General features: G+C 36.8%; 1 pseudogene; it reads left to right on the top strand.

The window, feature by feature from the left end:
* Window positions 1-28683: 28683 nt before the first annotated feature.
* LOC132018683 (prostaglandin E synthase 3-like) lies at window positions 28684-35007 on the top strand (annotated as a pseudogene).
* Window positions 35008-72089: the final 37082 nt, after the last annotated feature.

Raw genomic sequence — 72089 nt, 5'->3', positions numbered from 1 at the left:
TCAACTAAATGCATTAGGTAGTTGCTGTCTCTGTTTCCCACACGTGTTTGTGTGTACATGGCTGCTTGTGTTCATGAGTATATCTATATCTATGCCAGTCCCTCCATTGGCCATCAACTAGAACTTGAAAAATTAGCACAGCTTGAAAAGTAAACCTTGAGAAGCAAACTATGAAAAGCACCCACAATTTCTACACTATGTTGCACACTACTGAGCCTTTTATTTAAAAATCTCAGATATTATGTATTTGCTTTTAAATTTCCTAGTGACCATGTTTAGTCTTTGGCAACTGGTCTGGCTCTGGGCTTCTGTGAAATACACTGACATAGCAAACTTTAAGATATTACTGTAAAAAGGGAGCTTTATTTTTCTATTTTCCTAGATTTGCTCTTACAAAATGTATAGATGTTGTGTTTTGATCTTCAACTCATTCAACCCATGTTTGGGTTTGAATGGCCCCTCCTGAAATGCTAGTGCTGACTGACTGGCTCCCAGAGCAGTTGGACAGGGTAGATTTCATTTGTGATTGGACTTATTTTTGTCAGAAGTGAGTAAAGTGTTCCCATAAAACACAATTCACTCTTTTAGTTCTTAAAACATTTTAAAATAGAAGTGAAGTGTTTGGTCCATTTTGGTTATGAATTATTTTACTAAAATAAAGGAATGAACACTAATATAATACCTGATACTCATCAAATTATGTTATCATTATAAAGAACTTTTATAGTCTATTAAGCAGTAATTCTTTAATAGCAAAGAAATGCTACAGCTCACTTCGATCATGATTTGTTTTTATTAAATAATTCACTAATTTTGCACATTGCTCTTAAAAATAAAATTGACTCCATTAGTGCTTTATACCCCAAAGTAAACATTAAAATATAAAGTAACTACAAAATAACAGTGTAAGGAGCTCCATGGACTCCTTCTTCAGTGGAATAATTATATGTGATAAAAATATTTATCTAGATATCTGGAAATTGTCCTTAGGAAATGCATCAAATGAAGATACATTTATTCAAAGGAATCTACTAAATCTCACCGAAGACAGTGGGAATCTGTGGTATTTTAGCAACAGTGCAGCTCAGCACAATGGAAGCTCCACTCACCATAGGTGGCATCCAAGGAAATGGGGCTCTGTCTCTCCTGTGCTCCCAGTGAAGGAATATAGTATCTGCCCAGAACAGGGAGACCACCAATATTTCCCATCCACTATCCCCCCAACAAGCTTCATTTTGCAGAAGATCTGTTCCAAACAACAACCTCTGAGAGGTCTAGTCTGGGATTCATGTCCTCACCCTTAACCCCATTAATAGAATGGAAACTTTAACCCAAGTGTGGGAGTCAAATATTGGACTCCACTTAACTCTTATGCCAACTCTCTTGTAAGGAAGAGTATCCAACCTGGGAGACACAAGTGGAGAAGACCAGAGACTTCTGCCCCTACCCAGCACCCTCCTAAGGCAGAGGTATCACTTTGAGAAAAGTGGGTCATTGCCAGCCCCCAGCTCCTAAGCAGTGGTACAGAGATTTTGCCCAGGGACAGAGGCAGGCCATCAAAACAGACAGGTTTGAAAGGTCTCCTGGAGGGAATTTATTTCAGAGCGTGGGGAAGGCCAAGCCTAAGGGCACCCTTGAAAATAATGACATTTTGGTAATAAGTATTTAAGAAGAAGCTGGTAGCTGCAGGAGAGTAGCACATTAAACAAAAGACCAGCCACAAGTTCACCAGAGAGAATCAGGGAAAGATGGCTAAGAGGAGACCTCTTGGGTTTAGAACACACTTAAAGACTGGCCTCCTGCAAAGGGACCCAGATTTAATTGGATAAGACTGGAGAGCAGTTTATGCCCAGGAGCATTGTTAGAAACAATAGAGAAATCAACCAGCAAATCCTAGAGGCTAACAGCTCTGTGTGGTACCTACTGAGACAGTTTACAGGGATGATGGAAAGAGACAAAGAAAGCGCTTGAAGCACTGCGTGTGCAGGGGTGACTGTGAACTTAAGGAGCAACATCAGAGGCAGCACCGTGCAAAGGAAATACACTTTAATAAAACATTCCAGCCACCTCACAAAACAAACAAGTCCCACATAGGAAGTGGAAAGAGGAAATCAGCATCTTGAGTTGCTGCTATGCATTAACTAAAATGTCCAGTTTTCAGAAAAAAAAAAAGAGAGAGAGAGAGAGAGACATGCAAATTAACAAGGACGTGTAACCCACACACAGGAAAAAAGCAAGCAGCAAAAATTGCCTTTGAGAAGGTTCAAGATGTCAGATCCCTTATTATAGGTATTCGAAGTAGGTATTATAATAGGTATTATAAATATTTTATTTCTTTTAAAGATTGTATTTATTTATTTGAGATAGAGCAAGAATGAAAAAGAGAGCAAGAGAACAAGCAGGGAGTAAGGGCAGGGAGAGGGAGAAACAGACTCTCCACTGAGCAGGGATCCCAACACGGGGCTTAATCCAAGGACCCTGGGAGAATGACCTGAGTTGAAGGCAGACACATAACCAACTGAGCCACACAGGCAACCTTATAAATGTTTTAAAAACATCAAAGTAGGTATTATAAATGTTTTAAAAATGAAATATGATGATGGGGTGCCCAGGTGGCTCAGTCGGTGAAACATCCAACTCTTAATTTCAGCTCAGGTCATAATCTCAGGGTAGTGAGATCGATCCCTGGGTGGGGCTCTGCACTGGATACAGAGCTTGCTTAAGATTCTCTCCCTCTCCCTCTGCCCCCTCACTCACACATACCCATTATTTATCTAAATAATAATAATTATTATTAAAAATAAATAAAACCTAAATATGATGAAAGAAGGAAAAGGAGGGTATGATGACAATGTCTCAAAATAGAGAATATTAATTAAAAAAATTATAAAAACGAATCAAATGTAGATATTCTGGAGAAGAAAAGTACAATAACTGACACAAGAATTTCTCTCTCTTGCCTCTCTATTGCAAAAAGGGAATTAAGGTATCATTTTATTTACCTTTGAATTATTGTTCAGTAAATTCTTCAATAATTTCTAAATTTATTTTTCCATTTATGCAATTATCTATTCAACCCCAAGTTTGCAGTTGGGAGAGCTAATTCAAGCATTATGTATATATTTTAACAGTGCATGTATATATTTTAACAATGCATGTCTACATATTTATGGTAATTGGAATATCACCATTTTTCTTTAACTAGAAAGAGTAGAAGTCAAATAAATCAGGTGGGTAAGCAGAGGATATTGAATGGGGATAGCTAAAGTATAGAGTATGCATTCAGTCTTCTATAAAACAGCTTTTTCAGCACATTAAATGCAATATTCTGCAATTTCCTGCATTTCCTACTGAGAGAATGATTCCATTCCCCTTCTATTGAAAATTGAAGTTTAAAAAAAAGTGTTTTACAGAGTCACCTGATCAATGTTAATGTTAAGCGTCAGGACTCCTTTTTTTTTTTTTTTTTGCCATAAACATTATTTTTTGAGTATTTTGTCTTAATAAGAAAGAATGTGTACTTACATTTCAGAAACCAAATTAACCAATTTATCTTTTATTGCCTTTTACTATTAGATGATCTTGATTAATATTTCTAGGTAAAAATCTTGTTATTAAATGTTTCCAAGTTCCCACAATTTTAAAATTTGATATAAATATGCAGTGTGATATAATAATATTTCTTACTTTTATCATTATTTATATAATAGACTTTGTCAGCGCAGCTTCAAATTAAAAAATAAGAGCTTTGGGCAGCCCTCTTGGGACCCCGCCCTCTTTGGGAGCTTTATACTATCACTCAATAAACTTTGATTTGCTACACACCACTGAAAAAATAAAATAAAAATAAAAATAAGAGCATTAAACTTTTGAATATCTATTTGGCATCCCAGAATTTAATGGGCAGAACTCCTATTCTTTTCTTCTGTAAAGAATAGATATGGTTTGAAAAAATGTAATTATAGTCACAGAATTATTCTGCAAATGATAAAACAGAAATAACGGATCCTTACCTCTTAGTATCTGTTAAGATCTTCTATATAAAGTGAAGATAGTAAAACTTTATCTGAATTACATTTAGCCTCCCTTCTTCCTTCACTTTGCAAAGAGCTTTTCCGTGTGATTATTCTAGTTAGATTGAGGTGATTGGCATCTCTATTCTTTTTAAATCTACTAAGTGTTATATACTTAGAGATGTGTCACACCACCTATAAATTTATTCAAAGCATTAACCCATTTTATATTGTTCTTTTATTCATGCCTAAAAGCATTTTAGAATGGAATGAATTTCTTTTTTTGTAGTGCTTAGACACATGGACTTTGAAGCCAGATGCAAGCCTGGTTTCAAATTGTGACTCTATTTCCTATTCTTCATGTCTCAGTTTCCTCAACTGTAAAATGGAAATAATAATAGTTTTGGTCTAATAGAATTATTATGAAAACTAATGTGTTAATATTGAAAGTGTTTCAGGCAATTACTGGTGTATTGCTGGCTATTTCTTCTTAAAACTCAGGTTCATGCATGATTTTTCAAGTATAGGTGAGTTGAATTTAATTTCATGATAATTTAAATGGTACCTCTAATATAACACTGAGCCATAAAGAGTGACTATATATATGATATTTGAAAGGAATCTTGTGGTTGGAAGGCATCTTGCTTGTTGATATGAGCATTCTCTAGTGTTTTCATATCCATCATGGAGGCAAGCTATACTTTTTAAATCACAGTCTCTTGTTTTTTAAAGACTCTTCAAAACAATTTTGGAACTTTTCAGATCATTTTTATTATCTTAGGTTTTAAATCATGTAAAATGTGGAGTCACTGAAAGGGTAATGAAAAACAGTATTTTGGGTTGGCCTATAGCATCTCAAATGGTGTTGAGATAATGGTCTTCCCTTCTTTGTGTGGATGAGTTTATGGGGAAAAGCTAGAAAGCAATTACCTTGTGATCTTTTGGGATTTATTTCTGTAAGAGGCCGATTTCACTATCTTTACATTTACTTTATATTTATATTACTTGTACCACAACTAATAATCAAATTATATAATCATGTAATATCATCTAATATATCATCTCTATATAATTTTAATATAAAATATTTCATAGAGAAAAGTAAAAATGGATGACTGTGCTGAATTTTGGAAGTGAAAAGAAATCAGTTCTGGGAGAAGGGCACTTAAGAGCAGGTGATACTCTGGGCATCTGGCCTCACACCCTGCCCCTTGAGAATAGTTTGCTCTGGGATAGTGTGATTGTCAGGGCTCAGGACTTTGGGGCAGAGACAAAAGCTAAACATCAGGAAGAAACAGTTGTCATTCAAAGATTTTATTCAATGATGAGATTGGACTGGCAGGAAAGACATGAAGAAGAAAACTCCAGCCTCCTGTAGGGGATATATGGATATGAGTTCTCTGAGGATGTATAAAGTTATCTGTGTTCTAGAGCTGGGGACTTCCAGCTCTCATCCAGAGAACCAGAAGATTGGTTCTCTCATTGAGAAAGAGGGAAATTACAAGGAATGCCATGGAAAAGTCAAAGGCTATTTGAGCAATGGAAGATCTGTTATGTCCAGCCAGATTGGGCTCTATTGGTTTTCAAGAACAGAAGAGCAGAAGCCATGTGGCTGGCTGGTATGATTTGTTGATTGAGCAGGAAAAAAACTTAGAAGGTTAAGTCTCTGGTTTTACAGTTTGTTCACCAAATAAGATGACAATATCAATTACCCACCAGAAAGAAAAGTCCTTTACATATGAAAGAAGACAAACTTCTCAAATGATATGTCTAGTGAGGCCAGGATTATACTTAGAGAACAAGAGAACCTGAGTAGCTAAAAGCCCAAGAGGACTCAATTCTGTTGTGTAGCAGGACACAGCCGACTGCAAAAAGTTGACTGGGGAGAATATAATGAGGCTCAAATATAGAAAAAAGTGGTCTACAAATATTTTTTTAAATTATGAAAAACTTCAGTTTTAAGAAATTATGATTTCTTCAAATTTTGGATATCAAAAATAAGTTACTCATTTTATTGCAAACAGTCCCTTTGTAGAAAGGCTTCAGACGAGCTTTCTCTTCACAGTTCATGTTTGTCTGATCGTTGATTCCCTGATTTAGTCAGTCTCCACAGAGACTTCCATGTACAATAGCTCATGAGACTTCATGTGATGACTGAGTTTTTTTTTTTTTTTTTAAGATTTATTTATTTGAGAGAGAGAGAATGCAAGCATGAGGAGGTGAGAGAGGCAGAGGAAGAGGAAAAGCAGACTCCCCACTGAGCAGAGAGAGACTTGATCCCAGGACCTTGGAATCATGACCTGCACAGAAGGCAGAAGCTTATCCAACTGAGCCACACAGGCTCCCCATTTATTAAAGAATGTAATATTCCATTCCAAATGTTGGTTGTATAGCTTTGATGAAAAGTACAATATATTAACATTCTAAAATATGTGTAAAATGTGTGCAGTGTTGGAAACTGCAGTGTCTGTAATAAGATTTAGGTTAAAATGGCCAGGGATAGATGAATCCTCTGGCTTCACTAAAGGTGTCCTGGGGTCATCTTTCGAAGATCCTATTTGCGCTCCTTCTTTTGATGTGCTGAGGAATTCTTATGATTTTAGTTTAATGATTTTATAAGAACCATAAAATTTTTCTTATTTAAAACATGTGCTGAATGCTCCAAAACAATACTGAGAACTGTCATCAAAAGAAGTCATGTTAGCTGAGAGAGTGGAGGAATTGGTTCAAATGAGAGACACTATCACATTTGAAAAGGTGCTAAAGAAAAATTGATAGCTGACATTTCAAAGCTGGGACATAATTGCATTATTATTAGCAATTCATTGTCTATGTCTAGGAATCAGATGATGGAAAAGTTCAGTGAAAATTTGAGTTTTCCTGTTCCTGTGGAGAGTACATATGGACTTCATTATTCAGCAGTGGTTGGATTGTAGGTAACAACCCCTCACTGCTGTATATTCAAAATGCCTGAAAGGAATAGAGAATATACCGACTTTCCAGAATTGTGAAAGCATTTTTATTTCAGCAAAATGATACAAAATGCAGGAAATTAGCTGTGTGTCTAGGCTAAGTCAGTTTTCTGAAAACTAACCCTCATCTCCTTAATGTCCATCTGATGATGAACAGAGCACAGGTTTAAGTAATCAATCAGTGTTTATGGAGCAGATACAATACTGAAAGCACTATATCAAATGAACAGGAAATATAAATAAGCATGAACTTAATTCTCTCCGAGGAGTTTACCAACTCAATGTAAGATAACTTAAAAATACATGACTTCTAAGTAACTATAACTCCCTTACTGAATGACAAGAACACTGAGGATAGATAAGAAAGAACTTTATCTTTCTTCCATTATGACCTTGAAACATGCAGAAAGTCCAGATCCCCTTTTCTCATGTTTGATGACCCTTTATGGTCACTTTGGAGAAACTGAAAGGTTTAATTTTCAGGTATTAAATACTTTAATTTACTTAGAACACCAAAACCCATGTATCTTTGCCATGCAAAACAGTGATAGTGTAGCATCTTCAATTATTACCCTTGGGGCGTACTCTAAGTAACCTCTTTCTTCATTTTATCCTTCTAATTCCTAAGCACATATGTGAGCTTTTCCTAAGAATTCTTTCATGGTCAGCTCCAGGAAAAGCATAGGCGGGTGTTTGAATATCAACAGTGTAGCAAATATCTAGCCAGGATAGCAGATACTTGTCTCTCCAATCTTTTGGGATCCCCCTCCAACATGGGTTGATTGGTGGAAAAGCCTACAGAACTCTCTCATCCTGGGGTGCGTGGGTGGCTCAGTGGGTTAAGCTTCTGCTTTTGGCTCAGGTCATGATCTCGAGGTCCTGGGGTCAAGCCCCACATCGGGTTCTCTGCTCAGCAGGGAGCCTGCTTTCCCCACCGACCCCCGCCTGCCTCTCTGCATAATTGTGATCTCTGTTGGTCAAATAAATAAATAAAAATCTTAAAAAACAAACAAACAAACAAACTTTCTCTTATAAATTTCATTCAAAAACCTCCATAATAAATCGCTAACCTAGTCTTACAAAGGCTCCCCCATAAGGGTATAGGGGAAAGTGGTCAAAGGATTACCTGGTTACCTCTTAGTAAATCTCCCTGGGCATACCTAGGAACTCTATTACGAATTTAGGATATTTATCATCCATTGGCCTTAGCTTTGAGGGTTTACGTACAATTCTGGAATAACGCAGATTGCTCCATAAATTATTCCATAAATTATTGTTATAAAAGAGTAAGGGAACAAAGGATCTAGTTTCCTTAGGCTACAGCATGGGAACTGCTTTACCTCAAACCATAACAAGTGTAAGTCTCAGGACACCTCATCTACCTCTGAGGTCTTGTGCTTCATTTTGTATTTATAATTTTGTATTATTTCTCTTAAAAACCTCCTTTCCAAATGTATAACTTGGGTTTACTCCTAAGAGTGCATGATTAGTTGAAGACTGTAAAGCTCTCAGACTTGAAAGGTGGCAAAGTCACTAGCTAGAGCTTTCTGGAAGGTTTAATAGGAAGGAATTTAAAGATTTCTCATTTTATCAACAGAGAGAACCAACAGTCTTAAAGGTTTAATGGAGATTTCATTAAATCCCTTTTTACAGCTCACATAGAGACCCAGTATTTTAGAGAGCTCTTGGAAATAGCAAATTATCTAAAATAAAACCTATCTCTATACTATCACCAATATAATTTTTACATGAGATTAAGGTCTTGTTTCTGAATGGGACATAATAATAGGTTTCCATGGGTCATGAGTAATGCAATAGTGTATATGCTATCCCTTACTACAAGTTACTCAGGCATTTTATTTAATCCTTAATCCTAAATGTCATTTTAGAAGATTTTGCAATACAAAGAAACCAAGAGATCCTCTTTTCATACTTAATTTAATCTTAATTCTTATGCCTCAGATATCTGTGAATCTTTTCCACATATATGCTTTGATATCTCAACTTGTGATCTCACTGATACCATACCACCTTATTCTTTAATGAAACAGTTTTTCTTCTAATTATTCCCATTGTTCAACTTCTATTGAACATTGTTCACTGTCCTAGCCTTATCTTTCTGTGATAGTTCAGAAACATACTAAGAATTTCAAAAGCCATTTTGGTCTTGGTTTTGCTTTTTCATTTCCTCGTCCTTGGACATTACTATTTTCAGGTAACTCTCAATTTGCTTTGAACTGCTTCCCTTTTATGTCAAACATTTCTTTCCATATAAAGAAATAATAAATTATCACTCTGTCTTTGATTAGTCCTATGTTTGAAAACTACTGTTGCCTTATAGTAAAATGTCAACAAAATGGGGCTCTTTGCAGTATTTTGCATTCACAAAATGCAATTGAAATGGCCAGTCCTGCAGTGTCAGGCTCTCATTGGGCTGTGTTCACCCAGCACCCAACTGAAAATAAGACAAGCTGCATCTTAAGTGCACCAATGTTATTTAAGCTATCCAGCTTGTCACTGTTTTCTAAGACACCACTCTCTGTTCATGTCAAGGAGATATTGCTTCTGTCTGCTTTTCCTGCCTCAATGCTTTCTAAACGTCTTTTGACCATTTATGTCCTAGAAGCATGACTAGCCCCAGTTTGGAATTTAGAGGCAGCCAACTATGTAAAATACAGATAGGTGGCAGTGGGTGTTAAGGAGGGCACATACTGCATGGAGCACTGGGTGTAGTGCATAAATAATGAATCTTGGAACACTGAAAAAATAAAATAAAATGAAAATTTTAAAAAAATATATAGATAGGTGGAATTAAAAGAGTTAAGATAGTTGGGGTGCCTGGGTGGTACCATTGGTCAAACATCTGACTCTTGGTTTCAACTCAGGTCAGGATCTCAGGGTCATGATACCAAGCCCTTCATTGGGCCTTGCTCTTAGCTCAGAGTTTGCTTGGATTCTCTCTCTCCCTCTGCCCTTCCCACCCCCACCCCCATCTCTAAAATAAGTAAATAAATCTTTTTTAAAAAATGAAGAGTGTCATAATTGTCATTGAAATAGAGTATTATTCTAACTATGCATTTGGAGAACAAGAAAGACTCATATACACAGCTTTGTGGTAGGAAGGTGGTTGATCATTCATTAATGCGCATTAAACATTTCTTGTGGTTTCTCTCTCTCTCTGACAAGTCCAGCTTCTAAAATAAAGTTTCATGCCTGCTATTTTAATTATGTGTGTGTGTGTGTGTGTTTAATAAACACATACATGTAAATACGCTGGTAATGATATAAAATAGTAGTTATGCATTAAATAAGTTTCTCCCCTTAAATTAAAAAATAAAAACAAAACTAACTGAAATTTCTTGTATCTAATTTCAAGGAATAGACTAGTTCAGAAGCCTGGTATTCAGTCAGGTAGGAATCCATTCCATAGTACTCCCTTATGAGGATCTGAAGATATAAAATATATTTTCTTTATTCTAAAATACAGTCACTTTTCCTAGACTCTATTTTATTGTCTCACATCTGATGAGTATTTTCAGCTGAAGGCTGATGCTAAACCCATATCAAAGCAGAGATAATGAAGGCGATACTACTTTCTAAAACCTCATAGGCAATATCAGACACCTTTGGTAAAGTAGTTCTCAAATCTAAAGTAGAATTTTAATTTTGCTTCTGCTCCCATCCCATTGTATGATTCATACAATCATAGTATATTTTGAACTTCTTAGATTTCTTCATAGAAAATAACTAAAAACTGATTTTTTTAGGGAGCATAATACAGTGTTTTTTCATCACAGATTTGTGATGTATTCTCAACATGTCCCTTCCCTAATTGAATGCCTTAAAATAGCAATTGCAATGCTCTAAATCTAATTTATTAAAATGATAATAATGAAATTAGAGGATGAATGCACAGATAGAAATCTCTTCTTTAAATGAAGCATAATTATTCATGCTGAAAATTTACCAGAAAAATTTTGGGTTTCTTCAGTAACTTACTATGACACTCTTGGGTTCTTTCTTATTTATAAAACCCCATAATATTTCTTAGAGTGCCGCCTTGGTGGTCACATACTCTTTTAAACCTTGCCAGTCTTGGAAGCTCCTTATCTCTCCATCCATTTTGAATGCCAACCTTTCAGGATAGGGTATTCTTGGCTGCATGTTCTTCTCATTTAGTGCCCTGAATACGTCTTGCCAGCCCTTTATGGCTTGCCAGGCTTCTGTGGACAGGTCTGATGTTATTCTGATGGACCTTCCTCTGTACATAAGGACTCTCTTCCCCCTAGCTGCTCTCAAGAACTCTTGTCTAAGATGACGATTCATCAGTCTCACAATCAAGTGTCTCGAGGTCTTTCTATATTCATTGATCTTGGGGGGTGATCTTTTGCCTCTAGGACAAGAACACTGGTTCCATTCCCCAGACTGGGAAGATTTTCATGGAGATTTGTTCAGCTATATCTTCTAGTCTTCTTTCTTTCTCCTCCCCCTCAGGGATCCCAATAATTCTGACATTGGAATATTCCATGGTATCATTTATTTCCCTAATTCTGTTTTCATGGCTTCTAAGCTGTTTGTTACAGGCTTCCTCCTGATCCTTTTTCTCTATCAGTTTGACCTCTATATCACTAATTCTATCTTCTACCTTGGTTACCCTAGCTGTTATTAGAGTATTTAGATTAGATTGGATCTCATTGATAGCATTTTTAATTTCTTCCTGGGTGGCATTCACATCTGCCCTAATCAATTCCATGTTGTCACTAATGGTTTTCTCCAACCTAGCCATTGCCTGGATAATTGTTACCCTAGATTTCCTTTCTGACATACTGTTTATGTCCATTCCCATAGCTCTGATGGAGAAGGCACAGTCTCTGAGTTTTTCCTCTGTTGAGCATTCTTTCTCCTAGTCATTTTGGTGAGAGGTGGTTGATGGATGTGTAGCTGAATGTATCAACCGAGATCCAGGCAAGTTGCCTCCTAGATTGCTTCTGAGCAATCGGAAGTCACCACCAAAAAGAAAGGAAAAAAAAGAGAGAGAAAGAGACAGAAAAAAAAAAGAGAAAACTCGGGCAGAATGGGCCCTAAAGGTAAGATTTATAAGGTATACAAACCAAAACAGACAAACAAAAAGACCAACAAAAGTAAATGACAAGGAAAAAAAAAAAAAGAACCCAGCCAAAATGAATCCCAAGGGGGAGGGTGGTTCTAAATCCTCGATGTGGGCGAGAAAGGTTATTTTGATTCTTCCTAGGTGTATCTTGATATCTTTGTTAAAGGACTCAACTTTCCAGAGATAAAGAGGGATTAAAACTGGTTTATATCTAGGGGTAGTATTGATTAGGGAAAGACGATTACCTTAAAGCTTATATCTATAGGTATATTAAAGAAAGTAAATAGAAAAGAAAAAGAAAAATACAGGCACATGTATGAAAAAAGTTCCAGTTAAAAGGTTATTATGGAATATGTTGTATTAAACCTCTAATTGTAATGTTAAGTAGGTTAAAAAAAATTAAACAGAACAAGAATAGTGAGAACGAATTAAAAATAAAAGTTGCATCTATGAAATATATAGGTTTTAAGGCAATACCGGGAGCTTAATATATTGTTTTCCCCGATACTGGGGTTTTATAGTTTTATGGGGACCCTGTGGTGGTTGTCCTCTCGTTCTGCCCACTTTCTGGGACAGGGGACTGCCCCATTGTTTTTCAGTCAGACTTGCTTGGGTTGAGTAGTCCTGCCCCCTATCAAGGGGCTGGGCTCTGTGGAAACCGGTTTGTCAGGCTTTTGTTCTCTGGAGGTTTTTTGTCTTTTGTTTTTTGTTTTCCTTTTGTGCCTTTTTGCGGCTTTTCAGAGGTTTAGTTTATTATATCCAATGTAGCCGCAAATATTTAACACTTACTAATTCCTTTAAAATTTAATAGTGACTGCAAGTAAGATTAGTAAGGGCATATGAATGTTATGTTAAAAAATTGTATTAGCGTTTATTTTAGAGTTGAAATGAATTTAGTAATAATCTAGTCTAATCTTCCTATCTTATTTATGAATAAACCAAGTCCTCCAAAAGTAAGTAAAAAACTATCTTAATAGCTTGTGGCATCAGTAACATAAGAAGCTAGTTCACCTAACTTCACATATAGAGTGCCTTCCATAATTTTATCAAGGACTTATTGCTCAGGCAAAATTGAAAGCAGAGATTGCTCATCTAATAATATATAATGCTCCAGGGGGATCAATTTCCCATTCTCTTAGAGGGAGTAACATTCTAAAATCAAGAATATTCATAGGGATTTATCCGAGAAATTTTCCACTGATAAACCGTTACAATAATCAGTAGGGGACCTGGAGTTAAAAGATAACTGGTTGTAGAAAGATAAAAAGATGACACACAAAGAGGAACTAAAGGCAAATAATATATATTTTCCCTGCCTCAATATTTTCCATAGGCTTTGCACTGGCTGTCCATGTTCTAACACAGTTGCAAAAAGGGTTGCTTAATTACTAGCAAAATAAACCTTCAAAGATGGCACAGTAAAGATTATATTCAGTGATGACCCTCCAAGATTTCTCCATATTCAGTGAGAAAGTTTGGACATTTGTGATCTACTCTACTCATCCCCCATCCAGGAGCAGCTAATGCCACATTCCTCCTATTCAAGAGTGGAATGTTGCCACATGTATTGGTTTACCCAACAGTATTAGACACCGACTAATTAACAAGCATTGTTCTACATCCCAGGATACAGCTGTGGATACAATAAAGTCTCAAAGCTCATTGATAATTACATTGGAGTTAGAGGAGGGTACAGGTAGGAGGAGTGACAGATGAGTAAGAAATGAATAAGATAATTTCAGGTAGCAATAAGTACAAAAATATAGTGAGTTAATGAAATATGAATGACCAATCTGAGAAGGAAAGGAATAATTTAGAGGCGTTTAAGAACTCTTATCTGAGATACGAAGGATAAAAACAAAAAGACATTTAGAATTCTGGAGAAAGAGCATGCCAACCAGAAGGGAAATAGTTGGCAAAATCCCTGAGGAAAAAAATTATCTTAATGTGATTTAGAAACAGAAGGAAGGATCTAGAAATAGAGGTAAGGCTAATGTGAACAAGGGGAGAGTGATAGAAAGATAGACAGCAGTTTAATTGTGTACTTTTTTTAAAAAGCCTAATTTTTTTTTTTTTAAAGCAGCCTTAGGTTCAGAGAAAAATTGAAAGGAAAGTACAGAAGTCTCCCACTTACCCTCTGCCCCCCACATGGATTACGTTCCCCATTGTCAGCATCACCAACTAGAGTGGTTCATTTGTTACAATCGATGAATCTGCACTGATGCATCATAATCATCCAAAATAGTTTATCTTAGGGTTCACTCTTGGTGTTGTACATTCTATGGGTTTGGACAAATATATAATGACATGTATTCATCATTATGATACCATACACAATATTTTCACTGCCCTAAAAATACTTTGTGTTCTGTCTAGTTATCATCCATCCAACCACTGATCATTTTTTTATTTACATAGCTTTGCCTCTTCCAGAATCTCCAGAATATCATACACATTTTGTAGCCTTTCACACTGGCTTCTTTTTTTTTTTTTTTAATTTAATTTAATATTTATTTATTTATTTATTTGACAGAGTGAGAGAGATCACAAGTAGGCAGAGAGGCAGGCAAAGAGATAGGGGAAAGCAGGTTCCCCGCCGAGCAGAGAGCCCAATGTGGGGCTTGATCCCAAGACCCTGAGATCATGACCCGAGCAGAAGGCAGAGGCTTAACCCACTCAGCCACCCAGACGCCCCTCACACTGGCGTCTTTCACTTAGTAATATGTGTTTAACTTTTCATGGATTGGTAGCTAGTTTTCTTTTTAGTGCTGAATGGTATTCCATTGTCCTGAGGTACCACAGTTTGTTTATTCATTCATCTCCTGAAGGACATGTTGGTTGCTTTGAAGTTTTGGCAATTATGAATAAAGCTGCTATAAACATCCATCCACAGAAAGGAGATGTCAGATTGTGGAAAGGTTACATGAAATCATGTCTTAAGTCATCATTATTTTTAGTTCCTAGAGAAAGTCACAAGAAAGACAACAGGAAATTTTGTACTTCATTTTAGGGTCAGAATCTCCTCCACTCCCTGAGTGTTCAGATTATTAAAGTTGGGGTACTGGCCATATGACCAGTATTATATGATCCATTACATGAAATGTCTAGAGAAGAAGAGCAAACCCCAAGTCTAAATGGTATGAGGAAAGTTTGACATCAGAGTGTTGAGCAACCATCAAGATTTCAAGGTAACTTGGAGGTATTATTGGAGTCCATCTGAAAAAAAAAAAATAGGATGTAGGACACTTACTGTGTCTTTAAGCTAACTTTATTGGTTGGAGCATATTATGAATATATGATAAGTGATAGACATGAGTTATAGGGACAGACGGGTCAGTTTTGTGCATCAGTTTGGCTAGACTATGGTGCCTAGTAGTTTGGTCAAATGTCAGTATAGATTCTGACATTAGGCATTAGGTAGATGTGATTAACATTATTATAATCAGCAGACTTTAAGTAAAGTGTAGTACCCTCAATAATGTGGGTGGACCTCATCTACCCAGTTGAAGGCCTTAAAAACAAAAACTGAAGTAATCCAGGGAAGTAATTCTGCCTCAAACTGTAATGCTAAGTCCTGCCTAAGTTTCCAACCTGCTGACTTGCCCTACAAATTTCAATTTGCCAGTTGCCACAATAGTATGAACCAATTTCATAAATCTGTCACTCTTTATGTATATAGTATTTGGTTCTTTTTCTCTGCAGAAACCTGACTGATAATACTAAGTAAAGCCTCCAATACAAATTTCTCTGATTTTCTTAGTTGTCTGAAGAAGGCAGAAACCTACAACCCACTTAATTTTTTTTATTACTTAAGTATACTTGACATACAACATTGTATTAGTTTCAGGTGCACAGCATACTGACTGGAAAATTCTAAACATACACAATGTTCAGAATAAGTGTAATAATCATCTGTCGCCATTCAATGTTATTACAGTATTATTGACTATGTTCCCTCTGCTGTATTTTTCATTTCTGTGACTTACTTATTTTATAACTGGATGTTTTTACCCCTTAATTCCCTTCACCTATTTTTCTCATTAACACCTTGCCCACCCCACTCCCATTCTGGTAACCACTAGTTCTTTGTGTTTATGAGTCTGTTTCTGATTGGTTTCTTTGTTCATTTTTTTAAATGATTTTCCATATAAGTGGAACCATATGGTATTTATCTTTCTCTACTTGACTTATTTCACTTAGCATATTTTCCTTAAGGTCCATTAAAGATCTTGCAAGTGGCAAGATTTTATTCTTTTTTTTTTTTTAAAGATTTTATTTATTTATTTGACAGAGAGAAATCACAAGTACACTGAGAGGCAGGCAGAGAGAGAGAGAAGGAAGCAGGCTCCCTGCTGAGCAGAGAGCCCGATGCGGGACTCGATCCCAGGACCCTGAGATCATGACCTGAGCCGAAGGCAACGGCTTAACCCACTGAGCCACCCAGGCGCCCCGAGATTTTATTCTTTTTATAGCTGCATAATATTCCATTGCACATATATATTATATCTTCTTTATTCTTTCATCTATCAGTGGACACTTGGGTCAATTCCATTTCTTGGCTATTGTAAATAATACAACAATAAACATGGGATGCACAGATCTTTTCAAACTAATTTGTGTTTTCATTTTCTTTGGGTAAATACCTGGTAGTGAAGTTACTGGATCATATGGTATTTCTAGTTTTAATTTTTTAAAGAACTTCCAAACCGTTTTCCACAGTTGCTGCGCCAATTTACATTCTCATCAACAGTGTAGAGGATTTCTTTTCCTTCATATCCTCCCCAATACTTACTTTTTGTCTTTTGGATAGTAGCTACTCTGACTGGTATAAAGCAATATTTCATTATGGTTTTGATTTAGATTTCCCTGGTGATTAGTGATGTTGAGCATCTTTTCATGTGTCTGTAGGCCATCTGAAGGTCTTTTTTGGAAAAATGTCAATTTGTTCCTCTGCCCATTTTTAAATTCAATTATTTCATGGGTGGTTTTTGTTTGTTTTGTGGGATTTCTTTTTTGGTGCTGACTTTGGTATAAATTCTTCATATATTTTGGATATTAACCCCTTATTGGATAAATCATTTGAAAATCTCTTCTCCCATTCAGTAGTTTGCCTTTTTGTTTTGTTGATGGTTTCCTTTTCTGTGTGCAAACCTTTTAACTTTGATATAGTCCCGATAGTTTATTTTTGCTTTTATTTCTTTCGCCTAAGGAGACATAGTCATAAATATGTTACTAAAGCTGATGTTCAGGAGATTATTCCCTATCTTTTCTTTTAGGAGTATTATGGTTTCAGGTCTCTCATTTAGGTCTTTAATCTATTTGAGTTTTTAATCTGTATAGTTAAGAAACTGGCCCTTTTATTCTTTTATATTTTGAAAAGACTCTCTTTTCTCCATTGTACATTCTAGCTTATGAAACTAGAAATCAACCACCAGAAAAAGTCTGGAAAGATCACAAATGCATGAAGGTGAAAGAACATGCTATTAAACAATGAATGCTATTAAACAACCAGGAAGTCAAAGAAGAAATCACAAAGTATATGGAAACAAATGAAAATGAAAACACAATGGTCCAAAACTTTTGGGATGCAATAAAACCTGTCCTAAGAGGGATGTATATAGCAACATAGATCTACCTCAAGAAGCAAGAAAAAAAAATCTCAAATGAACAACCTAACCTTACACCTATAAGAGCTAGCAAAAGAAAAAAATGATGTCCAAAACCAGCAGAATGAAAGAAACAAGGAGGATTAGATTAGACAGAAATAAAAGACATAGAAACTAAAAACAAAACAAACAAAAAAATCCCACACAGAATAGATCAATGAAACCAGAGCTGATTCTTTGAAAAAAAATAATAAAATTGGTAAACCTCTCACCAGATTTATCAAAAAGAAAAGAGAAAGGAACCAAATAAATAAAATCATAAGTAAGAGAAGAGAAATAATAACCACCACAGAAATCAATTATAATTACAAACATTTATAAGAGAGTACTACGAAAAACTATATGCCAACAAATTGGACAACCTGGGATAAATGGACCCATTCCTAAAAACATACAAACTACCAAAACTGAAAAAAGAAGAAATAGAAAACCTGAACAGACCAATAACCAGCAAAAAAATTGAACAAGTAATCAAAAAACTCCCAACAAACAAAAACCCAAGACCAGATGGATTCATAGGCGAATTCTACCAAACATTTAAAAAAGAGTTAATACCTATTCCTCTGAAACTATTAAAAAAAATAGAAAAGGAAGGAAAACTTCCAAATTTATCCTATGAGGCCAGTGTTACCCTGATACCAAAACCAGAGAAAGACACCACTAAGAAAGAAAACTATAGGTCCATATTCCTAATGAACACAGATGCAAAAATAACTCAATAAACTACTAGCAAACCAAATCTAACAATACGTGAAAAAATCATTCACAATAGTCAAGTGGGATTTATTTCTGGGCTGCAAGAGTGGTTCAGTATTGGTAAGCCAATCAACATGATACAACACATCAATAAAGGAAAGGATAAGTACTCTATGATCATTTCAACAGATGTAGAAAAAGTATTTGACAAAGTACAATGTCCATTCTTGATAAAAACTCTAAACAAATTGGGTTTAGAGGGAACATATCTCAATATAATAAAGGACCATAAATGAAAAACCCACTGGTAATATCATCCTCAATAAGGAAAAAAGTGATAGCTTTTCCTTTACAGTCAGGAATAAGACAAGGGTGTCCTCTCTCTCATCACTTCTATTCAACATCATACTTGGGGGACCTGGGTGGCTCAGTCAGTTAAGCCTCTGACTCTTGGTTTCTGCTCAGGTCATGATCTCAGGGTTGTGGTATCAAGCCCCATGTCAGTCTCCATGCTCAGCATGGAGTCTGCTTGGGACTCTGTCTCTCTCTCTCCCTCTCCCCCTGCCCCCACTTTCTATCTCTCCCTCTCTCTCTCTCTCAAATAAATAAATAAATCTAAAAACAAAAAACAAAAAACAAAAACAAACCATACTCAAAGTCCTAGCCACAGCATTCAGACACAAAAAGAAATAAAAGGCATCCAAATCAGCAAGGAAGAAGCAAAACTCTTTTTCTTGATGAGTGTGGCTAAAGGTTTATTGATTTTATTTATTTTTCAAAGATCAGCTTTTAGTTTCATTGACATTTCCTATTTTTTATTCTCTATTTCAGTGTTCTCGCTTTGGCCTTTCTATTCCTTTCCTTCTAAAGTTGAGCTTTGTTCTTCTTTTCCTAGTTCCTTTGAGTATAAGTTTATATTGTTTGAGATTTTTCTTGTTGCTTGAGGTATATATGTGTTTTCATCTAGTTTAATGTGTCATTCAAAGACATTGTTTCCTATTGATTTTCTGTCTGGATGATCTATCCATTGATGAAAGTAGGTGTTAAAATCCTCTACATTATTGTATCTATCAATTTCTCCATTTATGTCTGTTAATAATTCATTTTTTTGTACTTAGGTGCACATATGTTAAGTGCATAGATATTTACAGTTGTTATATACTATTTTTAGAATGATCCATTCATCATTATATAATGTTCTTCTTTGTCCTTTGTTAGTCTTTTTTAAAAGTCTATTTGTCTGATATAAGTATTGCTACCCAGGTTTTATTTTTTGTTGTTGTTGTTTTGTTTTGTTTTATTTCCATTTGCATGGAATAATTTTGTCAACCCCTTTACTTTAAATCTGCATGTATCTTTAGGTCTGTATCTGCAGGCTGGCCATAGATGGGTCCTGTTTTTGTTTTTTGTGTTTTAACCAATTTAGTCACCCTGTTTCCTTTGATTGGAGCATTTAGAACATTTACCTTTAAAGTAATTATTGACTAAGTGTGTTCTTATTGCCATTTTCTTCATTGATTTCTGTTTATGTTTGGAGTTCTCTGTTCTTCTCTATGTCTGTAGCTCTCTTCTCTTGTGATTGATAGCTCTTTTTAGTTATGTTTGGAGCCCTTTCACTTTATTTTTTTAATCTATTATAGGCTATCTATTATAGGTTATAGTTACCATGAATTTCATATAGAGGTTCCTAAGTATAGAGCAGTCTATAGGAAAGTGCTGGTTGCTTAAGTTCAAACCCTTTCTAAAAGTACTATATTTTGGGCATGCCTGGGTGGCACAGTCAGTTAAGTGTTTGCCTTTAGCTTGGGTCATGATCACAGAATTCATCAATTCTTCTTTCCAGCCCATCTTTATGACCATTACTTTGAACTTCTTTTAAATTTAATTTTATTTTTTCAGTGTTCCAAGATTCGTTGTTTATGCACCACACCCAGCGTTCCATGTAATCTGTGCCCTCCTTAAAACCCACCACCAGGCTCACCTAATAGCTCCAGCCCCCTCCCCTCCAAAACCTCAGTTTGCTTCTCAGAGTCCATAGTCTCTCATGCTTTATCTCCTCCTCTTATTTTCCCCAATTCACTTTTCCTTTCCTTCTCTTAATGTCCTCCATGTTATTCCTTATGCTCCACAAGTAAGTGAAACCATATAACTGACTCTCTCTGCTTGACTTATTTCAGTTGGCATAATCTCCTCCAGTCTTGTCCATGTTGATACAAAAGTTGGGTATTCATCCTTTCTGATGGAGGTATAATACTCCATAGTATATATGGACCTCATTTTCTTTATCCATTTGCTGTTGAAGGGCATCTTGGCTCTTTCCATAGTTTGGCAACTGTGGCCATTGTTGCTAGGGGTACATATGGCCCTTCTTTCCACTACTTTGAACTTTTTATTAAGTAGCTTATTATTAAGTAAGCTTATCTGTTCTCTTTATGGAGCTTTGTCTTTTTCTTTAGTTTGGAGCATATTTCTCTGTGTTCTCATTTTGTCTGACTTTCTGTGTTTGTTTCTCTGAATTAGACAGAACAGCTACTTCTGCTAGTCTTGAAGAACTGGCTTTATGGGAATGTCCCTTACGTAGATTGCATTTGTCTGGTGGTTTTCGCCAGCTTGCATCAGAGCCTTCTTGGCAGGATGGCTGGTGCCAATGTGGGCGTGGGCCAGGACTTCCCAGAGCACTCCACACACAAGGCACTCTGGTGGGAGGGCTGAGGCTGAAGTGGGCTCAGGCCATGGGGTTTTAGGGCATTCCTCACAGGGGACACCCTTGCAGGACAGCTGGAGCTGAAGTGGGTGCAGCCTGGGGAGGGGTGTTTCAGGGAATTCTGCCCATAGGGCACATGGGTGGGACTGCTGGAGCTGAAGTGGGCACAGGCAAGGTTGTACTGGTGCACTCTGTGCAGGGGGCTTCCTGGCAGGATGGCAAGAGCTGAAGCTAGGCATATACCTGGTGGTTCCAGCACACTCCCTGCAGACAGTGCCCTAGCAAGACAGCTGGAGCTGAAGCAGATACAGGTTGGGAAGTCCTGGAGTGCTTCAAAGAGGAGGTCCTCTGGTAGGTCATCTGGAGCTGTGGTGGGTCTGGGCCTGGTGTATCCTGCAGTGCTTTGGTGAGACGGCTGGAGCAGTAGTAGACACTATCCAAGGGTGTCCTGGTGTTTGCTGCTGAACTGGGGCTGCCTTGGTGGGATGACTGGAGCTCAGGCAGTTGGGTGGAGCCTTTCTGGGGGATGGCAGGTATGGTATAGGAGTCCAGGGCTTTGTAGGGCAGCCCGCTGGCCTGGGTGCCCATACCCGGCTCCCATCTATGCTTATCTGGGTGGAGGGTGAACATAAACAGTGACACTTGTTAGCCCCTTTTGGGGCCATTTCCTTTATATTCTGATTGTTTTTAAATCATAGCTTTTTTTCTGTGCCCCAGGGCAGCTGGAGCTGTTGTCAGGCTGACTAGGGTGCCTGAACCCTGCTTCCTTCCATCTGTGCTGTCAAGGTGGAAAAGGAACATAACAATGGCACTCACCAGCCCCTCTGACATTGGAGAACACTCAACAAGTTCCCCACCATTTGGCAGACACTCAAGGCCTGGTTCATTCAAATTCTAGTTGCCTTTTTAAACGCTGGCTTTATTTTTGTGCTTCAGGGTGAACCACTCTGCACCTGGTCCTTCAGTACTCTCCCTCCCCACTGCAGTTCACAACACCAGGACGGGGTTTCCTGTGGTCACTATGTCTCTATCTTTCCTGCCCTTCTATATGGATTCCCTCTACCCTTTGTTGTACAGAAGCTGTTTAGTTAGCCCTCAGTTTTTCTTCAGGAGCATTACTCTATACATATAAAGAACTGCCCATATGTTCAGTGTATTCATGAAGGAGGTGAGTTCAGGGTCTTCCTATGTTGGATCTTGGACTCAGCTTCTCCCTACAATCCACTTTTACTTTCCATTAACATGAAGCAGAGCCAGGTTCAGTCACCCTCTCTCTACTTCCCTTTCTATATGTTTCCCCAAGGGGACGTGCTTGACCACTGAAAGATGAAAGCTCACACCTCATTGGCTAGGCTAGCCTCATGGGCTCACCCAACATCAAGGAGCCAAGTTTTTATTTTATTTTATTTTTTTAAGATTTTATTTATTTATTTGACAGAGATCACAAGTAGGCAGAGAGGCAGGCAGAGAGAGGGGAGGAAGCAGGCTCCCCGCTGAGCAGAGAGCCCGATGTGGGGCTTGATCCCAGAACCCTGGGATCATGACCCAAGCTGAAGGCAGAGGACCCAAACCACTGAGCCACTCAGGCACCCCCCCTTTTTTTTAATCTTATGGAATAAATAATATCTGTATATTGTAGCAGTCTTCTCTACTACTGAAATGTAAATGATTGACATTGGAAAATTTATCCTAGGTGAGTGAAGTAGAAAGTTAAAATTTATCCACAGATCCACTTGTTACATCAGAAATCCAGACAGATAAGATGCCAGAAATGATAAAGAAAATACTGACAAGATAGATGAACATTTTTCTCTCTCCCCATAAACTTTAGATTTTGACTATAAGAAGTATTTCCCAAGTTTTTTCAAAGTAACCTATATATTCTGCAAAAGTCAGTTCTTGCATATCCAAAGAAAAATGTAATAGGAAAGTCTTAATTATCTAAATTGGGTGTCTGCAGTAACTCAAATCACCTTTCTGTTCTAATTTGCCTGAGTATTTCTGGCCATGGTTGTTGTGGAGCAAAATGTAAATATGCCCAAATTAAATGAAGCACGGCATTTTAGGAGTGACTGTTTATTAGTTTATGAGTAGAAACTAGACCTAAAGTAATTTTGTTTCTTACATACCTGATTTTGAAGTAATATACCTACTGGTTAGGAAAATGAGATCTGAAGCTTAACTTCCTGGGTTCACATTATCTGTATGACCTTAGGTACTCAGTAACCTCCTCCTTTATCAATTTACCCATCAAAAAATGATGGTAATATTAACACTTACCTCATATGGTCGTTGTAGGATAAAGCACATAGAAGACTAGAACACAGTCAACACTTAAAATGTTTTTTAATAACCATTATTGTTAATCACTGTCTGATACTTACCAATGTTTTTCATCAAACTATTGCTGCATCAGTTTTTGTGGATAGCAGTCAGTTATCAGTTTGATGGGAAACACCCTGGATTAAAGTTGGAGTCTTAGATCAACAAATTAGAGGTTAGGTGTCCTTGGCAAGCTGCCATCTATGGTTTTTTTGCCCGGAAAGTGGAACATATGCCTGCTACACTCAAGTCATTGGGAAAATTAAGTGGGATTAGATTTACTGAATGAAAATCATAAAATCCTATACAGCTGTGAAGGCCTGCTATCTACTCATTTAATCAGTTATCTTCAAAATAGTTACAGCTGTACAACCAGATTCTGTAGCTAGTCGTCTACAACATGTACAGAGGAAACGTGTTAGAAATATATATCAGAATATCCAGCTATTCTTGAGTATATGAGAGTTCATTTCCCTTACTTATCAAGGAGAGGAAACTTACCTGCCCAACCAACTTAGTAGTGAAACTTAACTTTTTAAGTGTCACTTGATTTCTCCATAGTTCTCCCTCCATCTTCTCACTTTCACATTTTTTATTTCCATTGTTGGTTTACATGAGCTCCAGGAGCAAACTGTCTAATGTCCCTTCCTTGCTTCCATGGCTCATCAATCTCTCTCCCCTTCCGCTGCCTGGATGGTTTTGCTGTTCTTCCTTTCCTCTCCTGACCTATTCTACATTATGGTAAAATGAGAGACAGTCTCCTCAGACGATAATGAATAGTGATCCTCCAATTTAGCCCCAAACACCTACAGTGGCAGTAGATCGATTTAAAGAACATTCAGGTGTGAGAAAACCAAATCGTCACACTAAAAACAGCCAGCTGCGTTTTGATGAAACTACGTCTTCAGCTGTTTGAATGCTGTCCTCTTCTGCAGACTTTTAAACTAAAATCATATCATGGCTTTACTGCTTTGGGCTCCACATATTTGCCTGAAAAGAAGAGAATAATGTAAACATTTTAAAGTTATAGGGGCTTCATTATTAAAACACAATGGGGAAAAAAAGTATGCACGTAAACTTTGGTATTCTCCTCTGCTTTCATTCAGTATCAAATTCACATAGGAATTTGGTAGTTAAAAAAAAAATCTTGAAGTAGGGGCACCTGAGTGCCTTAGTGGGTTAAGCCTCTGCCTTTGGCTTAGGCCATGATCTCAGGGTTCTGGGATCAAGCCCTGCATGGGGGGCGGGGTCACTGCTCAGCAGGGAACCTGCTCCCCCCAACCCCACCTGCCTCTCTGCCTACTTGTGATCTCTCTCTCTGTAATATAAATTAAAAAAAAAAAATCTTTTTTAAAAAAATTGAAATATCCAGACTACTATTTGTAAGTTTTCTTGTTATTGTCTCACATGACCTAGCTAATTACTTGAGGACATTTCTGCTAGGCCCCCCATATCACAGTCTCTGAAAGACTTTTGTAGCTCTGATAGAGTTTCCAGTGTTTAAAAAAATTAAACATCATGCAATTTTAAAAAATAAGGGGGTAGCCTTGGTTTCAAAACATATGAAGTTATTGGACAATATCCAGAGACTGTATGCCATGAATATGTCTCTCTATTCCTCTGGTTAAATAGCTTTTCCTCCCACATTTTGCTGGGCATATGATGGTCCCATTAAGCTCGCTCATAGTTTCCCTATTGTTTACTATTCTTCCCTGCACCATCTCTGCACCTGTGTAAAATATAAGCTCTCCTGAAGACACAGATCAAAGGTGAATTCCTCCATAAAGCCTTTCCTGATTCTCGAGTAGGAATTGATCTTTCCCTCCTTTGATTTTCTGAAAATTTTTAACCTATTTAGTGCAAATTGTCTTATACAAATGTAACTACTAAGGCAGATTACAGATTCTTTCAGGAGAGAGACTTGGTCTATCTTGTCATCCTCTACATGCCCTAATACAATGAGTAGCTAACCCTCATTGTTAGTAAACGTGTAGGAATAACTTTAACCAAATAAATTTATTGAGTAAAATGATAACTAGATGAAAGTGTTATACCACAGTTATATTACAATAGATATGATGTCTCATTTCCAATGATGAAAATAGAATGAAAGTCCCAATGAGGTAGTACCACGACAGACAAAAACTTGCTAAAGATGGGAAAGCAAACTAACTTTCATTGAACACTATGTTAGCTCCCTGTGGCTTCCATAACAAATGACAACAAATTGGGTAACTAGAAACAAAACAGAAATGCATTCTTTCAGCATTCTAGACACCAGAAGTCCAAGACCAGTTTCACTGTGTTGGTATCAAGGTATCAGCAGGACTGCACTCCTTTTGGAGGCTCCTGGGGAAAATGCATTCCTTCCTCCTTCAGCTTTTGGTGGCAGCTGATGTTCCCTGGTTTATGGGCCACATTCCTCTAATCAGCCTCCATAGTCACACTGCCTTCTTCTCTTCTGTGTCAAAACCATCTGCCTTGTTTTTTTTTTGTTTTGTTTTAATGGCCACTAGTGCTTGCATTTTTCGGCCCATGCAGATAAGCCAGAATAATTTTCCCATCTCAAGAATCATAACTTGGGCTATAAAGATCCTTTTTCCTAACATTTACAGGTTCCAGGGATTAGAGCCTTAGTATTCAGCCTACAATAAAGATCAACTAGACATGCTCCTCTGGATGGTTTTACTCCCCTCTGTATAGTTTGTGAAGAAACTAATTGCTGTTCTGATTTGACAGGTGAGACCACTGAAGTCCCAGACATTGGGTGACTTACCTAAAGTTACATGTAGTCAGTGGTTAGATAATTGATTCAAACCTAGATCTGTCTGGCTCCAACTTGATTTTGTTTTTTCGTTATATCCTAGCTTTTTAAGTCCTAGACACACAGTAGATTCCTAATAAATGTTTGTTGATACAAAAGGAAACCTTTAGCAAGATTTTGAAGTTTGCTGCTTTATCATTTTGTCACCATTTCTAAAAGTTCATTGATTTTTAAAGCACTTGTATATATCAGATGTCTCTTCAGAAAGTGTTTTCAAATACGAGTGCAGTGTTGTCTCCAAATGGATCATCACTGAGAATTAGAGGCAGTTTTGTCAAGGTAATTCAACATAAGGGATGTCAAGATTTCATGTAGCAAATAAAAAAAAGAATCGAAATTTGAGAGGGTGAAAATATGTACCAAAGTCGTTAGTCTACAAAGCCTGAAAACACACAGCTGCAATACAATCCAGGATGACTGGGAATATGCTAGATTATATCTGTGAAGTAATGACATTTCTGAACATAAGGTTAAAACTCAAACAATGTTACATATTTGCCCTGATTTCCCCTAAGTCCTAGTTCCTTGTAAAACAGTATTACTGGACTCTGATAATACAGTATATGTTTTCTAGGGAACGTTTTAAAAACTTCATTTGGTGAAGTGATTTTTAAAACTTCAGGAAGCACCAATGGGCACTTCCACTCCACTAGTTTATGCTACTTAATGTAAAAACACTGGTTTTCTTGGCCCATAAAGTCACGTATTGTCTGTTGCTGATGTGTAACAAGTTACCACAGATTCAGCACAGACTTACCATGAGAGCTGCTTATTATGTTAAAGTTCTGTAAGTCAGAAACGTACACACATCGCTCATCTCATTCTCTACTTCTGGTTTCAAAGAGCCAAATTCTTGGCAGGACTGCATTGCTTTATAGAAACTTCGGATTTTAATTCACTTCCAAGCTAGTTCAGGATGCACCAGAATTCAGTTTTCTGTGGCCGTCAAACTGATGTTCCTGCTTCTTTGCTCACTGCTGACTGGGAGTCACCCATGTCTTCTAGAAACTGCCTGCATTTCTTGGGTCAGAGCCCCCTTCCTCCATATTCAAAGACTGCAATTGTGGATTGAGTTCTTCTCATGCTTTGACTATCTCTGACATCCCTTTTGGTCTCATAGCTCCTCTGCTGTCTCCCACCACATATTTTTCTATTTTCCTCTTCTAATTTTAAGGCTCCATGTGATTATATCAAGTCTACCAGGATAAGCTCTCTTTCTTAAGGTCAGTTGGTTCATAATCTGAATTTAATCTGCAAAGTCCCTTTACAGAAATAACTAGAGTAGTATTTGATTGAATAACCAGCTACAGGAATCTTTGGAGAACAATTTTCTTTTTAAGATTTTATTTATTTATTTGAGAGAGAGAGAGAAGGGGAGAAAGAGACAAGTGGGGATGGGGAAAGGGAGAAGCAGGCTCCCTGCTGAGCAGAGAGCCTAATTCGAGGCTCCATCCCAGGACTCTGGGATCATGAGTTGAGCTGAAGGCAGATGCTTAACTGACTGAGCCGCCCAGGTGCCCCTGGAGAACATTTTTAGAATTATTCCTAAAGCAAGGTTTAGAGTCTCAACTAAAGTGTACTTTTATTCTTAATTTTCGATTTCTAGCTTTCGAAGATCAGATTACTCAGTAAGGAATTAGCAGTACCAGAAACATGGAATTAACCACCTATTTTCCTGAATAGAGCTGAAAGATAGAACATTTGAAGGTTCAGACACACTTATGCAGCCACATTTCCATTTCATATATGAATACTACCAGATGGGAAGCAAAGGTTAGACTCAGTTCTTTTTGAAAATCACTTATTGTCAAAAGCTTGTATGTCTAATGCACTAGCGATAATAAACATGCACTATGTTCAAATGGAAAAAAAAAAGTACTTACCAAAATCTTTAAGATAAGAATTGACAGAACCAGGTGCTTACTGACAAAGGATAGTAAAATACTTTTCTCTAAGAGGTAGGTCACCTCAGCATTATCAAAGTGTCTTAACTTGGAGATAATTCTTCTATTCCTTTCAGTTGCTGATTTGGATACATTCTAGGTGGTGATAAGGGAACCTTCTCCAAGAGCCAATTAGACATTGAAAGATAACTCTTGAGGTGATAAAATAATTATTCCATTTACTAACATAGAAAAACATCATACCACTCAAGAACCTGGCTATTATTACCCCATCTTAGTTTCTTGAAGTCAATGTTCTTATAAACAGAGTATGAGTGCAAGTGATGTAGGAACAAAGCTTTTTAAGAGCTGGTGATTTTTTTCCACTTAATTTCCCCTTCAGCTGGCTGGACACCGAGTTTCAGATAGCAAGGAGGTGTGAGGGGATGAGTGAGCCACAAGAGGGAGGGAGCCCAAGTCACTGGATCCCCACATGGAGAAGACCTCCTATCAACCAGGAACACCTGCACTGGATGGTTCGGTGATTTAGAAATACATTCTGTTGTGATTAGGTCTTTATACCCTTTGGATCTGTTCTTTCCAGCAGCTGATATTATCCACACTAATACCTCTTGCATTTATCTTCCTCTGGAATTCATAGTATCAACTTCATGTGGCAAGTTCTCTACTCTCTGACACTTTAGATTGCATAAATCTTTATCCCTCTCAAACTGTTTTCAAGGATATTGTTTATGTTATAAAGATCAAGAGTATATTTTGGAACTCAGAGCTGAGAATTTGAAACAAGTACTGAAATACTTTGTGCATTATTTCACCTGGAGCAAAGCATGTTAACCTTGTTTTGTTTTGCTTTGTAGTTTTAATAATGGAAGGGCTACAGAGCAAAGAGCAAAATTAAGAGTAGTAAAAAAAATACATGGACAAGAATTACTATTTTGTACAAGTTTAACTCAATAGAATTCTCATCATGAAATTAAATTCAAGATGAAGGGAAGGAAAACACAGATCTCCTTTTAGGTGGAGAGGGTCTATATTTAAAGATTTATTATAATGCAGAGTTTATACATGCTCACATTTGCCATGTTGTCCTTCTGGAAAGTGAAGGTAATTTTTTGGGTCCCAGTAAAGCAGATCAGTGAGTGCTAGTACCTAAAGCCATGGGTCCATGCTGATTTTATGACTAATTCAGTTGGGTAATTCTTTCTTACAAATTTCTCGTTTGAACATAATAACTGCAATATCCAGATTGAATGCTTTTCCTGACTTAAAGTTTTTTTTTTTTTTGAAGTCAGTTAATATACTCTTTCTAGTCACTAGAAAGAGTATATATATTATTTAAAGAGTAAGGATTTTAAGAAAAATATTTAAAGAGTAAGTATTTTAAGAAAAATATTTTACAAAGAAAACAGAGCAAATATAATTTGTAACCATAGTCACTCCTTAATCTAAATTTAGTCTTTTATAAATGATATTTACACTTACCATTATTTACAAAATCATGTAATTGATTATTTTTAGAAGACAATGAACATTTCTGTAAATGGAGGCAAATTGTATTATGTTCACACAACACTGGATTACAGTTAACTGCAAGGAGACTGATGAAGGTGGTGGGATCTTAGAGTCAAATAATCAGAATGTTCATTAGGAAAACAGTCTTAATAATTTGATTCCTAAATCACATCATTTTAATACTATTTATTCAAGTCACATAACAATAATTTATTATTGACAAACAGGTGGGGTGTCTGGGTGTCAAGCATCTACCTTCCGCTTCGGTCATGATCCCAGGATCCTGGGATGGAGCCTTACTTTGGTTTCTTTGCTCAGAGGGAAGCCTGCTTCTCCCTCTGCTTCTGCCCTTCTCCACTCATGCTCTCTCTTGCTTACTCTATCTTAAATAAATAAATAAATAAATAATAAGACAGAAAGAAAAGGAAGCAAGAAAATAGAGAAAGGAAGGAGGGACAAAGAAAAGCGACTCTCAAATGTTGACTGAATCAATTGAAAAATAATAAAAAAGAAATGCACAAGTGAATACTAATGAAAATGTTCTCAGTAGATTAGTTGGGCTTTAATTAAGGAAACAGAGCCACTCTGAATATTATGCACTCAGGAATTTATCATCAGAATGAGACATATAAGTATCTACAAAGGGGAGCTGGAAAATTGTAAGTCATTATAAGTCGCTGAGTCAGTGGTCAAAAAGAAGAGAAAAATTCAGAGTGAGGATACACTGGAAGCCCCCAGCCCCTCTACAACTGCCTTTCTCTGCCTCCTACTATGGTGAGTTTGATGACTTTAGGGAGTTGATGGCTGCTGATTCATTGGTTCAAATCTTATGCAAATTTCTATTGTGACCAATGCCACGCTGGAACTATACAGGAAGGATGATTCTGGAAACTGTAGTTCTAGATTAGCCAACATTCCCATTGGGATTTTTGGAGTGTACATAATTTCACTTTTATCTGTGCTATGTGGTATCTATATTTCCTATTTATAATGTGTTATTTCCAAATAAAGCCATTAACAAAATAAATTACTTTTGGAAATGATATTAAAATCAAAGCAAGTACAGAGCTATAAAGTTATAAAATCCTCTTTGAGTCTCCTCCTGGTAATTTTGCATGTTGCTCTGTGTATTCATCTAGTGCTTTGCACTTGGCAAATATCATTTCAAATTCTCATGAAATCGTCATAGGTAGTTGCAATTTGCCAGAGCATTTCTCTCCTGCTTTTCTGAAAGAAAGAAAGAAAGAAAGAAAGAAAGAAAGAAAGAAAGAAAGACAGACAATAAAGTGAAATGAGGGGGAAATGTATGCAAATGTCCGGGTTGAGGTAAAGCCCCACAAGATGCTAGTCTAATGACCAATCTACTCACTGGCCTATGCAGTGAAAACAATTTTCTCTGCTGCAGAAAGTCAGAATAAACACCAAGGGGCGGCATCAGTTGATCTGTAAGTGTAACATTTACTCTTTCATTAAATGCATGAAATAGATCTATACAATTCAGATCATTTTTCTAGAGAATGTTAAGGACTGACAACCACATCCAAAACCCTGGCCATCTTCATAGCATGAAAATAATTCATTGCACACTTTAAACTGAGTTGGCTTGCACATGATTTAATAAGGGCAATTTTGGATGTTTCAGTATGAATTGCCTTTATTTTAGCAATTTTCTGGAGCCCAACTATGCCATTTATATTATTTTATCATCTGGTAATCAATAGCCATCCAAAGTCAACTAGTTTGATTTTTTTTCAACATAATCTATTGTATTTAGATAATACTTACAATGAAAACAAAGCAATTTGAATTGGAAAGTATTTGATTTTGAAGACAAATCCTTAAAGCTGATGTACAGTTAAAATAAATAGAAATTGTTATATTTCCAAATCTAACATCATCAAAATCCTGTAAGATGATATAATCAATGGAACACTTTAAATTGACAGTTGCTCTAAAATTGAAATGGAGAAATACCGTGTTTTCTTCTAAAGAATTTTTACTTTAAGGTCAGACTATTTTTTTCCTCTACATCTATCAAGTAGATTTAGAGTGTGTATTAAAATGAAAGTAACCTATATATATCAAGTTTAGAGATGGATGGGAAAAGGCCTCAACAGGACGTCAATTGCATATCAAAGTCAATAATTTTACAAAATGTGGAGCTTCAAGTAAAAAGGTACTTTAGCAAACTTACTATTTAGGTGCTTACTGCTTTATTCTTTGGTTAACAGCCGAAAGCCATTATTCCTTTTGTTAGTAATAAAAAAAAATGTCTGTACAAGTTGTTGGCAGTGACCCTCCCTGGAGTAAAAACAATCTACACAGTGGTTGTCTTTGAGTAAAATACTAAGAAAATGCGTATTTGGAAAAGTATAATATGGAAATGATCACACCAGAGAGAAGAAAGTTGACAATAACCAAGTTTGCTGCAGGGGTTTTTTGTTTTGTTTTGTTACTGGTTTTGTTGTTGTTGTTGTTGTTTTGCTTTGTTTTGTTTTTATTAACATATAATGTATTATTTGCCCGAGAGGTACAGGTCTGTGAGTCATCAGGCTTACATATTTCACAGCACTTACCATAGCACATCCCCTCCCCAATGTCCATAACCCAACCACCCTATCCCTCCCTCCCTACCTCCAGCAACCTTCAGTTTGTTTCCTGAGATTAAGAGTCTCTTATGGTTTGTCTCCCTCCTCTCCCATCTTGCTTCATTTTTTTCCTTCCCTTCCCCCCACATCCCCTCCTCCCTGCCTCTCAAACTCCTCATATTGGAGAGATCTGCTGTTTTTATAGGGAACATTCGGTCTCACAATTATAGTTCCGTATTCTGTAGTGACAGTGACAATGAAGACGCCTTTTTTAATAACAAAGAACACAAAGCTGGATTAATACATTAATTAAGTTTCAAAAACTGCATTAGGTTTGGTTTCTTCATCCATAAATATGGATTAATTCTTACATACTTCTAAGAATTGTGAAAATTAAATGAAATAATCCATGAGAAAATATCGAACATCTATTGATACTTGGTGTGTATACCCTAAATGATTATTTTCTTCCCTTTTTTTTTTTTTTGAGGTTTACTGATTATGGTATGATTTACAAAGTTAACTTACTTGCTAAAGAGGATGCACTTCAGTATATTAAGAACCAGCAGGAATTCTGAGAACAAATGTCAGATGGCCTTACATGCAATCCATTTTCATTTCTAATACACCAACTTTTTTCCTTCCTAAAGCAGGAAAGATTACTGTCACAGGATAAAAAAAAAAAAAGTCACTATTCTCTAAGACCTGTATAAGACCCGTGTTTCCTAACTCCCAATGTAGGCTACCACTTAAAATTATTTGACAAAACTGGAAACTATAATCCATTTATCCTGATGTGATTTCTGTGTCTCTCACCACCTTTTCTATTCACTGACCAAGATGGCCTTAACATTCCCCTCAGCTTGACTAAATTTGGGGCAGGTCTCTTCCTGACTATAGGCCCTTAATCTCCCTTTTCTTAGAGTGGTTACTTTATAAATGCTCATAATTGCAAATTCTTTCTCTACGCTTTTGGAAATGTAGGTAAATCCTCTCCCAACCTCTAGCCAGTTTTACAACCCAGGAATGTCTTTTTCAAGAACCTGGGAGTCATCTCTGAAAGTGTAACCATCAAGAAAGATAGCACCCCTGTCTCCCATTGAAGAATAGAAGCCTAGCTTGATAAGTGCCTATTAGCAAATGCAGGTGGCTTAATCACAAAGATTTTCAAACTCAGGATTGATTCAGTGTACTGGGCACATTCCACTGACCAACCTCCAGTACTTTTTCACTAGTTTATCTCAGCATTTACAACCCTCTTACTTTTTTTTTTTTTTTTTTTTTAGATTTTTAAAATTTATTCATTACAGAGAGTGAGAGATGAGTGGAAGGTGCAAAAGGAGAAGGAAAGTCAGACTCCAGGCTGAGCAGGGATCCCCAGGCGGGGCTTGATGCCAGGACTGACCTGAGCCAAAGGCAGACACTGAACCAGCTGAGCCACCCAGGAGACCATCCCTCTAACCTTTTGATTCAGGGAAGTAGAGTTCAGTCTCTCTCCCCTGTAGCAAGTCAAAGGGTCTTCATTTGCCTGCTTAACTCTGGTGCAAGTTTTCTTCGATAGTCCCTTCTTACCGACTAAGTTCGTAGTTCATAATTAAAATAACACCCTTGCCACTATTGTCAACTCATTTTCCCCTCTTTTGCTCAGACCCCAAATCCATATAATCAGCCCCTTCAGTGCTTTGTTTGGAGAAAAACACACATCCAGCTGACTCACTTCACCCTGATGCTGTTGACCTCATGTTCTAGAACACAAAAAACAACCTCAAGGGATACCGATTTATAGAGTAAAGCCCCAATTTTGTTAATGTACAATAAAGAATGTATCTTTCCACTTACCAGAAAGCATGTTAACAAGGCACGTTAACGGGGCGCTTGGATGGCCCAGTGGGTTAAACCCTGCTCCTTTGGCTCAGGTCATGATCCCAAGGTTCTGGGATTGAGGCCCACATCGGGCTCTTTGCTCAACAGGAAGCCTGCTTCCTCCTCTCTCTAAAAACAAGGCACGTTAACCTCTAATATCTCCTCCATGGACAATCTTCTATAGAGAACTGTGATGCTGAGACATTCTTCCTCTCCCAAGACGAGAGTTGGTTCTCTCCCCTTGGTGCAATCTGGGAACTCAGGGGGAGCCCCCTGCTGCTGTAGTCTGAGGGAAGCAAGAAGAGTTGGAGAGATCCCCACCCACCCATTCACCTATACCCCTCTTAGGTTCACCAGCTTCTTCAAAGTGGTACAATTAAAGGGACTATATCTTCATTAAATTTTGTGAAGACAGTAAAGATATTAATGTAAATTTAGAAAAATCCAACCTTACATTCAGTTGTTTTAGAGGAAGTGATAATTTTAAACATTTACATTAAATTGATCTTTTTCACTGGATTGGTCCAAATGATTCCAAGCATAAAAGAATAGATCAATTTTTAATTGTTTACAAAAGGCGAATCTGGTCAGTCCTGGCCAAGGTTAACAAAAGAAAAGGCAAAACTTAATTGGTTTAGTGTGGACTTCAACATTGGAAAGACTGGGAAGATGATTCAGATGAAGACACATGGAATTTTGATCACTTCTCTGAGAAGAACAACATGGGTGGTGATTAGGATGTAGATTTATCAGTAGCTGGAGCAGGCGATGATTCACAAGACAGCAATGATGCCAGCTCTGGAGTAAGGAATGTTGTCATCACCAGATTTTGAGAATGAAAAATCACTTCTCTTCAATATTTCATAATTGAGAGAATTCCTGAGTCAGTAGCTCTAAAAGCAGATGCTGTATTTGCCTCTGTTAACCCATTTTTCACCGTCTCTTTTTTAAAAGGCTTCACCAAGGGTTGCTCTGTATCATTGAATGGGGCAATTCTAAGTCAGCTAAGGCAATAACTTTATGCATGAACTTTCCCTGGACTTCCATGATACTGTTGAAGTCCTAGGCAATTGATAACAGCCATTGTGATAAATAAAAGCATTTTATCTCAGTCTTCTTTATTTCATAATACAGATACTGACATGACAGGAAGCTCTTGGCTTAGAAGAAAGATAACTAAATTCTGGGTTTTAGAACATGGAATCAAAATGATTAATGAAACAAATTGTTTGATACCTTAAACTGGTACTTGTTCCTTTGGTATATCCTCCAGAATTATTAATGTTTTATTTTTCAAAAAATTTACTTCATCTTATTATAAGTAATCACTTGTCAGTATTTCAGATGTATCTTAGCTAAAATTAGTGAATGTCCTAATATCAATGTGAAAACTAATATATCTTAGCTAAAACTAGTGAATGTCCTAACATCAATGGTTTTGAGGCCTGTACATTTGGTATTGTTTGACCCTGAATCTTTTATATCTCTTAGCATGGAGGACAAAGAAAGGCTATATGTTGTTGTTTGAGGGTCTGTACATCTAGACCAATTTTGCATTTGGCAAATGAGTGAAAAAAAAATTGATACACTATTGGACCTTTTAATTTCTTTTTTTGATTCGGCTTTCCCAGGCTGAAAGCGTCAATTTATGTTCACAATGATGTTATTTTTTTTTTAATTGTCTACATTCTTTCTAATATACTGTTGGAAGACCCCCCCCCAAAAAAAAAGAAAAGAGAAGAGAAGAAATGAAAAGAACCATGATGCTAAATTCCTGCACTTAAACTCCTATAATTGTTACCAGATTAATTACTTTCCAGATTAAGTCCAAAGTCCTTATGCAATTACTATTAAATATCTCATCTCAAAATCAACTTAATTTTCTATAATTCAGCTTAATTTCTCTCTCTATTTTATCACTGTGGGTGAAACATCTCAGTTCCTTCAAGGGTCATCACTGTTCCCCATATTCACCTCCCAGGGCTTTGTCACAGTACTAGAGTCTTATGTAGTATCAAGGCAAGAGTTGAGAGGAGGAGGACAATGTATTCCTTGACTTTGTTGCAGTAATTTGACAATGAAATATAGATTACCACATTGATTGGATCACTCCAGGTCCAGTGACTTAAACTATTCTGTGCAAGATGGACCACAGAATATATTGGAGAATATCCAGGGCTCCATCTTCCTAGACACACCACAGAGCTTTCTGTGGTGACTTGCTAGATCCCCTGAGATCTGCCAGACCCACCAACACCTCTCTCTTTTTTTCTCTCTTCATGTTTTTCTCACTTTTTCCCTTCCTACCTCTCTCTATCTCTATGTATCTCTCTACCTTCTTTTCTCTCTATAGTTCAAGGGATATCTTTTTATTTTGGGGGGGTTCATAGATGGGAGCCTTCTGCCTCCCTTGGCTTCCTTCAATAACCATTGTTTATATGAGGAATTCTCTCCCTAGTTGATGCTTATAGGTTCTGGAAATAAAAATTATAAGGACTTACAGGTCTTGTCCTGTTTTCCTTTCTACCATATCCTACTTACAAAACAATGAGCACAGAACCCACTAGTTTCCTGAAAGGAGAAGCAGGTAAAGGTGGAAAAATTATGCCTTAATATCAATACTACAAGATTTGTAATTGTACTTTCACTGCATCTCCTCACTCATATGCATTTTCCTTACATTCTTATAACATCAGATGGTTCATAGCTTCTTGAATTTGCTCGTTTGTATTTCCTAATCTTTGAATAGCTGTGTTCGTCCTGTGTCTGCTTAGAATGACTCTTCATGTGTAAGCAGAAATGTGTGCAATATGATGCAAGAGAAGGAGATAAAGATGCCTCTGCCATCACCTCTATATGTAGATGTATCACCCTTCTCCCAGAGGGTGGAAGCTATTTGGCCATGAACCAATTAAGAAGTCAGTGTAAAGCTCTGCATAAAATGGTAGCAAAGTTAATAATTTTTACCAGATAAAAACAAACCTATGTATCTATATACATATATCTTTATATATTCACAGGTATGTATATGTTTATATACAAGCATACCAAACATATATGTATTTTTAGAAGTGGGAACATCTTGTTTAACGTTTGCAAGGATCTGTTGACCATTTTGTAAACCCTGTAACATACATGAATACTACTTAGAAGACTTCTACTTAACATATATTTACCTCAAACTTTTTATATATATGAGCTGTCATCTTAGTATTCTGTCACCAGCCTTTTAGACATGTTACAACTCATTACTCCCCAATTTATATTAAATACTTGATAAGTTTTGAGAGACTGATTATTCACTTGATAGTAATTGTGACCACATCAGCGTTATCAACAGAGCCTCCACAAATCATTTCTTTCTTTGACTTACCTTTGAAGATGGATAAATACATGTTTTGTGAAGATGATTATTACTTTCAATATCATACAGTGATATTTTCTGATCTTACTCCTAAATTCTGAGGATGGAGTCGCCTATGAGTTTAGAATTCATCTAAAGAGACCCCTAGTTAAACCCCTTTGGGAAAGAGGTTTTAATAGTAAGAACTTAGAGGGACACCTGGGTGGCTCAGTTGGTTAAGCCTCCATGTTTGGCTCAGGTCATGATCCAAGAATCCTGAGATCAAGCCCCGTGTAGTATAGGGCTCCCTGCTCAGTGGGGAGTCTTCTTCTCCCTTTCGCTTTGTCCCTCCCCCAATCATGCTCTCTCTCTCTCTCTCAAATAAATAAATAAATAAATAAAATCTAAAAAAAATTATAAAAACTTTGATGTAGCCATCTACAGTGTGCATCTTTATATAACTTTTATTTTCATGGTTATCAACTACAGGTAGAACATAGAGATTCTTCTAGGTTCATTGGTCTACTCCTCTGACTTGGTTCATGGCATCTATTCTAAATCTCTTTAAGGTTATTACTGATGTTATGTTACTGAATTGTATGAACATCTTCTGGTTCTTATTTTTACCTGGCATCACTGTCAGGCTATTTTGCCCTAGGATGACCATTATTTCTCAGAGAAGCAGCTCTTTCAGTAATCAGACACTGAAAAGTTAACCTTCACCTGTCAAGGATTCAATCAAGACTCCTTGCAATGAAAGACATTTTCCTTTATTTTTAAAGTTTTTAATGCCAGTATAGTTAATATCAAGTGTTAAATTAATATTAGTTGGAAAATATAGTGATAATTCAGTAATTCCATACATCACCTGGTGTTCATAAGAAGTGCTCTCCTTAATCCCCACTCCCTGTTTCACCCATTCCCCCCCCCGACCTACCCTCTGGTGACCATCAGTTTATTCTCTCTAGCTAAGACTCTGTTTCTTGGTTTGTCTCTCTCTCTCTCTTTGTTCCTTTGGTTGTTTGTTTCATTTCTTAAATTCCCCATGTGAGTAAAATCATACAGCCTTTGTCTGAAAGACATTTTTCTTGATCGGGGTTCTACTCATACAGCCTTAAATTTGCCATTCCCCACCTCTTATTCTTTAATTCCAACCACACCAGTTTCCTCATGTCTTGAGTTTTTATAAATGCTACTCCTTTCTGTAAAGCCCTTTCCACATCCTTCACATCTAACTTACAGCACAGGGATCTTGAAAGCCATCTCTATGCACCCACAGTTATTCTCCTTCCCTTGTCTGGGTCTCTGTCTTCTCATCTCCAAGAACTTCCTCTGTGACAGTAAATAAAAAAAAAAAAATCTAAGATTTTATTTGTTTGACAGAGAGAGAGAGAGAGCACGCACAATCGGAAGGAGTGGGGGAGGGAGAAGCAGGCTCCCTGCTCAGCGGGGAGCCCCATATAGGACTCCATCCTAGGATCCTGAGATCATGACCTGAGTCAAGGCAGACAACTGACTGAGCATTGAAGCACCTCTAAATTGTTTTATTATCTGTTTATTTACTGTTTTTTCCATAAGATAGTAAGTTCTTTTGTATAGTTTAGGCACTTGCAAAGAATACCTGTTCAATAAATGATAAATAGATTAATAGATAACAGATAAATAGATTAAAGAATGAATCTCCATTTTCCCCTTTTCCTTTTTCTCTTTTTACATGTAAATATTTTGAAACTTTAAAAGTGAAATTATTTTGAAAAAATCAGGATCTCATCACCATGATATGCTGATACTTCTGAGTATAGCAATACAAACATTTATGCTCTCAGTTTCAAAACTGTTAAATATTGTTGACATTAAAACAAAACTGCTTTCCTAAGTATGTTAGAAAATGAATAAGTATGTTGACTAAAACAAAAATCAGAACTTTGGGGACTGTTTAATGTTTAAAAATTTAAAAATAAGATGTACAATATAAATTTCTTTTTTTCTAAAATTTTCTAATTAAAAAAAATCTTGCTAGTATTCTACATTCACTGCAGAGCTTCAATATAATTTGTAAGGCAGGAAGGTTTAAATTCTTTGCTTTGCTTATTAATTCCCTGAATTAGAACAGTTCTTCAAGGAAAAACAACTAAATTGCAGTCAGCATGAAGAAATTGAATTTGGTGATGACTGCTATCTTTAAAGCTTGCGACCTTACATTATTCTGCCATATGCCTAAAGGCAATGGAAATACTCTAAATTAATTTTAGGGCTACACAAAAATGTTTCCTTTAATCACAGAATCCAAGAGCAGTATGCCTCCTGGTGTTCTGCTATCGTGTTTTTAATCTTCAAAACATGATTGTGTAATGTGTCCTATTAATAACAAAAATTCTGCAAATTTTTCCAGAACTATTTTTTTTTAAATCTTGGCAATAAAATGCACTTCTTTCTACCTCCTCCCAATGCATCTCTGAAATAGGAAAAAAACTGTTTCTTTGTGTTGTATGTTCAATCAACCTGTCTTCTCCCAGTGCTTAAAGATGCCTTTAGGATTGCCAATAACAGACAAACAGTGATGCTCATATATCTTGAATATCCTTGTGTGTTTTCAAAGTGGCAGAAACTTAATGAGAGTTTAACTTGTGCCAAGCACTTAAATTTTCACAGTAACCCTTTATGTGTCATCATGCACTTTATGGATAGTGAAACTGAGTTTTATAAAAGTTTAGTAACTTACCCAAGGTCAGTCATCTAGTAATGGAAATATGACTTTATAGAGCCAAATTTGCAGAAATGTGGCATAAACATAGATGATCATTATCCCTTTGCCTTCCTCCTACAAATTAAATAAAAATGACCAGAAATTATTAAAATGAGTGGAAACAATACATCAGTCTTAGACACTGTGTAAAAAAAATAAATTATTATGCCAACCATGCTAAAGAATTTCTAGATATAAAGCAGATATGACTAAAAATAAACCATTGAGGACAAGCAATATCTCTTGTGGGGAAAGTAGTACCATATCCCTGAAAGCAAAGAGAGGCAATGCTAACAGCTTGGAAAATACTGAACTATCTCCTGATGCAGCAGGTTACATCCTGCATAAGAGACATAGGGATACAGTCCAGGAGACAAAGCCCACCTGGGCAGAAGACTAGCTATGGCAAACATCTTGTAGGGGCAGAAATTTTTCCAAAGAGACAGAGGATACCAGGTAATGAGGGATTATAGAGCCACCATCGGCTCACTCATCATTTTAATCAGGCTAGTGGATCACCTATACAGAACTGACGAATTGAAGAAAATTAGAAGATAAAAATATTATAACAAAAATTATTATATTTGATAACTCTATTTCTATTTCTTCCATTCTTTCTTGGTCTTACTCCAACATGACTTTTACCTCCATCTCACCACTGAAATGTCTCTTGTCAGGATTACTAATGACTTCAAAGTTGCTGAATCAAATAATCATCTTCTGGTTCTCATATCACCTGACCTATTAGCAGCATTTGATCCAGCTGATCATCCAATTCTTCTTAAATTATTTATTCCCTTGGCTTCCAAGAAATCATGCTCTCCTAATGTTCTTCCTACCATTTGTTCCCATCTCAGTCTCTACAACTTGTTCTACATCCTCATGCTTAATGTCATTGTGCTTTTTGCTCAATTCTTGGTTGCCTTTGTCAAATACACTCGGTGATCTCATCAAGTCTCATGACTTTAAATACCATCTAATCACTGATGATAAGTCTCAAAAGTATGTCTCTAACCTGAGTTTCTGTTGTGATCTCCATACACGTGTCTAAGTGCCTACTCAATCTTCTTCTTGAATATCTTGTAGGAATTTGAACTGTAAATATCCAAAGTGGAATTTCTGAACTTTTCCCATAAATCTGCACTACTTAAAGTCTTACCCATTTCAGTTAATAGGAATGCAACCTTTTAATTGCTTAGGCCAAAACCTAAGAAACTCTGTGAGCAAATATTGGATTTTTTGTTTATTTGTACTTAATACTAATTAGAGTGAAATGTATAGGGAATAGATGCCACAAGAATAGAGATAAAGATGCCAAGACATTTTATTCTCTATGTTAATGATTTTTTAATCATATGACTGCATCATATGTATAAAAGTTAGATGTAAAATTTCAAAGGCTGAAGTGAATATGGATATATTACTCATACGGATGATGAAAAATAAGTTGTTAAAATATTACCTCCCTGAGAAGATATAAAAGTTGCATATTCCCATTCTCTTGCAAGAAAGAATTAGAATTTTATTATATGCATAATGATCCATAGCATAAAAAACCCCACAATCTTTAGCTTTATTATTTGCTACCAATAAACAGTTTATATAGATGAATTACTTAAAAAATCAATATTTATTAATCTATTTTTGTGAGTACTTATTGCTTCTTGGGTATTTATCTGCTAAATAGTCCATAAAATTTAGATAAACAATAAAATGAGAAGTAAGGACAACCCTAATGTTGTTTTATTCCTCATGTTTTAATTTCTGTTCTTAAATTTCAAAACATGACAAACCACACTTTAGTATTTATATTTTAACTATAATTTCTGCTTACAAAAATGTTTTGGTCATATTTTGAAATGTACAATTGTAGGATACTCTCTCCTGCCTCTACTACCAAGGGAGAGACTAATAAAATGCTAAGAAGTAAAGTATTGAAAAGAAATTCATCATTAATTCCATGGTGTAGGGTAGGGAGGATTTAGAAGAAAAAGTATGGAACTTATAGGTTTCCCTTCATTGCAATCCAAACAATCAGTGGTAGAGAACCTGTGAAGTTCTGCTTTCAACTCCAATGTATAAAAAGCTTAGAAGTCATTATTCCATGACAAACTGAAAATAAGCCACTGTTCTTGGACCTATTAGAGAATCAGGGGCCTGAGTAAGCCCTGAAATCTGGAGAAGGTTAATATAAAGAATCTCAAGTAAGATCAGCTTACCTAGAGCAGAAAATAATATAGCCATGATTGGAGTGCTTAAATAATTTGGACAGATTGTTGAAGGCTTAGTCTGGACTAAATAGCATGACAGTGAGGAACTCCAGTGGGCTATAGTCATAAAGAGACCTCCACACTTTCATGGGTTTTACTTCCAAGAATCTCACTAGGTTCTCATGGTGAAGATGAGGGACAAATCCCCTCATGTGTCTGGCTGGGGTAGGGGAAAGTAATCATTTATCATTTTGAAATATGTCCAGAGCATGAAAAAGAACTTCTTCCCAAGAGAAATAACTTTACTAGAACCTTACCTGCTTGTGGAAAGGGTAATTAGCTAAATCCAGGGTCTGACCTACCTGTCTTCCCTAAAGAGAGAGAGGACGAGAGAAAGATCGAGAAAAAGTAAAAAATATATGGGAAGTTAACAGCTCAGGGACACAGACCCACTAAAAGACTAAGATTTAATTCAGAACACTATAGAACGCTTCCTCTTCCTTCACCTTCATCAACAGGACTTTGGAATAAGAGTAGATCATAGCTAAAAGAGCTCTAAGACACAGATTCAATTTAAGGGGTTCTTAGAGATACCCAAAGACAAAAAAGTAGACAAAAATAAGGACACTGGAGCTCAGTGGAATCTATGGTGCTTATGATGTGATATGATGTTGGGGATCAGGGGTGAACATTCAAGAAATAATTCTTGAGGCATTCTCAGTGCAAAGAAAGTGGTTTTATTAAAGAATGGGGATATGACCTGTAGGCAGAAAGAGCTCTACTCGGAGTGTGAGGACCTATTGATTATATATATTTTAAGGGGTTGGGGGGAATGGGAAGAGATAGGAAAATTTCCAACAGATTTTCATGTTGAAGACTTACAGGATCCTGGAGCACTCCAATCACTTTATGGCTATATTATTTTCTGCTCTAGGTAAGCTGATCTTACTTGAGATTCTTTATATAAAACTTCTCCAGATTTCAGGGCTTACTACAGGATCCTGGAGATCTGTCAAGCTAAGGTTGCTTTTTGCCTTTAATAAAGTGTAAACATTAAGACTGTTGGGAGCTCCTGGAGGAATGTCATATTCTTCTAGTTTCAAGTATTTGTCAGGGGGCTGCAAGTTGTAAGAAAATGTAATTTTATTGACATTTCCTTTTGTCTTTGTTCACCACATCATCCCCCTTGCTCCCCCACCAAATAATTTTGACCCTTAAATCTTTAAGATGGCTGACAGTGAAAGGTTTTATCTTCTGTAACTTCTTCCTGTTGAATAGGGACATAGAGAGGTCCCTACTTGTGGGTCTACACTGGTCATTTGGAAAACTTATATATATAAGTTGTATAATGTATAATGACTAACTTGTATAATGATACACATATATATTTTATATAACTATAACATATATAAACATATATATACCAAAAGCAGAGGGAGCTGAATCCAAGGTAGACAACATATATGGACCTCCTTGAGTAGAAAGAGTCATCTGTTACATTGAAGTTATGGAAGTGAAGGACTCTCAGCACAGGTGGAGAGATATGGGAGAAAACAGCCAAACATAATTAGAATAAAAAAAAAGAAAGAGAATCCCAAATAAGAGTCCTTTGAGGGTTAACAAAAATCTCCTTCAGTCTAGGAGTTTAACCAATCATTAAAGGAGAGAGAGAGATCATTTAAAATGCCAATTTAAATATTCATGTCCTCTCGTAACCCTGTCACAGTTTTGTGGTAATCTGGAGTATATACATAACACTTTTTAATTTATTTGTTCTGTTTTAAAATTTATTTGTCAGAGAGAGAGCACAGTAGAGGAAGTGGTGGACAGAGGGAGAAGTAGGCTCCCCAGCTGAGCAAGGAGCCCAATGTGGGACTAGGTCCCAGGACCTTGAGATCATGACCTGAGCTGAAGGCAGATGCTTAATGGACTGAGACACCCAGGCACCCCTACATAACACTTTTTAAATAAAGCATAGGTCTCTCCTTGAGCTACAGTCAGGATATAAAAGGCCATTCAGTTTTGGAGAGCCATCTTTTGAATTTGTACGTGACTGCATATTGGTGGTTAAAGGTGGCCATAGTATGCTTGGCTAAATTCTCTATTTGCAATTTTACATCAGTAGAGGCAACTCCTGGGATAAACATGGCTAAAGGATAAAATCATCAAGAAACACTCTTTGTTTGATATCTAGCCTTAAAAATATCTTAATTATGAGGAATCTTTGACAAATGGGGATAAAAAACAGTCATCTTCATTATCAATAGGAGAATCTTTTAAGTCTGATCTGCATTTAGAATAAACAACATCAATAACTTCTGAACCGTTATGTTGTATAGAGGTATGATGGTCAGGTTCAGGCATAAGAACAGTTTTAGTCTGCAGTGACTTTATGTCAAGAGAATGGAAGAAGATTGGGAGCCTTTGGAGAGTAATAGCTAGATATTTGAGGAAACCCAGAAGAATTCAGGAAAAGGTATTAAAATTTAATATCTACCAAGATGTTACTGAAACATTTTCTCTCTATAATCACCCTCGTTTTTAATCAGAGATAGCCAACCAAGACTAATTTGTTTGTAAAGCAAGTCCAGTTTTAATAAACTTGACTTAATTATTTAAATAAGCTTGATCATATAAATCTTTTAAAATCTGCTTTACTATAATTTTTTAATAAGGAATCTCTATACTGAACTTTTAGTAGCCTCTCTAGGCCAGAAGCCAAGCCAAATGCTTGCCATAAGACCAGCCAGTAATACCTGTAGATTTCAGTGAATTGCTCTTTTTGAGGTCATCAAAATATCCTGAGGTTCCTGCACCTGCCAGGAAGTGACATTCTTTACTCATCTGGTAAGGCTGCTGGGAACTCTGTAAGCAAAGTATTAGGCCAACATTTCTAAGGGGATTTTTGGCTCCATAAAATCAACCTTAATTCCTTAAAGCTGTCTGGTCATTTCTGAGTCTATACATGTTTCTCAAATATGATGTTCCTGTCAAAGCCTTGGTAAAATAACCAATGCTTCCAATGATATCCTGTTACAAGAAGAACAAATTCTTTTTTTTTTTTTTAAAGATTTTATTTATTTATTTTACAGAGAGAAATCACAAGTAGATGGAGAGGCAGGCAGAGAGAGAGAGAGAGGGGGAAGCAGGCTCCCCGCTGAGCAGAGAGCCCGATGCGGGGCTCGATCCCAGGACCCTGAGATCATGACCTGAGCCGAAGGCAGCGGCTTAACTCACTGAGCCACCCAGGCGCCCCAGAAGAACAAATTCTTATTGAACTTATGCTAATAATTGTAATTACCATGAAAGAAAGAACACTCATTGAGACTTTTCTGAATTTCAGAGAGTTCAGGTTAGAGAGAAAAGTTAAATGCTTCAGTTTGTTCATAAGCAAATACTTTATGCAAATACTGCATTTCTGTAAGTCTTAGATTATTTTAGAGAAAGTTTCCTTCATCTGGAAAAACAAACATTAGGGAACCAGCAATATTTCAAACAAGAGTCACAAAAACTGTAATCATCTTCCCCAGTTTATTCAATCCCATGTTATTAATTCTTACTCAGTTCAATGCAGCCTTTTTAGTTAGTTCTAGAAATTCTTATCCATTTTAGTTTTATGATCTTAAAGATATCAATACCCTTATTTGTCAAAAGCCCTTTTCATGAATCTCCTTGAAGATGAAACACATTTCATGAGAGTATAAGAAAAATAACTATAAATGATAAAGGACTCAAAAATGGACATTGTTAAAGATCTAATGAGGGGCAGTCATTAAGGGCCTGCCTTTGGCTAGGGTCATGATCCTGGGGTCCTGGGATTTAGCCCCACATGGGGCACCTTGCTCCTCCTTCTCCCTCTCCCCCTGCTTGTGTTCCCTCTCTAGCTATGTTTCTGTCAAATAAGTAAATAAAATCTTTTTTTTTAAATCTGATGAGATTACATTATAATATAGTTGACAAGAAAATCCAGTTATTTCTATGACACATAACACCTCAATAATCACAATATCAAGTGATGGCCTTATACCAAAACACATTAAAACTTTAAAGAATCGCATATAACCTCTTGAATAGTTAATAGCATTTACCCAAACAGCATAACCTAAGGCTTATCATTTGTTTAACTATGCTTGTGGAGTTACCTAACATACAAAATAAAACAGCCTAATTATTCAGAGACTTAATTTACACTTCAAATTTCAGAGAAGTTTGTTAAAAGCCTCAGAACATTTTAAAGCACATGCCTAAATAGGATCAGATAATCAAGGACTTGATAAAGACAAAACATAGAAACATTTTTTCTGGGCAGTTAAAGAAAAAAGAAAATAAAAACTTTGTTTACATTTCCTTATCAAGAGCAGATCAACAATCCAAGAAAACTTTATTTTAATAGAGACAAAGCAGAATTTCAGTCTTAAAGCAGTGTACTTTTAAAATCCATTCATCTCAACTTTGGTCCATCCTGAGGGCATATAAAATTCCTTCCCAAAGATTTTCCTTCTTTTCATCAGTCTTAATTATATTTAGCAGAATTTTAACTCTTAGAAACCTTAGACTCCAGTGAAAACTAAGTAGTAACCAACTGTGAATTGTTACCTCAGAATTCTTTAGATGGCAAATTTATGAATCAATTAAGCACAAAGCGTGTTTTCCAACAGATCCAAATATCCTTAGTTTCACTGCAATAAGAAGTCAAAAGCAGATAAACCTTATGTTTAGTAATCAGTGCTTTAGTATTTTATCTCATTTAGAAAAGACTTAGATATCTAATGAACTCAGTTTATCATCCAAGCAAAACTTTAAAGTTTCAGGTTACCAAAGACTTTGAAAGTTATCTTAACAATTACCCATGAAAACTTTGAAACAGACAAAGTTAGCCATTACTGTAAGTAATTTTTGCTGACAAATTGCAACAGAAATCATGAGCTTATTTGACCTTAAGTAAACCTTGGTAGAATAACAGTATTTTGTATAATGCTGATAACTACAAAGACATGTCTATCTTACTTAAACCAAGAAACTTAGGTTAGTTTAAATACCAAATATGTTCCACTTGGGTCCACTTAAAAGTCAATCATTTTTTTCCCCATTGTCAATTTTTACCTGGGACACTGGTGGGGAAATCTGAAGTGGGCAGTATATGTCCAAGGGTTTACTCCTTGAGAGTGAGGGTAGGAGGAAGAGCAATAAATTCCAGTGGTGCCAGAAGCACCCATAATCGTGTGGGAACTAGTTGTGTAGGCCCTACCCAAGGTAGTGCCGAAACAGGAAGAGTGGGAGGTGAAGGCAGACAAGGGGAGGTGCTGCAAACAAGGCTAAAGGCAGATACAAACCCAGAGGGCAGAGAAAGAGGAATCTTGGTCAGACAGATACAAGCCCAGAGGGCAGAGAAAGAGGAATCCTGGTCATAAAGCTCTTCAGCTCATACAGATAAGCAAATCCCTGTTTTTTCCACCAAGAAGTGGAAATAGGCAGTCCTTGTCAGGCTGGAGAAGACCAGCAACTTCCCTGAAACAAAAGGAGTTTTGGCAGATGCTTGGGAATGGACTTGCTTCAAGTCTTCATTCTGAGGTAGACTAGCCAGAGACAACTGGCTCCAATTATCATCGCCATTAACCCAGGAAATGAATAAGGGAGAAATCCCCACATTACAAGAGTAACCTGGGCCTATTAGGAAGAATAGTGAGAGAGTCAGTGTCCCCTTCCTTAGGGATGGCCTGTGTTTGCTCTAGCATCCTGGATTTATTAGGAAGAAACCTATTTAGATAATCACCCAATATGTTAGGAGGAGGTTTACTAGCCTGGTTATTGGCCAAACACTTTCTGCAAGAGGCCTATAGATTTGGGTTCTCATTTAGGGCCATGAAGGCCTGAACCTAAGTTATCTCTGTCCATTTACCCTGTTTCCCAAAGAGATCTTACTGATAAATCACATTGAGGTTTGTGTCCTATTAGTGAGCCCTTTTTCCTCATCTCCTAAGGAGTACTGAGCCCATGCAGTGTTATAGAAGATCAATTTTCTTTTTTTTTTCTTTTTTTCTTTCTTTCTTTTTCTTTTTTAAAAATCTTGTAATTCAAGTTTTTTCATGGGTTAAAAGGATCCTAAAGGAGAGTCCTTGGAAACTGAGGAAGAAGCCTAGAAGATCCATTATCAAGAAAATCCACCCTTGAGTTCCAGGTGGCATCCCATACAGAGTATGTCAGAGGTTCCTGATGTCAAAGCAATTAGAGTCATCCCTCGAATGAAATTGCTGTGATTGCTGCCCTGCCCTGTAGGAGGGAGGCCAGCATCTTCCCCACCAAACCACTTCCCCATTGTATTCTAGACTTCAAAAGGGTGCTGGTGAATGGACCAAATACCTTGCTTTGCTGTCCTGTGGAGAGCCCAGTTTTTAACCCATGGAAAATACTAGAAAAATTTTATAAGGGGAAATTATCCAACTTTGTAACTTCAGTAGTTAGTAAGGGACATTGATGGAAAACAGTAGAGATAGAAATCCATCATGATCTAAGTGACATTCCAACACATGTGGTCCTTACAGTCAAGTTCCCTAGGAGATTGTTCCTGATTGGGTTTTAATTCAGTCAGCTCCAAATGGAGTTCTCATATCCAGAAGTGGCCTAGACCAGAGATATGAAATGGATCACATTAGACCACTGATGAAGAAACCCTATATAAGAATCTTCATTTTGGGAGGTCTCCTAGGGACTTAGTGGCTGTCCCATGCCCAAGAAAGACAACTCTGAATAAGAATAGGAATAAAGAGAAGGCCTTAAGTTTCTGGGTCTTATTGCCATTCTAGCCAGGGTAATAGCTTCCAGGCAAAAGGCAGGCTTTTTATTCTTTCCCATAGAGTAGTCATGACCAGAGTATTGTGGCCTGAGCAACTGACATGAAAGTGTTCCAATCAGACAGTACTCTTGAAAAGTCCCTGAAATGAAAGTAAAGGAAGAGGAAGTTTGCACCAAGGCTCAGAATCCAAATGAGAACACTAAGTCCCCAAACTGGACACCAAAATGATGTGATTTGATGTTGGGGTCTGCAAGCAAACAGTCAAGAAAGAATTCTTGAGATATTTGCGGTGGTTTTAATAAAAACAGAAACAGGACCTGTGAGTAGAAAGAGTATTGATTATATACTTTTAAGTTGGGGGAGGAAGAGATAAAGGAATTTTCCAAAGGTAAGACTAACAGGATCCTAGAGGTCTGGTAAGCTAAGGTTGCTTTTTGCCTTTAGCAAAAACTGTTGACATTAAGACAGTTGGGAATTCCTGGAGGAATACCATATTCTTTCAGTTTCAAGTATTTGTCTAGGGGCTTCAAGTTGTAAGGAAATATAATTTTATCAACATTTCTTTTTGCCTTTGTTTTCCACATCAGTTATAGTTTCAGCAAACATCAAGCATAACTTCTTAGTAAAATTAACATAAAACCTTGCACTATAGCCCTATTTATTTCAGTTCCTGTTATTTAATACATCTTTTCCATTTTTTAGCAAAAAAATTTCAAAGGGTGCTGTGATGGTTAGTTTTATGAATTAACTAGACTGGGCAAGGGGGTAGTCAGATATTTAGTATTATTATTGATAAGGGTATTTTGGATGAAACTAACATTTGGATGAATGGACCAGTAAGGCAGATTGCTTTCCCTAAGGCCAGTCAACTGAAGGCCTGACTAGAACAAAACATTTGAGTAAGGGAGAATTCCTTCTGCCTGACTGCCTTAGAGCTAGGACATTAGATTCTTCCTGCTTTTAGACTCAACTGAGTCATCACCTCCTGCTGGGTTTTGAAACTACTGACTTTTGAACTGCACACCATCAACAGTCCTAGTTTTCAGGCTTTTGGACTGGAACTAGAAATATATCATCAGCTTTTCCATGACTCCAGCTTGCTGAATGCAGATTTTGAAACTGGCCAATCTCCAGAATCATCTGAGTCAAATCCTTATAATAAATCTTTAGAACAAATAATGGATGGATGAGAGGTGAAAGAAAAAAAAAAGAAAGAAAGGAAGAAAGAGAGAGAGAGAGAAAGACATCCTATTGATTCTGTTTCTTTGGGAGTACTCTGACTAATACTAATATATCCTAAAATGAAATGAAAAAACACAGTCTGAGTAGACAAAGCAAACATCAGAATCAGACACAAATTTGGAATGATCAATCAGGGAATTTAACAAACATCAGAAATGACACAAATTTGGAATGACCAATCAGGGAATTTAAAATAATTAAAATGTTAAGAGTTATAATAGAAAATGTAGATAACATGTAAGAACAGATGGGTAATACAGGCTGAGAGAGAAATTCTAAGAAAGAATAGAAAAGAAATTCTAGATATAGAAACACAGAAGCAGAAATGCCTCACTGAGTTCATCAGTAGACTTAACACAACCGAGGAAGGAATAAGTGAGCTTGATATGTCAGTAGAAACTCCCCAACCTGAAATGCAAAAAGAAAAATATATATTTTTTTAAAGAATAGCAATCTTTGCTGTGAAGTGTGTAAACCTGGTGATTCACAGACCTGTACCCCTGGGGATAAAAATATATTTATAAAAAAATAAAAAAATTAATTTAAAAAAACAGGAAAAAAAAAAAAGAATAGCAATCTTTTAAATGTAGTTGTCCAGTTTTCCCAGCACAATTTATTGGAAAGTTTGTCTTTTCTCCATTTTATATTCTTGCCACCTTTGTCATAGATTAATTGACCATATAAGTGCAGGTTTATTTCCAGACAGTCTATACTGTTCTGTTGATCTAAGTGTCTGTTTTTATGACAGTACCATACTGTTTTGATTGTTATAGCTTTGTAGCATATCTTGAAGACTGGGACTGTGATACTTCAGTTTTGTTCTTCTTTCTCAAGATAACTTTGGCTATTTGATTGCTTTGGTGATCTATACAAATTTTAGGATTATTTGTTATAGTTCTATTCTAGTTATGCTAAGTGAAATAAGTCAAACAGAGAAGGACAGATACCATGACATTTAACTTGGAATCTAAACAACAAAACAAGCAAACCAAAACAAACAAGGAAACCAACACCCCACCCCCAGACTCTTACATACCGAGAACAAACTGGTGGTTGCCAGATGGTAGGTAGTGGGGTGATGGGCAAAATAGATAAAGGGGATCAAGAGGTACAAACATATTTATAAAATAAATAAGACACAGATGAAAATACAGCATAGAGAATATAGTCAATAATATTTTAATAACTTTGTATGGTGACAGTGACTATACTTATCTCAATGAGCATTATGTATATATTATATTGTCAAGTCAATATATTATACACCTGAAACTAATATAACATTGTATATTAATTATACTTTAATAATAATTTTTTAGGGGCACCTGGATGGCTCAGTGGGTTAAACCTCTGCCTTTGGCTCAGGTCATGATCTCAGAGTCCTGGGATTGAGCCCCACATCGGGCTCTCTGCTCAGCAGGGAGCCTGCTTCCTCCTCTCTCTCTGCCTGCCTCTCTGCCTACTTGTGATCTCTCTCTGTCAAATAAATAAATAAATAATCTTAGAAAAAAATTTTTTTTAAAAAGTGAAAAAGAAACTCACAGGAGAGATAATCTGAATATGTTTATATTGATTAAAAAAATTGAACCAATTATTAAAGACTTGCTAATTAGAATGCACCAAGATCATATGGTCTAAATGGTTAATTCTGTCAAACATTTATGGAAGAAATGATAGTAATTTTTCAACATCTTTCCCAGAAAATGCAAACAGGGTACACTTGCTAACTAATTATATGAGGTTAGCATTACCCTAATACCAAAACCAATATCCAATACCAATACCAGGTAAATACATAACAAGAAAAAAAAAACTACAGACCAATTATCTCTGATGAGTATATATATGCAAAAATTCTTAACAAAATTTAAGGCTTAGTAATTTGACTTAGTAACAAAACTAGGAAGAGATGGAGCAAGGATTTGGAACTAGAATTGTCTGACTCAATCTCAAACTCTTACCCACTACATTTTATTGTTGCTGCTTAAGATAATAGCTCTGAACATCATAGAATAATTTAATTTCAAGAATAATAATAGCTCCTATCTATTGAGCACTTAATGTATCTCAGATATTGCTCTGCTCACATAATTTCATGTAATTCTCATTAAAACCCTAGGGGGTTTTTATCTAGGTTTCATCTCCCCCCGCCCCATTTTACAAAAAGAAGACACTGAGGCTTATAGAAATTAGGTTATTTGCCCAAGGACGGAGGCTTAAATAAGAGCAATTTGGTGTCTTTTCTGATTCCATACAAACTTCAGGATTGTTTGTTCCAACTCTTTGAAAAATGCTTGTGGAATTTTTATCAGGATGGCATTGAAAGTATAGATGGCTCTAGGCAGTATAGACATTTTAACAATGTTTATTTTTCCAATTCATGAGCATGGAATGCTCCTCCATCTTCTTGTGTCTTCAGTTTCTTTCATGAGTGTTCTGTAGTTCTTTGAGTACAATTCCTTTACCTCTTTTGGTTAGGTTTAGTCCCAGGTATCTTATGGTTCTTGGTGCTATAGTAAATGGAATTGATCCCCTAATTTCTCTTTCCACAGTTACATTGTTAATGTATAGGAAAGCAATTGATTTCTGCACATTGATTTTGTATCCTGCCAAATTATTGAATTGCTGTATGAGTTCCAGTAGTTTGGAGGTGGTATGAGTTACTGAATTGCTGAATTGCTGTATGAGTTCTAGTAGTATGGGGGTGAAGACTTTTGGGTTTTCCATATAAAGTATTATGTCATCTGTGAAGAGAGAGAGTTTGACTTCTTTTCTGCCAATTTGAATATCTTTTATTTATTTATTTATTTATTTATTTATTTATTTTTGTTTTCTGATTGCTATTGCTAGGACCTCTAGTACTATGTTGAACAGCAGTGGTGAGAATAGACCTCCTTGTTGTGTTCCTGATCCTTTCAGCTTTTCCCCATTGAGGATGGTATTCCCTGTGGGCTTTTTCATAGATAGATTTTATGAAGTTGAGGAATGTTCCCTCTATCCCTATACTTTGAAGAGTTTTAATCAGGAATGGATGCTGTATCTTGTCAAATGCTTTTTCTGCATCAATTGAGAGGACCATGTGGTTCTTTTCTCTTTTCTTATTGATTTGTTCTATCACATTGATTGATTCATGAATGTTGAACCACTCTTGGTGGGATAAATCTCACCTGGTCCTTGTGGATGATCTTTTTAATGTACTGTTGGATCCTATTAGTTAGGATCCTTTTGGGAATCTTGGCATCCATATTCATCAGGGATATTGGTCTGAAGTTCTCCTTGTGGGTAGGGTCTTTGCCTGGTTTGGGAATCAGGGTAATGCTGGCTTCACAAAAAGAGTCTGAAAGTTTCCCTTCTGTTTTTATCTTTTGAAACAGCTTCAGGAGAATATGTATTATTTCACCTTGAATGTTTGGTAGAATTCTCCAGAGAATCTGTCAGGTCCTGGGATTTTGTTTTTTGGGAGGTTTTTGATCACTGCTTCAATCTCGTTACTAGATATTGGTCTATTCAGGTTTTCAATTTCTTCCTGATTCAGTTTTGAAGTTTATAGGTTTCCAGGAAGGCATTCATTTCATCTAGGTTGCTTAACCTATTGGCATATAACTGTTGATAATAGTTTCTGATGATTATTTCTATTTCTTTGGTGTTAGTCATGATCTCTCCCTTTTCATTCATAATTTTATTATTTTGGGTCCTCTCTCTTTTCTTCTGGGATAATTTGGCCAATGGTTTTTGATTCTTTCAAAAAACTAGCTTCTAGTTTCCTTGATGTGTTCTACTGTATCCCTAGTTTGTATCTCATTGATATCTGCTCTAATCTTCATTATTTCCCTTATTGTGTGTGAAGTTGACTTAATTTGTTGTTGATTCTCCAGTTCTTTAAGGTGTAAAGAGAGCTAGTGTGTTCTGGAATTTTCAATTATTTGAGGGAAGCTTGGATGGCTATGTATTTCCCCCTTAGGACTGTCTTTGCTGTATCCCATAGGTTTTCAACTGAAGTGTCTTCATTCTCATTGGTTTCCATGAATTGTTTAAGTTCTTTGATTTCCTGGTTGTTCCAAACATTCTTAAACAGGGTGGTCTTTAGCTTCTGAGTATTTGAATTCCTTCCAAACTTTTTCTTGTGGCTGAATTCCAGTTTCAAAGCATTGTGGTCTGAGAATATGCAGGGAATAATCTCAGTCTTTTGGTATCAGTTGAGCCCTGATTTGTGACCCAGTATGTGGTCTATTCTGGAGAAAGTTCCATGTATGCTTGAGAAGAATGAGTATTCTGTTATTTTAGGGTGGAATGTTCTGTCTATATCTATGAGGTCCATCTGGTCCAGTGTGTCATTCAAAGCTCTTGTTTCTTTATTGATTTTCTGCTTGAATGATCTATTGCCTAGAGTGGCATGTTAAGATCCCCTACTATTAGTGTATTCATATATTACAGTTGTCTTATGTAGTTGGCTGCTCCTGTACTGGGGGCATAAATATTTACAATTGTTGGATCTTCTTGGTGGATAGACCCTTTAAGAATGATGTAGTGTCCTTCTTTATCTCTGACTACAGTCTTTAGTTTAAAATCTAATTTATCTGATATGAGAATGGCTACCCCAGCTTTCTTTTGAGGACTGTTGGCATGAAAGATGCTTCTCCTTCCCATCAATTTCAGTCTGGATGTATCCTTAGGTTCCAAATGGTTCTCTTCTAGACAACATATGGATGGGTCCTGTCATTTTATCCAGTCTGCAACCCTATGCCATTTTATGGGAGTGTTTAGGCCATTCACATTGAGAGTGATTATCAAAAGATGAGCATTTATTAACATCATGTTGCCTGTGAAGTTCTCGTTTCTATAGATTGTCTCTGTAAATTCCTGTTCTATGACACTCTTTGATTCTTTCTTCTTTTATAGTAACCCCTTTAATATTTCTTCTAGTGCCTGCTTGGTGGTCACATTACTCTTTTAAATCTTGCCAGTCTCGGAAGCTCTTTATTTCTCTATCCATTTTGAATATCAACCTTGCTGGATAAAGTATTCTTGGCTACATTTTCTTCTCATTTACTGCCCTGATTATGTCTGGCTTACCAGGTGTCTTTGGATGGTCTGACACTATTCTGATGGACCTTCCTCTGTACATAAGGAATCTCTTCCCCCTAGTTGCTCTCAAAAGCTCTTGTCTAAAATTATGATTCATCAGTCTTGCAATCAAGTGCCTCAAGGTCTTTCTAGATTCGTTCATCTTGTGTGTGGGGGGTGATCTTTCTGCCTCTAGGACAAGAACATTGGTTCCACTCCCCAGATTGGGAAAATATTCATGGAGAATTCATTCAACTATATCTTCTAGTTCTTTCTTTCTTCTCCCCCTCAGGGATCCCAATAATTCTGATGTTGGAACATTTCGTGGCATCATTTATTTCCCTAATTCTGCTTTCATGGATTCTAAGCTATTTGTTCCAGGCCTCCTCCTCATCCTTTTTATCTATCAGTTTGTTCTCTAGATCACTAATTTTATCTTCTGCCTCAGTTTCCCTAGCTGTTAGAGTATTTAGATTAGATTGGATCACATTGATAGCATTTTTTTTTGTTAAAGATTTTATTTAGTTATTTGACAGAGAGAGATCACAAGTAGACAGAGAGGCAGGCAGAGAGAGAGAGGGAAGCAGGCTCCCTGCTGAGCAGAGAGCCTGATGCGGGACTCCATCCCAGGATCCTGAGATCATGACCTGAGCCGAAGGCAGCGGCTTAACCCACTGAGCCACCCAGGCGCCCCCATTGATAGCATTTTTAACATCTTCCTGGGTGACATTCACTTCTGTCCTAATCCATTCCATGTTGTCACTAATGGTTTTCTCCAGCCTAGCCGTTGCCTGGATAATTGTTATGCTGAATTCCCTTTCCGACATACTGTTTATGTCCATTCCTATAGCTCTGATGGAAAGGGCATAGTCTCTGAATTTTTCCTCTGTTGACTGTTCTTCCTCCTACTTATTTTGCTGAGAGATGTATGAGGGGATGGGTAGCTGAATGTATCAACTGTGATCCAGGCAAGATGCCCCCTGGAATGCTTCTGAGCAATCAGAAGTCAACCAAAAAGAAAGAAAAAAAAAAAAAAGAGAAAGAGAAATAGAAAAAACAGAAGACCCAGCCAGAATGGGCCCCAGATGTAAGATTTATAAGGTACACTAACAAAAAGAGACAAACAAAAAGACCAACAAAAGTAAATGACAAGAAAAAAAAAAAAAAAGAACCCAGCCAAAATGAACCCCAAGGGGGAGGGTGGTTCTAAATCTTCGATGTGGGTGAGAAAGCTTATTTTGATTCTTCCTAGGTGTATCTTGATATCTTTGTTAAAGGACTCAACTTTCCAGAGATAAAGAGGGATTAAAACTGGTTTATATCTAGGGGTAGTATTGATTAGGGAAAGACGATTACCTTGAAGCTTATATCTATAGGTATATTAAAGAAAGTAAATAGAAAGGAAAAAGAAAAATACAGGCATATGTATGAAAAAAGTTCCAGTTAAAAGGTTATTATGGAATATGTTGTATTAAACCTTTAATTGTAATGTTAAGTAGGTTAAAAAAATTAAACAGAACAAGAATAGTGAGAACAAATTAAAAATAAAAGTTGCATCTATGAAATATACAGGTTTTAGGGCAATACTGGGAGCTTAATATATTGTTTTCCCTGATACTGGGGTTTTACAGTTTTATGGGGACCCTGTGGTGGTTGTCCTCTCATTCTTTTGGCTGGCTTTCTGGGAGAGGGGCCTGCCCCATTGTTTTTCAGTCAGTCTTGCTTGGGTTGAGTCCTCTTGCCCACTATCAAGGGGCTGGGCTCTGTGGAAACCGGTTTTTCAGGCTTTTGTTCTCTGGAGGTTTTTGTTCTTTTGCAGCTTTTTGGGACTTTTTGGTGGTTTCATGGGTAGGAAATTGCACCTAGACCTCCATCTCAAAGAGAAGCCGCAGTCCACTCCCCTCTGGGTGGTCCAGAACACACAGACTCCCCTTTTGCAAACTCCACTGAGCTGTGCAACCTCCCACAGGCTGTGCATGTCCCCAGCCACTGTCTCAGGGGTTGCCTGAACCCCCCGCCTGTCCCTGCAGCCCCTTGCCAAAACCACGAGTGATAATGGTCCAGGGAGCCCTCTTCCAGTGGCTGCCTTTGCTGGGACTGCTGTCTGGGGTAGTTCTTTCAAGTCCGGCTGGGTGTGTCAGACTCTCAGCCATTCTTAGAGACCACAGGCTAGTGCCACCCGGGAGTACTCTCAGGCATGGGTGGAAGCATGGTTCAGATCCTGCTTGAGCAGTGAGCGCAGAGTGCAAAAAGATGTGTTTCTAGAAAGCGCCCACCAGACTCCCTAATGTGGGATGGTGTAAGCCACATGACCCTGGGGGCTCCAGGACTGGGAACAGGAGACTCCACAGCCACACTCTCTCTGGCATGGGTGGTCACTTGCAGTGGCCATCCTGGGTCTGTGGGTTTAGGACCATGCCTGTGACCGCCTGATGCCACCAGCTGCCCTTTAAGATCTTTTTGCTCTTTTTGGGTGCTTTTAACTAGACTCTGGTCCTCAATCACAGAGCACTTTTGTATTGGGGTATTACTCTCCAATGGTATGCTTCTGGTGGCTCCATTCCTTTTTTGTTTATCCTCTGATAGCACTCTGATCATTCCCACTCCACCTTACCTGTCCACTGGCATCTTCTGCCCCTGTAGAGATCCAGAAGTGTATAATCCTATATCTCAGGCTGGTTTCATGGGTGTTCAGAATGTTCTGGTAGATAATTAGCTCACTTTAGGGGACCGGTTGAAACAGGTCTCACTTACTAATAGATAAATTAAGCATATTCACGTTTATTTGAAAGTATGTATATCTGATGGAGAGACTTCACTTTGCCTATATATAATTTCTGCTGGAAAAATACCAAATGGAATTTACTTGACGGCTAATAAGCCCAGAAAAAAGTGGGAGGCCTGAATGGTATTTATATGTCAACCACAAAGGACTATATTTTTCATTTTGGCACAACTTATGTGACAAGTTCTTATTCTTTCAGAGCTTTCTATGGCATAATTTTGCCTGTTATAAACATGTTCTTATTATTTTTTATACCATCTAGATCATGTCACATAAAGTATAATACTACCAAAGTATCACATCTATAGAGTCATTATGTAAACTGAGCTGCTCTTCAAATTTCCTTCTGCTCCCCTTTAGATGAGAATCCATATTAAAATTGTGCATAGCATTCCTGTAGCTCCTGTCATAGTGTCTTTTATGTTAAAAAAAATATTTTTTTTCTCGCTTACCTTGTGTATTTTTTCCTGGTGAGCAATAAATTGACTTTTATTGTTCCCATGAAAGTGTTAACCTAGTGATGTCAAGATTATCACCATTGATTAAAAGGCAACTGTTTGAGCTGTTTGACGTATGAGCTCAGCTTTCATTTTGTAATATACTCAGATGATTTGTGGCTATTTTAACCTATTTCCTACATATTATACTTTAGATGTGCAATTTTATTATAAATTTAATATTCTGAAAAATAGAACCTCAAGTAAATTAACTAATATACCAGTAGACCAGTACATTTATAAAGGAAGGAAGAGATAACAATGCAGTACATTAAGTCACTCAAGAAATAAGATTGTTTACTTCTTAACTTTGGGTAGTTGAGGATATAGGTAAATAGGAGTAGCTAACCAAAGATCTCTTCACTCATACAGTGCTTGGAGTAGGAACAGTTGTGTGCTCTTAGACTGTTCTTGATCTTGACTTTTGTATATAGACATAATGGATCTTAACCACAGACATAATAGATCTTAACTACTTAGAGCAAAATTTCATCATAATTAGATAGAAAATACGATGATTACAAGGAAATTTGCTAAATGGAATTCAAAATTATTCTGCTGGGGCGCCTGGATGGCTCAGTGGGTTAAGCCGCTGCCTTCGGCTCAGGTCATGACCTCAGAGTCCTGGGATCAAGTCCCACATCGGGCTCTCTGCTCAGCAGGGAGCCTGCTTCCCTCTCTCTCTCTCTGCCTGCCTCTCTGCCTACTTCTGATCTCTCTCTGTCAAATAAATAAATAAAATCTTAAAAAAAAAAATTATTCTGCTACACAGCTTTAAAGCACCCAGAGCATGTCTTAATTTCAAATACCAATTGGAAGAAATAGAAGGATATAAAGAAAATTTATTTTAATTCCCCTATAAAATATGTTATATATATTTAAATATAACATACAAATACAAAATTACATATAATTATATCATAATCAAATTCAAAGATAAACTTTGACTGGAAGAAAATAATTGCAATTCACATACCAGACAAATGGTTAACATTTGTTGACAATTTACTTGATGTTTCCCCTGGATTTTTAATAAGTATCTTCAGTTTAACATACATGAAACTATAACTCTTAATTTGCAAAATACCTCATCCCCCAGGCCCAGTTAATTGTACCTTTATATATATACCAGTAATTCAGTTGCTATGAAACAGCATCACTGAAGGGGCAAAGAGAAAAAGTGAGGTAAATCAAGTTTATTACTGCTGGAGTGGGAGTTTACTAATAAGCAATGGGAAATGGCTAAAATTATCCACATAGTAATGGATTAGAGTGGAGGCATGTACAACTTTACATAGAATTCAATATAGATACAGATAGATACATATAGAAATAGATAGATGACTTGTATATCCATAGAGAAGGCCTTGAAGTGATGATATATCACAGTAAATGAGCCATCTAGCTCTTTGTATCTAGTAACATTCTCCAATTTTTCTCATGTTTAGATTGTGATTTTAGGTTTTGAGAGAAAACCACACAGATAAAGTATCATTCTCATACCATTCCATGGTACATGCTGGCAATATGCACTTACTGGTAAAATGACAGATTCAGGGCTATAGCAGAGAATATACAAGGTTGGAGAATCTTGTTACAGCAAGTAAGGTAGCTTCAAAAATAAAAACTAAAACCCAGCTTAACCAAAACAAAACAGAAAAACTACAATAATAGGAGTATATCAAGTGGAAAAAGAGCCAGTTGAAAGAGCTCCAGAAGGCCAAAACTGGAACAAAATTAATAGCATAGTGTTGTATTATAACTCAAAGTTTAAGCTAAATGTGCATGAGTCCATACTGATAGAAATAAGTGATTTATCAAAGAACTAAATGGGATAATAAATAAATCTACACAGAATTCTAGATAATTTATGTTGGTATTCCATACTGAAGGATTGGGGCATGATTCCCCATTCTGTAAGTATAGCATGCAGTTAGTGACTTCCTCCCCAAGAGTGCAGCATGCAAGTGACAGGTGATGTGCAGGGTGGGGAGATTTACTTTACGTTGGAGAAATCCGACAATCACTACCTCAGGTGATTAAAGTAAACATCAACGAAGAAAGTCATGTTGATAGCATGTGATGTGAATGGCACTTTATTTCTGTGGTCTTCCACTCCAAACCCCTAACCACTTTGTAAGCATGAGAAAATGTCAGAAACGTCCCAGCTGAGGAACATTCTTCAAAATAGCTGAGCAGTATTTTTCAAATCTGTCAAGTCATCAAAGACAAGAAAAATCTGAGAAAGTGGTACAGAGAAGAGACATGACAACTAAATGCCATGAGTCAATGGAATGCAATATTCTGGATGGGCTCCTGTAACTGAAAAAAAGGACATTAGGTTAAAGAGTAAGGAAATGTACATAAAATATGACTTTAATTAATACTAATGTACCAATACGGGTTCATTAGTTGTAACAAACGTACCATAGTAATTACATTAATTACATTTTAATTAATGTAAGATTTTAATAGGAGAAGCTGGGTGTGGGGTACCATCTTTGCAATTCTTTTGTGAATCTAAAATTATCCTATAATGGAAAGTTAATTTTAAAAAATACATTTACTGAAATAAGCCAGGTACAAAGTGATATATACATTTGACCACCTTGTGTCAAAGTCTAGGAAACATTTTTTAATGATAAAGTGTAAGTATGATAGCAATTGTCTGGAGCCAAGGATGGAGATTGGGGATTGACTCTAGTTGACATGAAGGAATATCTGTGGTGATAAAAATATTCTGTATATTATTGTCAGGTCAGTGTGTGTATGTCTATGCATGTATGAATTTATAAAAACTTATCAAACTCTATAATTAAAGTATATGCATCTTATTGTATGTAAATTATACCTCACTAAATTAAATTTTTAAAGAAAAAGAAGAACGGGGCCTTGGGTGGCTCAGTGGGTTAAGCCTCAGGCCATGATTTCCGGATCCTAGGATCAAGCCCCTCATCAGTCTCTCTGCTCAGCAGGGAGCCTACTTACCCTCTCTCTTTGCCTGCCTCTCTGTCTACTTGTGATCTCAATCTCTCTCTCTGTCAAATAAATAAAATATTTAAAAAATAAAAAATAAAAAAAAAAGATTCCCTTTCTAAATATGGGTACTACAAGCATACTTTTACTCCTGGGAGGAGGGAATCTATCATGTAGAATTGAGATTTATGATTTATTCCACTGTGTGTCTTAGATTATGATAGAAAATAGCTGATGTCTGATGTGCCTCATCTTCCTCCAAATTAAAAAAAGAAAAAAAAAAGTGGGGCCCCTTCATGGCTCAGTTGGTTAAGCTACTGCCTTCAGCTCAGGTTGTGATCGCAGAGTTCCAGAATCGAGCCCTGCATCAGGCTCCCAGCTCTGCGGGGAGTCTGTTTCTCCCTCTGACCTTCTCCCCTCTCATGCTCTCTCTCGCTCTCTCAAATAAATAAATAAAATCTTTAATAAATAAATGAATGAATGAATAAAAATAAAAAATTTAAAAAAGCATTTTTAATGATTAGAGACTTTTTCTTTTGTGATTTTGCTTTAAACTTTTTATTATGTGGCTACTTCCTTTTTGAAAAATGACCCTCTTTGAGGGCCTATGAGTAATAATTCACATAATTTATTGTGCTGTACAAAATTAAGATAATAGAAATAGTAGTTTATGTGGATAGAATATATATTTCAAATAATATAAAGAGATTCATACATGCCATTTAATCTTGGGTCTGAAAGCCTCTCCAGTTTAATAAGATGTCAAGAGAGCTGTTAATAACTGAAAGCTGAACACCACAGTGATGTGTGGGTGCTGACTTCTTAAACTAACAGGGAAAGAACAGCTTTTTAATTGGTCTGGATGCTGTTTTCCTCGAGTCACAAGGAAAAAAAAAATCCTTGTGGTCTAACAGCAAAATATTTCCTGTCCATACCAATGATAAAGAATGAAATGGAACGTTTTCCTTTTCTCTATGAATTATTACTATGGAAAATCACATGTAGTCATTCAGGTTAGATTATTAAGGTCTACAAGATGCAGAATGGTACACTAGACATGTCGATATACTTTACTATTGTAAATATCTCTAACACTTGGTACACACCAAGTTGATGAAAATATCAAACAAAAAACTTGTGGGGGGGGAAGCACAAAAAAACTTTGTGCATTCCAGTTCCTTGTATAGCCTGCAAGTGATTTGCACTTCTGTATGGACACTGGATGTTAAAGTGTGAGACAATATTTGTATCGAATATATGCAGTTTCACTTGAAATATAAACAGATTTTTTGTCATAAAAATATTCCAGGCCCCTAAACATCTTAATCAGAAACTATTCATGTAAAGCTGTTCATATAATACTTATTTGAGTGCTGCATAATATTAGAATTAAAAAGTTGTCTTCCATCCTCCCTTTCCTCCACCAAAAAGTCATACTTAACATATGTAAGCAAAAAGATAAAATCCTTTGTTTTGATAATTAGTACATATTTCCTTCTGAAGTACTGCACTTTAATAAAACTAATGTTTAGGATTTCATTGTCATGAAAATATTTTCATTATAATTATGGAGGCATTCATTGATTCAGATCAGATTTTTCTCAGAAAATGAAGATTTTTAGTGGCCTTGTTTGAAAAATGGCAACAACATAGCCTTGGAATTGGTGCAAAGAAAACATTTATTAACTAGACATTCAGTAAAGAATGCAAATAGAATTATCATTCTTATAAATAGGAAAGATCATGCTGTGTTAGCCAACAAATTCTAGATTCAGATAAAGTGAATTAATTTAAAGTATGTTTTTATTGAAATGATTTGCCTAAGACTCAATGCCAAGCTATTGGAAACTATTTGCAGTATAATGGAAAAGAAGGTGCGTTTTCTCTCTCTCTCTCTCTCTCTCTCTCTATATATATATATATATATGTATATACATATATATATTTTAAGATTTTCTTTACTTATTTATTTGTCAGAGAGAGAGAAAACAGAAGAAGAAGCAGGATCCCTGCTGACCAGGGAGCCTGATATGGGACTCAGTCTGAGGACCCTGGGATCATTACCTGAGCCAAAGGCAGCCCTTAACCAACTGAGCCACCCAGACATCCCTTAAAGGCTGTATTTTAAACGTTGTAAGCAGACTTGTAAAATAAATTGATGAGATGTTTAATTAATATGGTGTTGAAAGTTCCATGCTTGAGGTGTCCCCTGACCTGCCAGCTTTAATCACATAACAAAGATAAAGAAAATGAACAAGGTAAACGTTTCAGTGTACCAAAAGTGGAAATGGAAGACAAAGCAGAAAGTTCTGAAAAAACTATGGGCCGGGGCCCCTGGGTGGCTCAGTTGGTTAAGCATCCAACTCTTGATTTTGAGTCAGGTTATAATCTCATGGGCATGAAATCCAGCCCTGCCTCCAGCTCCCTGCTCAACATGAAGTCTGCTTTTCTCCCTCACCTTCCACCCCTCCCTCTGCTCTCTCTATCTCTGTCTCCCAAATAAATAAATACATCTTACAAAAAACAAACAAACCATGGGCCCACTGAGCTGTGGATCTGGAAGTAGCATCAGGTAGTGGAGAGTTTAACTGTGGTGTAAAAGGCTAAAAGTGACCCGCATTGGACAGGGTATGAGAAATGCTTACTATTTGGAACCTGAACAAAGGTAAAGCTCTCTGCACATTAAGGAGGCTGATAAAGCTGAGAGTTAAAGGTACATTCCAAGGGAGAAATGAACAAACTGACTTCCAGCCATAGCCTACACCAACTCACTGATTTATCAAGAGGTTCTAGAAAAAGATCCATGGGGGCCAGATGAAAGCAACAAAAGAAATGCTAGACAGGTCAAAGGTATAATGAAAAGTCCTAACTCTTATCAAAAGTTTATGTGGCAATTAACACATATTATGTATGTTATTATGTATTATATACTGTATTCTTACAATAAAGTAAGCTAGGGAAAAGAAAATGTTAAAAAAATATATCCTAAGGAAGAGAAAATACATTGCAGTATTGTATAGCTGACCCTCGAACAACAGCGATTTGAACTGTGTGGGTCCACTTATATGCAGATTTTTCTTTTTTGACAGCAAAAGCCACAAGGCATTTATTTGCACCTGCCCATTCAGATTTCCACTGGACTGAATGGAAAGGGACAGTGCAGAAGTTGCCCCTGAGTGCCCAGGGACACTGAGGCTGTTGGCAGACCCTGGTAGCCCCAGAACCTGGCAGGGCTGCAGGTCACCATGTATATACTGTTGGAATGCTCAGGTCTCATGCCTGGGGCCACTGAGCAGAGGCTGGGCTGAACTAGAGGAATGTGTCCAGAGGGTAAAGATGGCATTGTGTGGGAGCCCTGTATTCTACAGCCCCCCTCTCCAGTTCTCCGCATGTAGGGCTCCAGAGCTGTGCTGGGAAAGCAGAGGAACACAGACCCTCCCTGCAGTGGTGCCCTGGCCCCGTGGCCTCCCGGAAGCAGGCACACTCACATGCACAGCTGCCAATGGCCACGGCTGGTGGTACACCTCCAGGCAGATGGAGCCCTTGTACCAGGCCTCAGGGCTGCTGTCACCACCCGTGGACCCACCTGGCAGGTGCTGCTATTGAGCTGAAGCTATGGGGCTGTGGGCCATACCTTCCATAGAGCCGGCCTCTGTCCCAGTCCCACCTGGCCTGCCGATGTTCCGATTTTTTTTAATAAATATACCTATGGTACTGCAAATGCATTTTCTCTTCCTTATGATTTTCTTAAGAACATATTCTATTCTCTAGCCTATATTATTTATTTATTTATTTATTTATTGAAAAAAAATTTATTTATTTATTTGACAGGCAGAGATTACAAGTAGACAGAGAGGCAGGCAGAGAGAGAGATTGGAGGAAGCAGGTTCCCCACTGAGCAGAAAGCCCAATGCGGGGCTCAATCCCAGGACCCTGGGATCATGACCTGAGCTGAAGTCAGAGGCTTTAACCCACTGAGCCACCCAGACACCCCGCTCTAGCCTATTTTAAGAACACAGTACATTGGGACACCTGGGTGGCTCAGTTGGTTAAGCAGCTGCCTTCGGTTCAGGTCATAATCCCAGTGTCCTGGGATTGAGTCCCACATCAGGCTCCTAGTTTGGCAGGAAGCCTGCTTCTCCCTCTGCCTGCCGCTCTGTCTGCCTGTGCTCCCTCGCGTGGTTTCTCTCTCTCTCTCTCTGACAAGTAAATAAATAAAGTCTTTTAAAAAAAAAAATTAAAAAAAAAAGAAAGAATACAGTATATTATACATATAATGTAAAAAAATATGTGTTAATCAACTATGTTACCAGTAAGGTTTCTAGCCAAGAGTAGGCTAGTGGTAGTTACCTTTTTGGGGAATCAGAAGTTCTAGGCAGATTTTTTACTACAAGGGGGCTACCACCTCTCACCTCCTGTTGTTCGTGGTTCAACTAGATTACTAAAAAGCCCTGTATAATTGGACCTCTGTGGTTCAAACCTGTAATGTTTCAGGACAAACTGAAATAACTTCTCCCATTCAGTAGGTTGTCTCTTAGTTTTGTTGGTAATTTATTTTACTGTACAGAAACTTTATTTTGAGATAGTCCCAAGAGTTTAATTTTGCTTGTTACCTTGTCTCAGGAGACGTATCTAGAAAGATCTTGTTATGGTTAGTGTCAGAGAAATTACTGCCTGTGCTCTCTTCTAGGACTTACATGGTTTCAGGTCTTATGTTTAGGTCCGTAATCCATTTTGAGTTTATTTCAGTATATGGTGTAAGAAAGTGGTCCAGTTTCATTTGCATGTACCTCTCCAGTTTTCCCAACATCATTTTTTTAAGAGAGTACTTTTTTCCCATTACATATTCTTGCTTCCTTTGCTGACAATTGAACGACCATCATGAATTTACTTCCAGGCTCTCTATTCCATTCCATAGATCGATGTGTCTATTTATGTGTTAGCACTGTAGTGTTTTGATTACTACAGCTCTATAGTATATCTTGAAATCTGAGGTTGTGATACCTTAGGTTTTGTTTTTTTCAAGATTGCTTTGGCTATTTGGTATATTGTTTTGTTTTTGTTTCTCGTGTGGTTCCATACAAAATTTAGGATTATTTGTTCTAATTCTGTGGGGGAAAAAAAGCTGCTGGTATTTTGATAGGGACTACTTTAATTCTGTAGATTGCTTTTGGTGGTATGGGCATTTTAATATAAGAGAATATTATGATAAAATTACACGTCAACAAATTGATCAGTGTAGAAGAAATGGATAAATTCCTGGAAACATATAACTTCCCAAAACTGAATTAGGAAGAAATGAAAAATTTGAACAGATTGAAATACCAGTGATGACATTGAATCAGTAATCAAAAAACTCCCAGACAACTTTATAGGTGAATTATACCAAGCATTTAAAGAAGAGTTAATTCCTATTCTTCTCAAACTATTCCAAAAATAAAAACAAAACAAAACAAAAAACAGAAAAGGAAAGAAAACTTCCAAATTCATTCTATGAGGTTGGCATTATCCTGATACCAAAACCAGATAAAGACACTACAAAAAAAGATAACTATAGTTCAGTATCTCTGATGAACATAGATGCAAAAATCCTCAACAAAATATTAGCAAACAGATCCAACAACACATTATAAAAATCATTCACCACAATCAAGTGGGATTTATTCCTGGACTGCAGAGGTGATTGAATATTCTAAAGTTAATCAATGTGATATGTTAACAACAGAAAGGATAAAAACCATATGATTATCTCAGTAGATGCAGAAAGAAAACATTTGACAAAGTATAACATCCATTCATGATAAAAAACCCTCAACAAAGTAGGTTTAGAGGGAACATACCTCTTCACAATAAAAGGTATTTATGAAAAGCCCACAGCTAACATATTTCTCAGTGGTGAAAAACTGAGAGCTCTTCCTCTGAGATCAGGAACAAGATGAGAATATCCACTCTCACAACTTTTATTCAGCAAAGTACTGGAAGTCCTCACCACCACAGTCAGACAAGAGGAAGGAATAAAAGGCATCCAAATTGATAAGGAAGAAGTAAATCTTTCACTATTTGTAGATGACATAATAGTATATACAGAAAACCCTAAAGAGTCCACACAAAAAACTATGAGAACTGATAAATTCTATAAGGTTGCAAGATACAAAATTAATATGTAGAAATCTATTGTTTCTATATACTAATAATGAGGTAGCAGAAAGATAAATTAAGAAAACAGTCCCATTTATAGTTGCACCAGAAATAATAAAATACCTAGGAACACTTAACCAAGGAGGTAAAAGACTTATCTCTGCAAACTATGAAACATTGATGAGAGAAACTGAAGATAGCACAAGCAAATGGAAATATACTCCATGCTCATGGATGGGGAGAACAAATGTTGTTAAAATGTCCATAAACACATCTTATATACATATTATATACATGTATGTATACTAAGCACATGCAATTAAATACATTGTTGCTACTGTTATTCCAAATTGTTATTTATTACACTAATTAGGAATTTTAAAAAAGAATTTTTTTTTAATCCACTAAGGCCCTAAACATATTAATCACAGTTGTTTTAAATTCTGGTCTAATAATCCCATATCCCTGCTGTAGCTGACTCAGGTTCTGACACTTGGTTTGTGTCTTCAAATTGTGATTTTTGTTTCTTACTGTGCCTTGTAATTTCTTCTTGGTAGCCAGAGATGATATATTGGGTAAAGGAACTAAGGTAAATAAGGCTTTAATAATGTGGTGTTGGAAGTTGAGAGGATGAGACATGTTCTATAATTTGGTCTCAAGTCTTTTATAGAGCCTATGCCTACAGGGTGAACCTCACAAGTGTTTCTCAGCTCTTTATTTCTTCCCCATTAGCTAAGACAGGATGGGTAGGGGCCCCTGGGTGGCTCAGTGGGTTAAAGCCTCTGCCTTTGGCTCAGGTTATGATCCCCCGGTCCTGGGATTGAGCCCCACAACGGGCTCTCTGCTCAGCGGGGAGATTGCTTCCCTTCCTCTCTCTCTGCCTGCCTCTGCCTACTTGGGATCTCTGTCAGTGAAATAAATAAACAAAAATCTTTAAAAAAAAAAAAAAAAAAAGAAAAGAAAAGAAAGAAAGGATGGTTAGTGGGTGCGGGCCTTAGGTATTTCCCTTCCCCCACATGAAAGGCCACAGCTGACTGAAGTTGACCAGGTTCCTTCGCCCCAGGTCAATAAGGTTCTGATGACATCCCTGCAGTTTAGGCTCTCTTATTTATTTATTGGTTTGTTTGTTTATTTATTCTAAAGATTTTATTTATTCATTTGAGAGAGAGAGAGAGTACACAAGCAGAGGGAGAGGTATGGGGAAAGGGAGAAGCAATCTCCCGCTGAACTGGGGGAAGCCTGACATGGTACTCAATCCCAGGACCTGGAGATCATGACCTGAACGAAGGCAGATGTTTAACCACCAGAGCCACCCAGGTGACCCATGGTTATACTCTCTTAAACAAGGCTCTCTTTAACTCTCCTGAGGGCTGTCTTATTAAGACCAGAGTGCTCTGGTTTACTTCAAAGCTGTTACTTTCCTCCTTTTCCTGCCAAAGGCATTAGGGGATTTTCCTCTGATATTCACTGTGAAGAAAATCTCACAAAACTGTGGGGCTCCCCTATGACTGGGTTCCTCTGGACTTTTTAACTCTCAGAGGTGTCTACACTGAGCCTCCAGCATTTCATCAGTTACAGCTTGGGGTTTCCTAGGATATGGATTCCAGCAGCAGTTTCTTCTCATGATTCTCAGCTCTGGTAAGCCGTGATTCCTCATATTCTCTTGTCTGTCTCTCCAGTCTTGGGGGCAGCAGTTTGCCCTGTATTCTCCTTTCTCTTACAGATCCAAGAAAAGTTGTTATGTTAGTCTGTTTCAGTTTCTTACTTGTTAAAAATAGAATGGCAAATTCCAAGATTTTTACGTGTGGACCCAGAGACATGTTAATTTTAAGGATTTTCTCTTGAACATGTGTTTACATAGGAACAGTCAGATTAGAAAGCATAGTCATTCTTAAATCTACCTATCCTGGTTTTCTCATCCTGGCATACCTGTAGACCAGCCTGAACTTTCCTTTTCTATTCTGACAGTGGATGATCATTCTCAATAGAGCTAGACATTCTCTCAACCTTTTTTTTTTTTTCACATTTCTTCTATCCTTCTTTTTTATATATATATATTTTTAAAGATTTTATTTATTTGAGAGAGAGACAGTGAGAGAGAGCACAAGCGAGGAGAAGGTCAGAGAGAGAAGCAGACTACCCGTGGAGCTGGGAGCCAGATGCGGGACTCAATCCCGGGACTCCAGGATCATGACCTGAGCCGAAGGCAGTCATCCAACCAACTGAGCCACCCAGGCATCCCTTCTTCTATCCTTCTTACTTGAGATCAAATGCCTCTTTTTCAAATATATGGTGGTCCCTTTCTCCATTCCCCTAGGTTTTTAAATTGTATACCCAGAGGTTTTGTGTAGCAAAATACTCAAAAACTAAAAAACAAAACAAAAATTACACAGAAAGTCAATGGACCTTAAAAAAAAAAAGCCAAAAATTTTTTTGAAAAACAAAATTGGTAGTTTTAAACTACCTTTTTCCAAGATTACCATAAAGCTATAGTATGTGCTATTGGCAAAAGGATATAAAAGACAATGGGACAGAATAAACTGTCCAGAAATAAATAAAAAACTTACACTTATAAAGTCAACTGATTTTCAACAAAGTTGTCAATGGGGAAAAATGGTCTTTACAAAATTGGTGATAGAAGAACTGAAGATCTGTAAAGAAAAATTTAGGGACTTCTATCCTTACCTTACACCACAGACAAAAATTAAACAAAATTGGACCATAGATTTACATGTTAAATATGAACTATTAAACTTATAGAAGAAAAGAAAAGAAAATATCTGTTTAATTGGGTTAGGCAGAGATTTATTTTTTTAGAGTTTTTTTTTTTTTCCTTAGGACACTAAAAGCATAAAATGTGAACAAGATGACAAAGTTAATTTCATTAAGGATTAAAAACTTTAGTTCTTACAGGACAGAATTAAATAAACAAAAGAACAAGACACAGGCTAATAGAAGATATCTACAAAGCATATATCTATCAAGAGTTTGTATTCTCTGTATATAAAGACTCTTATGATTCAATAATGAACAGGCAAATACACCCCCAAAAGTGGGCAAAGCTTTGAACACATTACATAAATGATATATAAACATGTAAGAATGGCCTATAAGTGCACGAAAAGATGACCGGACATCAAAGAAATGCAAATTAAAATAAAAAATGAGATAGAAATACACACCCACTAGATATAAGTTCAGAAGCCTATTAATACCAGTTATTGACAACGATGTATAATAAGTAGAACTGCCAGCCATTGTAAGTAAAAGGGCAAAATGGTAGGGGCGCCTGGGTGGCTCAGTGGGTTAAAGCCTCTGCCTTTGGCTCATACCACAGTTCCAGGGTCCTGGGATCGAGCCCCACACCAGGCTCTCTGTTCTGCAGGGAGCCTGCTTCCTCCTGTCTGTCTGTCTCTCTGTCTACTTGTGATCTCTGTCTGTCAAGTAAATAAATAAAATCTTTAAAAAAAAAAAGGGCAAAATGGTAAAGCATTTTTAAAAATTCAGCATTTGGGAAACAAAATGGCTATATTTTAAAAGTTAAACCTTTATTTTTCATATAACCAAGCAATTTCAATCTAGGTATTTCTCCAAGAGAAATTACATTTGTCACCACAAAGATTGGTTTGCAAGTACTTGTATGAGGACTATTCATATTAATTAAAACCTGGAGACAACTCAAAGATCCATCAATTGTTGAACAGTAAACTAGCATGATTAAGCCGTGCAATACTACTTAGAGATAGGAATAAAATATTAATGAACATAACATTGATTACTATAAAAAAGCATTTTCAGTAAAAGAAATCCAATAAAAAAGGTTATTTATGTCTTTTTTATCTCATTTATTTATAAATGATCTCTTTCCTATGAAATTGTAGAAATTATGAAAATTGCATAACAGAAAGCATTCAGTGATGGCCTATGACCGGGGAGCAGGGGGAAAAGATGGGCTGCAAGGTATAGGATAAAGTGCAAAGAGTAAAAGGGCTTTTTAGGGTAAGGTAACTATAGTATATCTTGATTGTGGAAGTGGCTACACAACTATATACAATTATTAAAATTTATCCAACTGTACGCTTAAAATAGATATGTAGTATATAAATAACACTTCAGTTTAT

Source organism: Mustela nigripes, chromosome 5 (assembly GCF_022355385.1).
Source record: "Mustela nigripes isolate SB6536 chromosome 5, MUSNIG.SB6536, whole genome shotgun sequence".
Lineage (NCBI taxonomy): Eukaryota > Metazoa > Chordata > Mammalia > Carnivora > Mustelidae > Mustela > Mustela nigripes.
This window is presented reverse-complemented; position numbering and strand designations above follow the sequence as displayed.